The sequence below is a fragment of the Schistosoma haematobium genome, chromosome ZW (genome assembly GCF_000699445.3).
Source record: "Schistosoma haematobium chromosome ZW, whole genome shotgun sequence".
Lineage (NCBI taxonomy): Eukaryota > Metazoa > Platyhelminthes > Trematoda > Strigeidida > Schistosomatidae > Schistosoma > Schistosoma haematobium.
Window position 1 is genome coordinate 36,144,159 of NC_067195.1, and position 72,089 is coordinate 36,216,247.

General features: G+C 40.0%; 2 protein-coding genes across 8 annotated transcripts; one reads left to right on the forward strand and one right to left on the reverse strand.

Moving 5' to 3' along the window:
* Window positions 1-20,981: 20,981 nt before the first annotated feature.
* CCDC28B_1 (Coiled-coil domain-containing protein 28B) lies at window positions 20,982-32,222 on the reverse strand. Of its 7 annotated transcripts, XM_051211222.1 has the most exons (8): window positions 32,166-32,222; window positions 26,920-26,975; window positions 26,766-26,882; window positions 26,591-26,729; window positions 26,498-26,558; window positions 25,800-26,452; window positions 24,561-24,583; window positions 21,046-21,203 (listed from the first exon to the last, which is right to left on the reverse strand). In XM_051211222.1, the coding sequence occupies exons 2-6, from the start codon at window positions 26,969-26,971 to the stop codon at window positions 26,408-26,410; spliced, it is 414 nt and encodes a 137-aa protein (XP_051071259.1). In that variant the 5' UTR covers window positions 26,972-26,975; window positions 32,166-32,222; the 3' UTR covers window positions 21,046-21,203; window positions 24,561-24,583; window positions 25,800-26,407. The 7 variants fall into 7 exon arrangements, with proteins under 7 accessions (XP_051071255.1, XP_051071259.1, XP_051071258.1 ...); XM_051211221.1 differs by lacking the exon at window positions 25,800-26,452 and having other exon boundaries at window positions 26,920-26,947; XM_051211220.1 differs by lacking the exon at window positions 25,800-26,452 and having other exon boundaries at window positions 26,766-26,870.
* A 14,552-nt stretch (window positions 32,223-46,774) lies between these two features.
* MS3_00003425 (uncharacterized protein) lies at window positions 46,775-58,972 on the forward strand. The gene is made up of 4 exons (XM_051211224.1): window positions 46,775-47,137; window positions 47,170-47,252; window positions 47,289-47,382; window positions 58,518-58,972. Exons 1-4 carry the CDS (start codon window positions 46,990-46,992, stop codon window positions 58,850-58,852), a joined length of 660 nt encoding a protein of 219 aa, XP_051071262.1. The 5' UTR covers window positions 46,775-46,989; the 3' UTR covers window positions 58,853-58,972.
* The last annotated feature ends 13,117 nt before the right edge of the window (window positions 58,973-72,089 follow it).

Here is a 72,089-nt window from a genome sequence, read left to right on the forward strand (position 1 = left end):
AAAGCCCAGCCAACCGAATTTCAGTATCAAACCTTTCTGATGTTAACCATGTTTCTGAGACAGCAATGGCATCTACCATTGTCTTGGGCTCCGCCATTTTATTCTGTGGGCTACAAGCATTTGTAAGCACACATTCAACCCTGTGGAGAACTTTCCCTTTTGTATTATTATTGTAGCAGCAAGTACTTCTCCAAAATAAGCACTTCTGTAGGTTTTCGACATTGATGCTGACCTCTTAAGTTTTACCGGATACACCTTGACTAAACCCCCCCGGCCACACATGTGCACCAAGTAGAGGATGGTAGTGCTATGCTACGCGTCACTATTAGCCTCCTTAAATCGAACGTTTCCCAACATATCTGCAACTTTCCAAATATATATTCGGACCCATTCATTCCTAACTTCTGATTTAACTAGGTCAGTATCCTTTGACCTCAAAGTTGTCGCAGACAAAAACATTGTAAGACGCTGAATACCTGTTGCATCTTTAACGGTGAGCCCGAACGACAATTTGTGAATCTGTTCCTTGTTGTAATATTATATATTACATTTCATTTTTGTATAAGAAGATATTACCTTTTATATCCTCGGACATTTTCACCCATTTATATAGTTTATTCTCATAATGATGGGCAGACACCTAGACTGTTAGATATCAAGACTCTTCTAAGAATACAGCGTGATGAACGCATGTGTGAAATTCCCCTCAGTGAAAAGTCAGTGTCGAGCGGTTTGAACAGTTAGGCTTCACCGAGCATGTTTACTAGTGACGATTAGCTATGGCACTTACTAAATTTTCATGGGTCATTTCAACTCCTTTAGGTCGACCTGTTGGTCCACTCACGTACATGATCACAGCTAAATCTAAGGGACTAGCATGTTCTGATGCAAGAGGTATCCATAAACCTTCATAACCGTTCAATGAGTGATTATTATCCCTTGTAATCAGTGTGCAACCACTCATTTTTTGCCTTTCTTTCATGATTACTGCAGCTTCAAAACGTTCGACTTCAATTATATAGCGTAGATGTAAATTTGATGGGCTTTTTGTCAGAGCTTCTACAACACAGGTAGTAGCACTTCCAGATGGTGCAGTCAGGCTGTCAACTTCCGAGTAACAATCCCTATTAACAACCTCATTTTTGAAATAGATAATACTTTAAGTTGAAGGGCATCTCTGGACGATTTTTATCACTTTCGATAGGAGCTCATCGCTTTTGAATATAACCACAGCTTCAGTTTCGTTAGATTCATGCATCAATGCATTGTCAACAAGAGTAGCATACAAAGTAGCGACAGGTCGCTTGAAATGAAGGCCAGACTGAGCAGCAAGCATCTACTCAGTTCTTGTTTCATTGAATAATGCAGTGGGTTGCATATGTTCCTTGTTTGACATGGACATTGAATACAAACAAGCTGCCAGGTTAGATACTCGACGTTCAGCATCCCAAAATGTCTCCCGAGAATACTCACTGAAATTGAGCTCAGCCATTCGTTGTCCATCTAGACTCGGTCTGTAGCCCGTGCGTAGGACGGCTCTTGATCCAAACGCAGGCGAATCAGATCACAGCTTAACTGTACGAGGCCAAACACTAACCAAGTCCTCGCACCCAGGAAGTGTAGTGACTTGTTTTTATCACGAGAACACGATTGGTTTGATGAAAACAATTATTATTATAACCAATTGCACCAGTGACCGTTTAATGTGCCCTTTGTTTAACTGTGCTAAAAACATCCATTATACTTACTTCGATCGTGACCTCGCGCGAATCCGGCTACGCCCGGTAACCAAGCTTGTATCCTGGTACGATCTCGGTATTCTTTCGATACCACGAGATCGCCAGCAAATATATCTCGATTTGGTCCATTAACTGCCCTCTGATATTTGGCTTCCAGGGGATTTTATGGATATCCTAGCACGCGTCCCTTTGTAGTGGTGTTCATAGTCAACTGCGACTCGACACCACGCTACAGAAGTATACACGTCAGGCCATTAAGGACCTCAAATGTTCTCCATAGTGAAGAGGGATCACTTCCACCTATAGGAAGTGCCAATGTCTTTCTTCATCATCATACATCCAGTCGTTGTCAACAGGGGATTTGGACAGAGATATGCACCTCAATATTTTGCTGAATAAGTAGTAGTGGCAATGCAAGGTGCTCATAGGCAACTATCTTCATAACTAGACGTTTTGGAGTACACTTCATAGCAAATCCATACAACAAGATCGACGTGATGTTACTGTACCTTACAACACTTTGAAAAAAGGTTATACTTAAACGCGGAGACCTAATAAACTGATAAACTTAAGATTGACCCTTGCACATAGAATTTCAACACAGCTCTGGGACATGAATGTTGCTACATATGCCAGAAGTCACTGATCAACAAACTTGAGATGAGAGCCTCTGTAAAGAGAACAACGCACTTCATTAAACAGTATTGTTATATATCTGTTTATTATCCCTGTAGTATATTTTAACCTTTATTCAGGTTCCTTTTAATCTCACTTTATATTCTTTAGTCTTCCTTATAGAAGCTGTTGTTATTTGATCTTGGTCGAAGGCTTACCTTTTATTACTTAATTTACTGTTGCATGTTGCTGAACCATTGGCAACAAGGTCGTGTCTGACTGAAATCAGGGTCACGGCGTGGTACAGTGCATGATTTTAAACGTTTGATTGTTTGCTTAGAAGGGTTACTGGAATCCATATGATAGATATCTGATCCCATCTCCTTGAAAATATCCCTACTGATTCTCAGGCATCAAACTCTTTCTCACTAACCACGTTAGTTTGTCGTAGAGAAGCTTGACGCAACAGCGTAGGCTTTACCGTTTGACGTATTCTGTACTTTTAATATAATTTATTCCCTTCCTTAAATTAGGACCCCTTGAATTGGACACAGATTTTGTGTTTTAATATAGTTTAAAAAGAATCACTTAAAAACTCTCCATACGCTATACGCAAGAACGTAGTCTGACCAAATTGAATGAATTTTGATTTTTTTTTTAGTCCTGCATTCAACCCGAATATTGGTTTGTCGGTCGTTACATATTTCAAACAACCAGTAATCACCAATCTAACAACTACCAAAATGACTGGTAGGCGCAACAAGAAATTCGCCCAAAGTTCAGTGTTACATCATGAAGAAATGAAATCAGATGTATCTTCAGACATATGGCAAGTCCCATTTGATGCGTTTTCATGCCACTGCCCTGATGTTAGTTTAATTGGTCGACATAGTAAAACTAGCTGTAGAATCACCATGATAGAGTTGAGAGAAAGACTGTTGAGGGAGAGATAAACGTTAGAAATTAGGGAGTTGGGTGACAGACAGGGCAAATAACTGCTGTGCCTCAAAAGATAGTTCGGTCCTTGAGGCTGAAACATAACATGAGTGGTAACGAACCTTCTGCTTCCAATTTTGATCGCTGTTCCGTCAGTCATCCTTATCGTGACCTTAGAGACAAATTGTCTCCGGAAAAACCAAATATGTTAGGCTCTCTAGAAAGAAATGACAGGAAAATAACCTTGTTATCACCTAATGGGGGGTTTCAGCTCCCGGAGGTAGAACTAAGTAGTTTTGGTCTCCAACCAGCAGAGTGCTGTTAATTTATCAGACATCTTGAGTTGCATGTTGTATCCAAAGTTGAAAGTGGTTGGCAGCAACTCTTATTCTGATTAAGTTATTGTAAAAAGGATACTTGATGGGCCATAGAGAAATGCATCAACCTGCCACTATCGTATGGTTGTCGTAGAGCATGTGATAAAGTGAAACATTTGTTTTATAGAATACACGAAGTTAGCCGGACCTTGCCAAAAGATTTGACTGAAGGTTCTTGCTTAGAGATCGACGGTACGGAAACTCTGTATACGCTAGAAATAAAAATGGAAAGTTGTCATATACCTTAGAAGAAGGGGGTTACTCATCGGATGTCAACTCTCTAGAAACCCTTGCAAGCACTGTAAAGAAGTGCCTCCAGAGTTACAGGTGAAAGGGGTTAAAACAATTGGAAGGGTAATAACAAATGGTCGTGAACCCACATTTGCCGAGTTGTAAGAATTTGAGGCATCGAGCTCAAGAACATAACTCAGAAGATTCGGGTGCATCGCAACAAGTAGCAAATGAATTTCGATCAGTGTAGCCTGTCCCACACAAGAGCTATCGTTCGATAAGACTGGTATCAAGCCATCATGTAACATGTGGGAAAAGTTACCTAATTGATAGTTGTTTTCGGTCTTCCACATTAGTAGTCGACTATAGGTGAGGGGAAGTCGGAGAACAAAGGACTTCGGTTTCGTGTGTTATTAGAGGTCACTGATCAGTGAATTGTATAGGTCATGTCGGGCGCAATATCAAGGGTTGTCGGGATTAGCGTTAACCACTGTTGCATAAGCCCATAGGCGTTCGGGGCGCTTTGAGTGAGTGGTTAAAAGAAAGTCATTATAGGTACACAGAATCACAAGTAAAGGGTGTTTCTAGGCCTTAAGGCTGGAGACAAAGAAGCATGTGCATATGCCTTTCTAGTCAGTGGCTCAAATGCTACCCTGGTCAAGTCAAAAAATCAAGAGACTTTTAGGATTATCGTCAGAAAGTCCGACGATTACCACCGAAATAGTAAACGGAAATAAGTTGGCCTAATCGACGATCAAAGCCTTTGAAGTCTACTCATTAGACGAAAACGAATGCATATGTATCGAACAGGCTGTTATAGTGGGTGACTTACCAGTACATAGACCAAGTAAACCTGTGAAGGACAGTGCTAAAAACGGCTCCATCATGTGGACATAACTCGGATGGGGCTGGTGGATGGCGAAGTTATATCGCCTATGGGTTGCGACAAGCCTGAAGCACATTGGTTCCTGAAACAAAGATTAGGGCGGAGAAAGAGCTCTTATTAACATAAGGGCAGTGCTAGGATGGATCTTTTGTAGCACCAGGATATAACAAGACCGGTTATTTATTTATTTGTCCGTTTGAACACAAATATTGGTAAAAAAGGGCACTAAATACATATGCGCCTTACAATAACAATGTGAATAGATGGCGAATGTGACGCACGTATAAGAAAAAGGGGAACAACAACGAACAGAAATTAGGGTATGAAACTGAAATAATGGGACAGACAGTTCAGTTAGCAAAAGTACGACCGGAAAGAATTCTCCCAGTTTAAGAAGTTACGTCCATTAATTTCCTATGAAGAAAGTAAAAGAAAGTCACAGCAGAATCGCCACTGGCTTCTATCCTGAGCCATGTCTGATATAGTCTTGAGCCACTGTGTTGTACCATCTCTAGGACCCCAGCCAGGAAGTCGTGAAGGACCAATAGAAGCCAGTCATGTACAGCTTTCTTTCATAATACGACATCATGTCATACACTAACCAACTCTACGCTTTTCCCAACCGGTCCCATCATTAGCAAATAATACACGAGGTAAAATTCTCTGGGACGACATTCGTATCACTTGTCCGAGCCACCGAAGGCGAAGTTTCAAGATAGTAACACTAGCTGAATTATCGTCACTGTGTCCGAACACACGATGCGAGCCCCTGCATTACTAACATGGTGTTGTCACTGGATGTCGACAATCCTTCGGAGACAACGATGATCAAACACAGAGTCACCTAATATCCTCAAATCAAAGAGGGCAGGTTTCACAAGAACAGATAAAACTGATCTCACCGAAGCTCTGCAGATCCAACCATTTTCAGCCAGACTAAGATCACGAAAGCACCAAAGATGCTCGACCACTGTCTACTTCGACAAACAATGTTTTTTGGTATAGGAACAGGCTGGAAGAAAGTTAGAGACGGCCAAACGAAAACAATGGCATCAGTCTATGCAGTCGCTGACAATTGAACTTCGCCATATTAATATGTGTAGACTGCCTGGATGGGGCTCGAGTGATCATCGTAACCAGTGGTTAGAGACTGTATGACTTGGCTCAAAATCGTTTTAAATGGCACACGTTCATTCATTCTTTGTCTTCCTCAAAATCCTGGGATTCTAAATCCCTCATGACTTTTTTATTCTTATTTCACTAATTTACATTTTTCCGGGTTGTATCTTCGATGTCTAATCTCTCCCATTACGACTGATACTGTGCTACCTCTACTAATCTGGGATTTGGCCTGACGACTTCATCCCTGTGCTAATGCGGTACGTTAACTTGAACCGATGTACATACGTATAGGTTCTACGTTGCGACTGACTGACAGTAGTGATTTTGGGAGTTGATTATTTCTATTCTGTATCGCTTAGTATATCTGTACCAGAGTTAACAGGATTCTCTAAAAAAACTGAATGTTACCAAAATCTTGTTTCCAATACTTCAGTTGAAAAACAAGTTATCCCTGAACGTGTTGTCGCCTGGTGATCACTGATCACAGGATATCATCTTATCCAAGAAAATTTTGTTTTCTAATTTTTCGACGGAATTTATATTTTTTTATCGGACATGAGAACGTCAACTGTTGTCTCATCTCATCCAATTTAAACTGAATGATTAAATTTCGTCAATTTATAAGTATGCATTAGAGGCTGATAATCATAATTTATTATGTGTCCTATGTTGAATTAAGAAACTTGACGATGACCAGTGATTCGTTTCCATACCGACTTTTACCATAAAAGCCTCTAGGTCTGCTTAAAATGAAGCTGACATAATTGCTAATATAAATTTTGATGTTTTTCTGTAGTGACTCATTTTTATTTTAGTAACTATAGTAATTCCATAACGAGAAGTCTGCAAAATTACTGCTAATGTTATTTCTACCCAGTGTAATAAATCTACCCTGATCTAAATATAACCTCATAAATAAAGTGACATAAATTATCCTCCAAATATATATATATATATATATATATATATATATACCACCGAGAAAGGTGTACAAGAAAAATGACCCTTCGTTGGAGCTGACTACAAAGAGGAAACCCTGCAAATGTGTTGAAATGTCATCTGTTTCTTCATTTTTCAACTTTCTTCTTGCCTTATTAGTTACTGTCTGTTCTGAAAACGAATGGCATATTGGTAAGTTATTAAACTACCAGCTATCAGCTAGCACGTCCAAGAATTCAAGACTCATTGGTGTGTATAATTTCATTAGATTTATCATTTATTACATTTCATCTATAAAATAATGTTATTTTAATCATAATTCCTCGTTATCTTCGAGCTTCACTTTATCAAGAGATACTTTAGAATGTCTGTGCTAATCAGCATATACGTACAACTATACACTAAGTCGTAGGTGGTAGAAACTAACTTCCTGTAGTTTCGGTCAATTAATAAAATTTGACCTTATATTGTTGACAGCCTACTTAGTAATTTTATACTCAAAACAATACTTGGATTAGATGACTATATATAACTTAGTATGGTTATGTATATTTGTTGCATGCATAGTGAGCTTATAAAAGACTAAGTAATCATTGTAGTACAGACAATATTTTCTGATATTCTATTCTATCTGTATAACGATTGTTCGACTTTGTGTTTTTACAATTAAACTGAACAGTTTTAGAAGGATCATTATCAAAAAACTATATGATGAGATATACTATGGAGAAAACATTCACCTTCGAACACTGGATTCATAGTTGGTACATATGATAAAACTTAATATCTTATGCGTTGAATTAGTGTTGGATTAATAATTAATTGTTTAACTTCCAGCTGTTTTACTTTACTTATGACCATTATTTAATGATCCAGTGCTGATTTTTACACTTCAAAGTCGATATATTACTGTTTAATAGAAAATATTTGGTAACGTGTCTACACTAAACACATTTCCATCACGGTATTACAGTTACTATACTACGTGATTATGAACGTATTAATAAATTTAATGCTCATAAGAATAGTAAATACGAAATATTTAGTTAGAAATGACTCCATTCATAGTCTTCATAATGTGACAATTTATGGCAAAATTGAACACAACATACATCTATTATCTTTTTTAGAAAGATATTTCATAGTAATAGGCTTTGGTTGGACATTTTTGTCCCAGAAATATTTTTCATGCTTCTCGAAATAATCACTTCAGTTCTATTTATTCATTTATGTTTTAAACTTACAATTGGCAACTTCTCAATGATAAATCATAATTGCGTTAATAATTTGATCATAAAAGTCAACCTATGCTTTGGAGATCATGGGAAATTTCCAAGTGTAAGTTATTTCAGTCACTAAAAGCCTGATTAACTGGTACTGTCTATAAAACTTAAGATTTCCTTCTTTTTGGCAATCTCTACTCATGAATTAATATTTCTAGTATAACTGTGTATCAATCACTAAATAACACCGAAAATAAGACTAAGACTAGGGAGATTGAGAAGTTACGAAGCAAAAATCGATCCAACATGTTCATTACAGTACCGAGAGATTGAAATGAATGTTCTTCGTGATGATTTTGTGGTTTTGCCGCAGAAAAAAATCACTTAATACGGTTACGCCCGTTATTCGTGCAACGCAACTGACGCCCTACCAACTATACGGGTAAATGGATCCCCAAAATCAATAGGTCTGAATTTCTTTGACATTGGATGCTGGCCATATTTGATTTAATAGACTCACGTAGGTGAAGCGCTCGGTAATGCATCCGCACCAGATCGTGAGTAGGGACACCGATCTTAACATCCCCTAAAAATCGCTAGCCCGTCTAGATCAGTCGATCCTCGATATATTGATAGCGAACAAATATATCTTTGAACCCCCTCACTTCTGACCCTTGATTCCACTTTGTGGGCATGAATCATAGTAAAACATGTTACTGATTAAAACGCTGTGAAACTCCGAATACCTTGGCATCTTCGTTGGTGAGCACTAAGTGGTCTGGTACACCAACTAGCAAACTGTGAGCCCGTTCATTTTGGGGATTTTATATATCATCGCTTTATTTTGATTTTCATATGTGATATTTCTCTCCGTGTTTTTGGATATATACATATTCTTTTCCTCGTCTATTCCTGTACTTCATACTTCGTCATGACGGACTAAACACCTAAGGTACTTAGGGTAAAGACTATGAATCCACCTTCATTTCAGCTTAAGCCTTTTTGGAAACTTCCCAGCCTGCACTCGTTAACGGCAACCGTAGACGGCGGACACAACCGTCCATTATACGTCACAGATGTTATAACGAAAGTTCACGAACTCATTAATACTGGCGCAGAGATGAGCGTCCTTCCAGTGAATTCTATGAAGCAGTTTTCGACTTACAGGTGGCGAATCGGAAGCCATCGCTACATATGGTAGGCGATATATTTATCACAACATGTGTTTACGCAAACCCATTCACTGGATGTTCGTTGCCTCAGATGTTTCTATGCCAATCATTGGTGTGGACCTTATATAACACCACAATCTACTCGTCGATGCACACAATTGGAGACTTGCAGATGGAAACCCCAACATACCTGTTTGTGTAACTTCTTTTTCCGATTGCAGATTATCTCCAGTCATATTTAGCACACGACTGATCCATTCTATCAGCAGTTACTTGTTAAGTACTCTGGGATAAACCAAACGCGACCGAAATCGCCGTGTGTAACCACCAACGTTACACATCACATCACGACTACACGACCACCTGCATTCTCGAAAGCTTCCGACTGGCCCCCAAAATGCTGAGGTCGGCTAAAAACGAATTCGATCATATGATAGGCCTAAGAGTCATTCTTCCATCAAACAGGCCATAGGGATTGTTGTGACTTTAATTTCCGACTAGTTATCACGTAATTTATTCGTCAATCGAAATACGACTTATTCACTCTTACCCGTTGCCCCACAATCACGACTTGACAGCTACATCAAAAGGTACAACCGTCTTTTCGAAAATCGACTTGGTTAAAGCCTATAACCGAATCCCCATGGCCACTTGACGACATTCTTAAAACCACTACCATTACTCCTTTCGGTGTCTACGAAACTTCGCGCAAGCCTTTTGGCCTAAGAAATGCTGCTCAGATCTTCCAAAGATTCATGGATGACGTTTCCCGAAGTCTCAACTTCGTACATGCGTATGCTGATAACTGCTTGATTGCGATTCGGGACAGAGAATCTGATTTCCAGCATCTAAACCTTGTTTTTGAACGACTACAAAAGCACGGTATTACTGTAAACATTCGGAAATGCCAAATCGGATCTGACTCCTTAGATTTCCTCGGACATACTATTGTTGCTCAAGGCATCCGACCTCTGTGAAGCAAAGTGGCGGCTATTCTGGATTACCCAGCACCGACCACAATTAGGCAATTACTCGCGTTTAACGGCATTGTAAATTTCTATAGACGGTTCATGCCAAACTTCGTTTCCCTTGTGAAACCGTTAACCGACCAACTTCGTGGATATTTGAAATCCATCAATTTGGACGATAATGCTCGAAAAGTATTCTCCACAATTAAGGAACTTATCGCAAAAGCAACTATGCTTGCACATCAGGACGCCCAAGCATCCATTAGTATCACAGTACACTCATCCGACGTATAAATCACGTGATAATTATTCGGGCCTAAAGTCGTAGTAATCATCAAACCAAGTTGGGTTTAAGACTATCAGTTTGTCCAATGGAAAGAGTAGATAACCATTTAGTGAGTTTGCATGCCTCTATGGAAATAATGAGTCATGTCTCTTGTTTGTTTTTGAAACGTTCTATTCATAAATAGTAGGTCTCCCCAGGTACCTTATAACTCATTGAGGAACGTCGGTTTAATCCGGTAAACCACAACTTTTTGTAATAAAAGTAGGTTTGAATAAAGTCAAAAGTACTGCCTCAGTCGTTGTTTTGGCTATATTTATATTCGTCAAGGGAATAAGTTGCATGAAGCATAAATTATTAGGTACATAAACTTTAGAAATTTTGCATAAAAACTGAGAGACGTGTTCCTCGGAGAGTTCTAATGATTTGGAAACAGAAGCTGCATTTGGCAACTGCTGAAAGATAGTCTGAACATAACTTATCAAGGAACAGTCCAGTTGGTCTGCTGATACTGTAACATCAACTAGTTTGTTCTGATTTTATAGACAGCGACGACTGATGCACACAACAAATTGTAGCGGTGGACGGTATTTGACGTGGTAAGGTGGTAAGAAAGACAGATGTATAGGACGGTCACCTGTACGTCCAAAGTGACTTCCCGGTTGAGTTCTGTGGTATAATGCAACTCTCACTGGTTTGACATGTTATTAGATATTAGCTCAGTATAGAAGCCAATGATAATCCTACTGTATTTTTATTTTGTATTCTTCATAAAAACCTAATGAAATCACCAAAATGAAGGAATTCTTCCTATTTATGTTCTTAGTTGAAATTTACCTCCTGTTTTATGTTACTCTCGTTCACTTATTTCTCTTGGTTCGTCAATTTTCGATCATACTCCCTCCTCATTCCACACTTTCATTTCCTTATTTGTGTGACATATATTTATTTTGGGACCTATATGTACCAGTATTTATGTATTATAAATACATTCAAATAAATAGTGAACTCATTGTATTTGAAGATAAAGAACTATTTATGAAAACTGACCTCTTCATCCAATGACAGACTAATGGACCCATCCTCAAATAACTCTTTTTGCAACACTGTTCACGTTTCAACCCTATATTTCAAGTGTGATGTCTAGTGAGATCTGTGAAACTATTTTAATGTAATCAAAATCCTTGTGTAATTTTTCAGTATAAACCTAAACTTATATGTTATTGTTTAAAAACTATGCAGAAGTTGTTTTAGACTTTTTTCCGGTTAGATTAAATTAACCCCTTGAAGAAAGTAAAATGAATCTAGCTGTAAGATGATTAAACTTTTAGTAATCGAAATTCTACGAACTTACATTATATAATTACAGTCGTGTTAACACCAAAGTCTGCCAGCTCATACTCAACATTAAGCGACAACATAAAGACGCTAATTAAAAAAATATGGGTAACATCATTCAACTTCGCTGGATGTAATGGATAAACACGTTATCTGTTTTTCTTTGTTCAGGCAAAGTTCTATACAGCCTAACTAGGAGATTCATTATATCCTTGAAATGCATTATGTTAATAAAACAAACATCAAACTAGTCTCGAAAAGTATTCTCCACAATTAAGGAACTTATCGCAAAAGCAACCATGCTTGCACATCAGGACACCCAAGCATCCATTAGTACAGCAAATGACGCATCCGACTCACCAGTACGAAAAATCTTAAAATAATGGGCTTATTACAACTGGTAATTTTCGGCATTCTTCTCGAGATGGTTTCAAAACACCGAAACGTTGTATAGCACTTTCGGTAGGGATCTCCTACCTATGTGTTGTGCTGTACGGCACTTTCAACACTCTATTGAACGCCGTGAGTCCACTCTTTTCGGCGATCACAGACCTCTTACTCCCTCTTTAGACTCAGCTTCAGACAAGTACTCACCTCAAGAGTCTCGAAAACTGAACTACATTTCGCAGTTTACTTCATATATACAACACATTTCTAGAGCAAACAATGTAATTGCAAACCTCTTGTCTCGTAAAACTTTTTTGGTAAATTTTCCAAAGAACTGACCATCTTAAACTCGCGCAGCTTCAAAAAAAGATACTGATCTTCAGCACGAGTTATCCTCAACAACCCTAAAACCGCACACTAAACGAATGGGAACAGGTAAGGAAACCTTAATGTTCGACACATCTACAGGTAAAGATCGTCCAATTGTGCCGAAACATTACCGACGCAACGCCTCCAATACGTTTCACAAACTGTCTAATCTACGTGTTCGTGGAACCATCAGGCTCATAGCAGAACGGTTTTTCTGGCCTGGTATGATGAAAGACGTGGGGGAGTTAGCACGCTCCTGTGTAAGCTGCCAGAAACCTAAGGTGATTAGACATAATAAATGTCCCTTAGGTTTTTTTAAGGCTCCCTATGCTCGCTTTGACCATTTTTATCTGGATTTGGTAGGACCTTTACCAGATTCATGTGGATACTCTTGTCTTTTAGCCTGCGTAGACTGTTTCCCTCGAAAGCCAGAAGCAATACCTATCAAGGACATTACTGCTGAAACAGTGTCCCACACCTTCCTCGAACTATGGGTACCGAACTTTGGTTGCCTCTCAACTATCACTGCGTACCGTGGACGCCAGTGCGAATCTGAACTTTTCCGTTGTCTGATCACACTATTAGGAATCACCTGCTTCCGAACGACCACCTACCACCCGCAAGTAAATGGTTTGGTAGGACGCTTTTACTATCATCTGAAAACGTTTCACAGTGGACCGACGCTCCTCCACTCGTCTTACCAGGTATTCGCAATGCAGTGGGAACCGGCATTGGATACAGTGCAGCTCAACTCGTTTATTTAACGACACCCTGACTTCCAGGAGAATTCGTGGATCCTTCGTCTTCTTCAATGAATATGGATCTAACCTCCTACATGAGCAAGCTTATAAACGCAATGCGTTCGGTTAAACCTGTTTCCACTCGACCGCAGTCAACTGATGTTTTCTTTCAATCTGCCGTGCGATAGAGTACACACGTATTTGTACGTCGCAACAAAACTCGACGACCTCTGAAAACAACATATGAAGTTCTTCAGCGTGAACCTAAGTACCATGTGATCGATAAAAACGGAACGAACGATAGCATCAGGTCGATCGCATCAAAACCGCGTATTTAGAAGCTAACTTTCTTCATGTCGGTTTTCCCTCGGTAAAACCGAAAGAATATCGAATATTCACATTTTGAAAATCAGAATAACACATGTAAGCAAACGATTGTTTTCAAATAGAACGTCACCAGGCTTTACTCTGATGTATATGAATATTTATACGAAAATGTTAAACCAATCAAGGTAATTTAGGTCAATAATCACGATGAAATAGAATAAGTCACCACACATACTGGGTAAAAGTAAAAGCTAATAGTAGGAAGACAGGTGTACCGATAGTAGTAAGAATAATAAAATACGATAACAAAAGTCTTACCAATAGTTAAGCACTGGAAATAGAAGGCCAAAAGTTGGTAAATAGACTCAAACTAGTCATCGCAAAACACTAAAACCATTACGCAATATGAAGTGTGCAAATAATTATATAGTAAAGGATACAAAGTTAAAGAGGCGAAAAATTACAAACAAATACCGGGTGTGAAAATAATGGTAACGATAACAAAAATAGAACAAAAAAGTCATTTGGTAAGTTATAACCGGCCATGAAAGGGATAGGGGGTCACAAAGTTTTTCTGTATACATAAATTGGGGTTGAATGTACGAATTCCTATGGCTTCGTCTACATTTAGTAGACATGTGTTATGGATGCAAAATAATGTGCCAATCATTATCATGTTAAGTCTAATGATGTCCTTGGACGTTAAATGGACATTTCCTATTGGCCATTATTTATTTCATTCGTTAAATATTGTACAAATGTTGTTTTCTATTTTTATGGTACGATGTGGTCTGTGTGGTTAGTATATAAATAGAGTATGTCTGAAATACAACGATTCATATCTCAGACGTTGTGACTTATGTTCTGGACTCAACTGGCTGGGATAGACAGGGAGGCGGGACCAATTGGAACTCTAGGCCGTTCGTACGTGTTTTACGTGTCACCGAATCGATCGATAAGTACGCTGCTCTCTAATCTTTCAGTCAGGGACTCAACAATTGGCACGGGGTAAAAATCGACCCAGGTTAAAGTCACAACAACATGAACGAACTCCGTTGAGAAATGAAGGAGGTATACGATAGATCACTCGAAATGTTTCCGATTTATCTGCATTATGGCCTCTATCGATAAGATGTGCCAAGATCAACAACTCACTAACAGAGATCGGCTACCCCAGTACTTTCATTATTAAGTACATGTATAACATAAAAAAGAAGTCGAAGATTTTGACCATTCGAAACAAGCCGTTAAATATGAAACCACAATTCAACGGGGATGTGGCTAGTGATACTCTGAAAGTTAGGTTAACGAAAGTAATTAGCAGGACATTCTACGCAGCCAATCTTGCGTTGACCTTCTCGGGTCGATCAGCGATGTCTACTCAAACGAAGGATAAGTTATCTGAGTTGGCCCCCTCAATGTGCATTTACAAATTCAGCTGGTAGTTATTTTGGGCGTACTACCAGGTAACTTAACCAACGAATGAGGGAACTTCTACCAGCTTGGTTTATGAAGGGCCAGGTGAAAACAATATGCAGTTATATCTTGGCACGGCTAATTGATAGCGGTCATAATGTAGATAAATCGGAAGCATTTCGAGTGATCTATCGTATAAATCCATTATTTCCCAACGTAGTTCGTTCCCGTCTCAGTTGATCATCGATATATTGATAGCGTACAAATATATCACCGAACCTTCTCGTTCCTGACATTTGATTCCACTTGGTGGGCACGATTCATAGTAGAAAATGTTAATGGTTGAAGCGTTGTCAAAACTCAAATACCCGTGGCATCTTCAAAACCGATAGCAATTGAAATACGAAAAAGTCACCTCGTGTCAGGCCGTTCAAAGTCCTTTAAACGAGACGGCGGGCAACTTCGGGCGAATTTGACTTTATCTTGGAAGATAGAATGAAATGTGGTTTCTGGGGGTTACATAATTGCTCGGCGAATCTTAACAATCTTAGGACGTCTATTTATATACGATAAAGATGTTCAGGAATGCTACACTCGTGCTTACACCACAAGTTCGAAAAAGGGTATGCGGTTGTAGTTCCAGAGATGCACGTCAACCCGAATCACCATCCACGATTATGTTTGCCGCATCATGTTATATTTACCTCAAGAAACTAAGGGAAGTGTGTGTTTTGTTGGATCACGCTGCCAAGGTGCATGATATGTCTTCGAATGACCTCTTCTACTAAGGTCTAGATACAACAGCAGATTCAGTTAGTGTCCTAATACGCCTCTGCAGAAAACTGTCGCCATTTCTGCGCATGTAGAAGGAACTTTGGTGTACGTAAAGGTCATAAAGCCTGATCGTGGAGCACTAGGTTTCCTTTGGTGTACAGATGGTGGTGGCGGCCTGCTTAAATACCCGGCCTATCTAGTTCTGCTATCTAAATATTTCAGCAAGCTATCTGTATTTTATTTTAACACCTCATTATGTCTATTAATCACATAACCTAAACAGTCGCGTTTATGAAAAGCTTACGACATTTCGCTGGATTGGTTTCAAACGCAGCGTTGTCACGTAAGCCTAATGTATTGCTAGGGCTTAGTGACATTTCACTGGCCCTACAGTATCACTACGTGATTTCAATATATATCGTCAGGACCGATCAAGCAATAAAAAGACTTGCGGTGGCGGTGTATCTGCGTTTGTAAATATGAAGTGATGTCGATCTACTTTTTCATGTCCCAAGTTTTCTGATGACTTTATCGATTGTCTAACTTTAAGATGCCTCCCAAAACACCCAAATAAATACACATACGTTTATGTTACCCAAATCTACGTGACTTCAGACTGCACATCATCTGCGCTATCTGTTTTTGCTGATTAAGCCACTGAATTCACTGTTACTGCCTTCAGTGGTTCACTTTAAATTGCATGTTGTGATTTCAATTCATATGACTGTAGCTTCCATTCATCACTAAGTCACCAAAATGTAGTAGATACTCCCACTCGTTTGGATGCTCATTTAGACTGTTTTCATTAATGATATGAGCACATATGTGACTCGTAAACGTGCTCCATTATTTAGCTCGGATCACCTTATAATTCATATTCCACCTAAAGTATACGGAAATCATGAAGAGTCAAATCTTACATCAGAAAGTTAAGCATAGGAATTACTCAAAAAATATTCAAAATCTGAAAAACATGTTTCGTACGAGTAACTGGGAATTATTTACAGATTACTCATTGGAAAGAATGGCGAGACTGTAATTAATGGACGAACCAATAAGATATACTAAAACTGGTCTCGGATTTTGGCGCAAAATTCGGTCATCAACTTAGTTTCCTGATAAATACCATAAATATTTTTCCTAACTTTAAACAACTGTAAATCACAATTCAAAGTCCGCACACAGGTTTATAACCCTATTTGGTAATATTTATTAGGTGAACACTCTCAGGATCTCTTTAGCGTCGCTCAAAGGTAGTCCATAAACTAGTCTCACCGAAAACACTACTGATGTTATCACTTGTTATCTTAAATTCTGTTTTGATATTTGTTGTACCAGTCAAACCATTTTTTTAAGACTTTTGATCGACTTACATCTCTACAGCTAAAACAACTACGGAGGTTAAACAAAGAATGTACGAGAAGTTCGTAAGCTAAATGGTCTAATAAACCTAGAGATTAAACGTCTTAACTCTATTTTTACTCAGAAACTCCTATCTCGTAAAAACTCCAAGTATGTAGAAACTCTTTAAAGAACTTGGTGACAGGCACACTGGAGGCGATAACCAGCCGAATGTTTGTGACTTAAATAAGCCTTTTGTATGTCAATCATCTTATGTTATGCTCCCTATATCCACATGTTTGGAGAATAGTTGTGTCCCTAGTCCCAAATAAACTGATGTCCGGAAATGTCTCCTGACCTGATGGGATCCCGAATCTGCTTACTAAGAAATGTATTGATGTTCTGTTATCCATTCACGAGGATCTTTAACGGAGCCTTCTCAACTAGTCTCATACCGAATATGTGTAGAAAGATAATCCCTATACCTTAGAAAGGATCTAGTGATAATATGCATGATCCACCGTCTTCAATAGAAAACGCTTCAGAAATATGCGGACGACCTCACTATACGCATGCCGTTTCCCACCTCTACATCCCATAGTAATGGATTAGTTTTTGTCCGGTATTGAATGGTGGTCTCATACTTAATCCGTCTAAATATCAAGCTGTTAAATTCAGCCTGCAACATAAACAGCACCTAAACACCCTGTTTGAATCCCATAATGCTTGTGCTATTGGAGACTGGTAAACACAGTGTCGAGGGTCAGTTATCTTGGTGTTACCTTTTCCTGTTATCTCTCATGGACTTCTTATGTGTTACTGTTATCGAAGAAAGTTTTTCGTCTGACTTACTACATAAACAGGCTGCATCCTGGTAGAACGAGACGTCGACATTAAAATCCATGCCAATAGCAAAGGTATAGAAGTGCTATAATACCTTACTTAGTAAATATACTCCGTGACGAACAGATTATTAGAGTTCGCCCAGTCAATAACCTGCGTCCTCAAACATGACTTTAATTGGAAAGTTGTACAGTTCCAGATCTTTTTTCACCTTTTCTATTTTTGTAAGAGAAACTTGTCGAAATACCTCGTGCTGAGAATCCTATATTGTACCAAAATATAATATTAAATAAAGCCATTAATAATAATTTCGCAAACGAACCTGTGGAATATGAGATGACACCACACCCCTTTGATGCAGTGTTCTCCTACTTTTATGCAAACGTTGCATCGCTGAAAACATCTCAAAGATTCTCTGATGACTATGATAGCAGCGTAGTGCACCACATGGACGATCGCCTAGTATCCTTCCTCAATGAAGATGCGGAAAAATATGTACAACTGAACGAACTGATGGCTCGAGGTTTCAAGTTGGAAAAGTGGGTGACTAACTCCGAACTGGTAAGGTGAGTTTTTACGCAATCTGACAGTATGGGAACGACAATTGATATGTCTTTGAACCTAGGGTTCGCTCATCGTGCCCTTGTATTAAGTGGGACACCATACACGATGTTTTTATGTTCCTATCGACAGATCTAAGTGGGTAACCATTTCTGATGAATATTGTTGAAATAGTTTGTTATCTATTGTCATTGGGACATATTCTCCTGAAAGTGAATGTAAAACATTTACTAGTTCGATACAGGAGCATCTAGTCAACTCTGTGCACATCAAATCAAAAACTCATGCACCACTGAGGCGTTAGCGATCCGCCAATTCAAGCCTGAACTCTGTGTTCAAAGACGATACATCCAACCTCTCTTCCTTTCTTGGCTCTAATTCTCTTTTGTAGTTTGTTTTAGTCCCTTTTTATTAATGTTTCGCAATCTTAAACCTTGATCAGTTATTATTATCCCTTAACAATTTTTCATGATTATACTCCAATTATTGTTATGACGTTTATGTTTTCCGTTATTCTTCATATCTTCCATAATTCTGACCTGTACATTATCTTCATTATATGCTTCTCTAACCCCCTGATTATTACGTCACTTCACTTGAGTTTCGAATCAATTTTTCCTATCCTTCTACAGACATATATTTACGACACAATCATAAATACGAGTGTACAGTTTAATTAAGTTATTTCATCCAAAAAGAAATCTTCGCGGGATTCTATTTATTTTTATTCAGTGACACAATGTGTTATTTTAATTGCATTAGTGAAAATGGAAAATTTTGGATATAAAGGTTATCATCCAAACAAATGTGAACTAGTGAGGAAAAAGTTAGGATTAAAAGGACAACAAGGAGTGGATTAATCTGCATTAATACCAACGATCTTGAACTATGTTACCCAAAGTCTTTAAACATGGGTTTCGATAATCACTGGGACCTCAACTAGTTAGTCTGCACCTGCTTACATAACTCAGTCCAGCCTAGTCCTACATCAGCCATCATCGTGCGTCGATGCAGTCAGTAGATGAGAATGCTTAATACATGTCCTAGCCATCTCAATCAACAAAGATTCATCACTGCCTCATCAACCGATATGTAATACCTAGTACTCAGAAGTGCTAGCTTGATGGTCCCCAAGTATACGAGAAGTGCTATAATCGAATACTATTTTAATGACTATATGTAGATTTGAAGGTCCTGTCCTAATTACAGAGAGCACAGCGGACTGCTGCCGCCACGAGAAACGGTCCGTTCTACTAATAGCTCGACAATAGCACTTCCTCTAAAAAAGAAAACCATGCATGTTTAATTGAATATTTATGGATGAATCAAAGCCATTTCCCCGAGGTTTCTGCAGAATTCCTCTCATTTTGATACATATATGTGCCGTGATATGTTTAAAGTCACCATATGAGTTGCTAACAAGGATTCAAGTTGTAAAGGCCCATAGATCATTACAAAATAATGTTTAGGAAATACACTGGTAAGAACGGCGGTCGATTAACTATCCTAAATTACAAGGATGCAGTATTCGTTTTGTGTTTACGATATTTCCCAGCAAACGTATTACAGTGATGATTGGATGCGTTGAGATATTGTATATTTTAATTAGATGTAATTATTCACCTACCATTTCCCGATCGAGAAAATTATATTCAAAGAGACGAGAAAAAAGTTGGCTTCACTATGCATTGTAACAAAGGACAGTTCCCTTATGTTATCTAAGATCTCAGTTACGCGCTGTCTAAGTGTAATACTTTTTTAAAGTCATGAGTGGGGTCGAGTAAATACACAATCGCAAAATATACTGAACACCGACCATGAAACTATTCAAGTGAAATAACAGTATACCAAAAGCATTTATGCTGACTGGGTTACAATTGATGGAAATTTAAAATAACTCCATCAACAACCTCTCTCACTTAACTGTTGATGAAGCTTGATTCCTGCCATCTTAGTTTATGTAATCATAACGTTAATACTCTCACATGTTTTTATGTCATTTAAGATTATTTATCTGAAAAGGGTCGATAATTTTATAATACAGATATTTCACGATACAATCAGTCACCACATTTCTATTCATTAGTCTCTATACAACGATAACTGCTAAATTGAGTACATTTTTAAAAAATTGTTGAATACTAGCTGCTCTGCTTTTTGACTGCGAAGTGTATATTTATCCATATTTTCTTCCTGGTGTCTAGCTTTGTATGCTTATGGGTAATCAACAGCCAAAGTGCTGCACTGCGTCCAGTTGGGGGGGAAAGAATCCCATTACGCTGAAGTCATTGAAAGCTGAGTTACTAAGTAATAAATAATTACTGACTTAAGTCCCTTCTGCTAAGAAACTGCTCGTTACATTTATGTAAAATATACAACAGTGGGAACACCAAATAACTGACAATTTACGCATGACCATTTCGTGACCTCATTCTGGCCACAATTTAGAAATCGATAGTCAGTGCTGTTGAAATTCTCAAAGTTACATTAGTTATCACTACTAATTAACGGACAACTTTAAAAGATAAAATAATAAATCAGCGGAATAATGTTTCTTGTTGGGCAAAAGTTTGCGAATGTTACGATCGAGGTCTATTAGCATAGTGAAGATTATGTCTGAAAGGAAAAGTGAATTAAATATTCACTATATGTATTGGATGCAAAGTATTAAATCATTTTCACATATGAGAAAAAAAACAAAACCTAGTCCTAATTTACGTATGTGATGGAATCCCGAGATACGCTACAGATAGATCTGAAATACTGTGGAAGTCAGGTGAAGTTCTGCTCCCAAAAGACAAAATCTCAGCAAAATATCCAGATCACCACCCAACACGATAGCGAGACTGTTATATCCGGTGAAGATTAAATTACAGGTAACTTCCAAGGACTATTCATGGACTAATATTCTATAAATATTCTTATTGTATAACTATTCAACAATTACATTATGTATATTTGTATTCCTCTTATTATAAGCTTTATTTTGACCTATATTTTATTATTGTACGATTTACTGTCCCTAAATTACGCTCAGTCTATTAATTACTGTCCCCCTCATTCACAGCCACTCTTTGGCTTATTTGTGTACAAATATTATTTCCTATTTTATGGTACGTTGTGGTCTGTCTGATTGATATATAAACCGGGTATGTCTGAAATAAACGGTCTGGTTTGATCTGCTCTGATTCGATTCATATTACGGAAGCTGGTATTGTGTTCTGGACTCAAGTGGAAGGGCTCGGAGGACATAGGACCAATAAGGACGCTAAACTGCCCACACCGGTTGAACGTCATTGGTTGGCCTAGTGTGAAGATTCGTATAAGTAGTATTCGGATTGGTAGATAAATCGTGTGATAGAAAAGTCAGACATCCAAGGTCATAACAGAGACCATCACACATCCATGAGAACTATGGCGATTCGACAAACGTCTAAGGCAGTTATTCAGTAACCGATTGCGCCATCAAACATTTCGATTGACGGAGTTTAACAACGCCTTTAAATGGAGGAACATGATATTATAATTTAAAACATCTTGGTATGGGAAATTCGGGTTCAAAGACCCAACTTGACTTGAGAACAATCTTTGGAAGTTTGTCAATGAAGAGCTTCAATTAGGGGCCGAAGCCACTTTGAATCCGACTAGACTTGCATTATAGATGTTGGTTTCTAGTCACGTACGTGATAAGATGTGGTGTTTGGATGAACTAGTGATTCCTTTGTACTTGTTGAATGCTTGATTTCGAATTTCAAATACAGTACATTCGTTCGTGTTTATCTAGTACTTCTTGATCCCATTACGTTATATCTGGGATTCTTAGTTCGTACTATAATTCAAATACGCCTATGATGGAACGGTTGGACATACATTTAGATTTTGATGCTTTTGAGGATTACCTTGAAAGGCTCAAAATCTGGGCTATGACCAAGGAAGATGATGAGGATGTTGATATTGTAGCACATTTCTTTACATTCATCGGAAAAGAAGCATATAGCTTATTAAAGACTCTGGCTTTACCGGAAAAGCCCATTTCGCTTTCTTATACAACTCTCAAGGATCTATTGCTAGACTATGTTAAGTATACAAATTTCGAATGTGGTAAAGGAGGAAGATTCCGTAAAATGATTCATGAGGATATAAAAAGTTCCACTGCATTACGTCATCCCAACCCAGTGCACACTCGAGGCTATGCAGATAATTCATTGAGGAGTTGCGATGCACTTCACGAAGATCGGCACAAGTTTGGTCAATGTTTGTCCTGTGGCAGGTTCCACTTTTTTAATTCATGTAAATTTCGTAATTCTAAGTGCTTTAAATGTGGTGATATTGGACATATTCAGTCAGTTTGTAATACTAATGTTCATCTTACTGCAATTAATATTAAGTCTTGTAATTCTGATTCTACTGAGTCGAGTATTCATAATGATCATTTATCTTTATCAACGATTTTAAAAGACAGTGTAGAGTCATATAGCAGTTCGGAGTTAAATGAAACTCAGAATCCTTGTGAGACAACGGTTTCTAATCAATCAATTTGTCAGAATTCTCATGTTATTGTACCAGGTATGGCTTTTCCTGATGATTCACACATTTCTGATGAGATTTCTTACAAATCTGAAGAAAATATGTTGAGTGAACATAATTATGATCGAAAACCTGATGTAGTTTTGATAGATGCTAATTTTTCTAATGATCCTTTACTCTGTAATGTCATTCTTAATAAATTTGAGGAAACTATTTCAAAAGAATCAAATCTTGATTTCATATCAAATATTATTTGTCCTCATAATGCATTTGTTTCTTGTGGGAAACTTGTTCAGTGCGAAGCACAATTACTAAATGAACTCGAGTTTGATTACAATTCGGATGATTTCATATCAACTGCTGTTTATCCTTATCACAAAAACACTTCTAATGTTTACTCTAGTCAATGTGATAAATATGTTTTAAATGAAGCCACGTCATTCATAAATTGGGGATATAAGGATCCAACAGTATTTCGTGGGGGAGGATAGTCTAAAAGTCTATGGTTCAAATTCTAGGTAGCAGCGGTTTCAGCACACAACCGACATGCTGATTACACAATCCTAGGAAGCAGGTGAGTCTGTCCCGATTTCAGTTGTTAATTCTAATACTAATGAGCACATTCTAGATAATACAGAGTCTTTATCCAATACACTGTCGGACAGACACAGGATGAACTTAAGAAGACGTACGATCGATTACAGACATTTAGACTCTAATTTAAACTGTGGCGGATGTGGTGTTTGAATGAACTAATGTACTTGTTGAATGCTTGATTTCGAATTTCAAATACAGTACATTCGTTCGTGCTTATCTAGTACTTCTTGATCCCATTACGTTATATCTGGGATTCTTAGTTCGTACTATAATTCAAATACTTATTATTATCATATAAGATACTAACAAACAAAAGGTAACTATGCGTGGTTGCAGAGCTTCTTCTTAAATTAGCATTTCCATCGTCCATACCCCCAGTGTTAAGGGTTTACCACTAATCTTTCTTACTCAATAGTAGTTTCATCAGGAGACATACTTTGTAGGCTAGATGTAAGCCTAAGATGCACTTTGTTGCAATTTATTTCAAAGATATGCCAAATTGTGTTTATCAATGAGACCAACTCTATACTGGAGATAAACAACAACAATTATTACGTATTCGTGGTACAAGCCTGTAAAACAAATTTAATGCATTCTCTGAGATTAAGTGGCCACCACATTGTCTGTTGTATGAAAAACATTGAACAAACGGAGGCAGTCAGCCTCAGTAAGTCAAGAGGGAATTGTATTTAAACTCTGCCACTCAAGTAGTTCAGGACTTGGAATTTCGAGAAAATAAATATGAATAACTCGATTAAACGAAATCACATGAGACAAAACAATGAAACTAATATACAATCTACATATTGATTCTAACATTGATAATAAAAGTAGGATAAATTAACTTACATTGCATAACTTAGCGACTCCAGCTAAAAAACAGTGAGATAATACATTAATCACCATTAAAAGATATGTGGATTTTCTTACTGAGTAACAAAATAAACATATTACACTTAAATTCATAGAATGGTATGACGAGAGATAAAATAGAACCGTAAGTTTTACGATTGCTTGTTTTGAGAAAATAATGCAGTGACTGAGTTCGGCGTCTTGATAACTCACTGAGACCTGAACCCCCAACCAAAGAGATTTCAAGAAACAAAACCACCGGGCAACTGAGTTGGTGTATCGGGATTTGGGTATTTAAGTGTATATTAGGATACAAACGCTTCCATTCAACCAAAATAGTGACAGCTACTTGTCAGGTAATAAATGAATGATAGTAACAGTAATTACCAAAAATAATCGAATGACCATAAAAAAGGACTGAGGCGACCTTGGATCCCTTTGACGCCACCTAAAGAAAAAATGCACTTTGCTTCGAAGCAGATCTAACATTTTGAATAGCTGAGTCACATGATCTTCAAAAGCTAACTAGGAAATCTTGATCTACTGACAAATATCAACCCGATACAGCTGCTAATCGCTAGGAAATATAGAGTAATACGCCGATCTCACTTGTTTTCACACGGTCCCAAGGCGAGGTAGAAATTAAAAGAACGGGACGTACTTTATGCTACCTTAATATAACTTTTGTTCCGAACAATGGTTGAAAATACACTATATATATATGACAAAAATTTAAAAACTGGTGATATGGTAATAATAAATATAGCTTGCTTACTAAGTGCAGGTCCTACTCAGTGTCTTCACGAGGGGAGGGTGATGTCTACGAAATTAAAAGGACGAAAAGCGAATGTCCGGCGCTTTAGCCGGGTTGATGGATGCGAAGGATCCACATGGGGGAGTTGAAAAACCCTGATTCAAAACCAGTGGTGTACATGGGCTCCAGGATCCTGATGAAATAGAAGGCAAACGAACCTATTGTTGGTCACGGGCTACCATGGAACTGCATCTCCTAACGTTGCTCCACTGCCTTGTGAATTTGACCCCTCAGAAGACCACTTGCTTCGGTCTGTGCGCCCGTGGAGTATCCCAGCCCTCACACAGATCATTTGATTTATGTGGTGCATATATATATATATATATATATATATATATATATATATATATATATTTGGTGACTTCTTGTACCAATGTTTATGTGTTTAAATAAAAATAAAGAAAACAGGTTCATTTACTTACCACTGAGTCACACTGCTCGTGTGAGGTTACAGTGCTTAACTGCCAAAACTCAAATAGGTGAAACAGTCTAAACTTTTCCATTGATGATTCTTCCTAGTTTTTAGCGACTCAACTTTTTAAGATATTGGGGCAAATTACCTATCTATAACATACTCAGTTTCTAATTGTTTGCTGCATAAACTTTCAGCCAGTGGATTAAATAATGCATTTAATTGATTAAAAGAGACGATAACAGTTACTACTACAAAATTACATGAATAAACAGCACTTAACTCGAAAAACCAAAGTAGATGGAATAAACTGCAATTCATGAACAATTAGATGTAAATCAGTAGTCTAAACGAATTAGAAAGGAGGTTCAAATAAAAATGTTTTTAGGCCTGTACAGTTTTAAGAAATGAGATACAAAGGGAATATTAATCATTTCCCTGATTTAAGACACAACAGATAAGACAAGGAACCATGATGCAATAAAATATCTGAATGGTGGATCCTGAAGATCACTAACAATTAGCACGGCAAAGAATTCTATAAGTTCAATAAGAAAGTCGTAATATCGCATTATGTATGAAGAAAAACGGTTAAGATATATAGCAAAAAAATAGCAGTTAGGATGAATAGAGAAGTACAATCAAAAGACGGTTACGTTTAAGCTAAAACAGTAAGTCGTATAAGACATAGAATGCACACATACTTACTCGTGTGACTAGTGCATCAATATTTGCCTTTGTAGTCTTCCGACCTTCATCCGTTAAAAGTCTAAAAGAATAATTTCGACAAAAGTTAATTACGCTCTAACAGGACGCCGCGCGAGAGTTGAGCCTGTTTCGAGGATCGACATCATTTTCCTATCTTGCTCAAAATGCAATCGCATAAGTTCTTCTTGCTGATTTCGTATTGAGTCAAGTTTTTCATAAGGACAATTTGGACCTACATTTTTACTGAATAAGAGTGACAGTTCATTACCAAACGATGATTTCCCAGCGTTAAATTCATCCAACAACTTTAAAAGACGAGCTTCCATACGTTGTACATCATCTACATGGATAGCAGGTGCACTATCTTGATTGGCTGAATCATTGTCTGGTTAAAATATACTTCAGAAATAAGAATAACATACTGCAATCATCACTGTTAGGAAACATATTCTGTTCAAGAGACATCAACTCCATTTACCTGAATTAAGAATACTTTCAAGCAAATAAAGTTATATATATAGCCTATTTTGATCTCCATCCAGGAGGTCCACTTATCGACTTAGAATATGCAGACGACATAGTCCTGTTTGGTGAAGACGCTGACAAAATGCAGAGTCTTCTGGTAGCACTGAGCAACAATGCCAGAATGTTTGGAATGCGCTTCTCTCCCTCTAAATGCAAGTTGTTGCTTCAGGACTGGTCTGCGTTAACACCTGAACTAAGGATAAGGAGTGAAGTAGTCGAACGTGTTGACAACTTCACTTATCTTGGAAGTCTGATCAGCCCTAATGGGTTGGTGTCTGACGTAATCTCAGCACGGATTCGAAAAGCTCGTTTGGATTTTGCCAACTTACGTCACCTGTGGCGAAGGCGAGATATCCGTCTATCAATAAAAGGACGAGTATACTGCGCGGCAGTCCGTTCTGTTTTAATTTACGGCAGCGAAACATGGCCATCAAGAGTAGAAGACACTCGCAAGCTACTAGTATTTGACCACAGATGCCTCAGAAATATTGCTGGCGTCTGCTGGGATCACCGGGTAAGTAATAGTGAGGTTAGACGCAGGGTATTAGGGAATGATGGTAAATCAGTTGATGAGGTTATGAATCTTTATCGACTGAGATGGTTGGGCCACGTGTTACGTATGCCTGAATACCGATTACCACGACGTGCAATGCTATCCGGTATTGGAGATGGTTGGAAGAAAGTTAGGGGCGGCCAAACCAAAACGTGGCATCAGTGCTTGAAGTCACTAACTTCTAGTCTGAGCCATGTTGGTAGATGCAGACTACTTGGTTGGTGTCCGCGTGACTATCGTAACCAATGGTTGGAGACTCTTGGTGACATGGCTCAGAATCGATCGCAATGGCGTCGGTGTATACACTCCCTGTCTTCCCTTAAACTAAGAGATTAAAATCGCTTCATACCTTTCTTTCTACGAACCAATTTTTTCTTCTTGTACTGTATCTCTACGCAATCTTTCTCTTATATATTACCACCTTTGACCTAACCACTGCTATGAATCCGGTGTTCATCTTGTTGTGCTGATGCGGTATGGCAACCTGGACCGATGCACATATGTGCCTGGTCCTACGTTGTGGCTGACTGACTGACTGTCCTTGAACTTTGTCACCCGTCATTTAACCTGGTTCGGTGAGAAAAGTCAGAGTGCTTATACATCTTTACCGATGATTAAAGTAGACATCAAGCACAGACCCATGCACTCAGCATGAAACCAGACCTCGTGAGTAACTAGGCTGGCCGGGCACATAAAAAATAATATATGGGGTGGAATTCAGACTTGCAGTGTAAAAGTTGAAATGTGACTGGTTGTTAGCCAATTAGTTCGCTACATCTACATTACCACTAGCCAGGTGACACAAAAGTGAAACAATCAGAGGTTGACATGGGACTAACTAACAAACAGTATAGGTAGTTTAACCAGAATAAACTACCTATAATAGACAGTCATCAACCAGAAACTAATTTTTTTATAGTTGACTGGTCAGAAGAGGTAAAACTGGAAAGTAATAAACTTGGTTTGAGAACTTAGGTACTGACTTTTGTGTAATACTTTCTCAAATTTTAAAAAACGGTAAGGACACAAAAATAAAACAATTAGTCATCAAAAATACGAAATTTGCCGTACTCTGTGCACTGGGAAGACTCAATCTGGTGCTCCTATGGAATTATTGGTGGTACCAAACACGGGTAAAAAGGGAAGGCTGGGTGTAGAGATAGAAATTTCAATTTGCACAAAGACCACTACGAAAACACCAGCAAACAAAAATTCAGTTGAAATTTACTCTAAAAATGTAATGGTCGTCACGCAGAGGAGTTACAGAGCCTTGTGGTGAAAGTCAAAATTATTTGCAAGAGAAGAGATTGACAATCAGGACAATGATAAACATACAAACATGGAATATCTAGACAATGTAAGGGACTAGGAGGATCATTTAAACAGCACGTGAAATGAGAAGACACAACCTAACCGAATTGAGGACAGGAAAAACTCACTGTACATAGTCTAGACAGAAAAGATTAACGTAATAAGAGAACGCTGTATTCTGGTCACGAAGGAGAAAATCCTCCGTTGCACTGATCCTGTCCAAAGAACCACAAAAGCACCAACATAGTTCAAGCCTCAAGGCTTTAGAATCATTAAAGAATCTTTCAAAACAGAGAAGTAAGGAAGACCAGTTCATGCTAGAGAAGTAACCAGGAAAACATCTGACGATCCTGATGTGGGATCTAAATGCTAAGGTCGAAATGGACAACGCTGAGTATAAATACATCGAGGGGAAACATGAAATGGAAGAAAGAAATGAGAATAGTGAGAGTGGTAGGTCTGCGTGCTGTCAACAGCATAACCATAGGCAACAGTATTTCTCCCCAAAAAATCATAAGCAAAGTAACATGGGTTCCACCTGACCACACTATTGAAAACCATATTGGTTGCATACACAACATTTTCAACAAACCAAAATGTGCTGAGCCCCAAAAAGCACAAGCACAATGGATCACCACAGAGTCTGAAGACAATTCAAAATGGTAGGTCATGGAACAGCAGTTAACAGCCGAACAAAATCAGAGAAATCAATGTACAGAATCGAACGAACGAGTAAAGGTTGACACCAGAGATGATAAACGGAAATATGAAGATGACTTGCCAAATACGGTTAAACAAGCCACAAGAGGGAGTATACAAGAGAAACTCTAGCAGAGAAGCATAGTAGACTAGACTGACTTGTCAAGAACGAGGAATGAAAAGACGTTAGGAGAGTCTAGTACATCGTGGTAACTACCAAACTGAATTACAAGAAATTTTCTAGCTTAGGATGCTCAAAGTGAAAGGAGGCAAACTAAAGAACGTGTCTCCAGAAGTTGGAGGCCAACATTAAAGCCTTGAATACATTTCAGTAATATTTGGAAAGGACAAACCACGGCCGATTAGTTTGGTGCCTAGTAGGTGCTTGTTGACAGGTCATGAACCATTTAAGCGTGAGTACCAAAACGTCCGTAATATCTGTAAGAAAACCATAGACAAATCCCGTACCACTTACGAACGACAGTTAGTATATGATAGCCGTACTTGTCCGAAACGATTGTTTTCGTATGTTAAACGGCGAATGAAACTTAGTGATGGTATTCCCCCGTTACTGTTACACGAAAATTCAGAATTACTAGCTGAATCAGATCGAGCAAAAGCTGAGACTTTTTCAAACTATTTTAGCGAAGTCTTTTCTACGTTTATTGTAACAAATACTTGTCCCACTCACACCGAGATACCAACCATTGAATCTGTACAGGTGACTGAGGAAACCGTCCTTCCGTTGATAACTAACCTCAAACCTGGTAAGATACCTGGCCCGGACGGGTTACATCCACGGTTGCTGTCATCTCTTGCGGACATTATTTCAAAACCGCTCGCGACACTCTTCAACATGTCCCTTTCACTCGCTCAACTCCCCAGAGATTGGAAGGACGCTATAGTTAGTCCTATATTTAAGGACGGTCAGCGACAGATAGTATCTAACTACTGGCCTGTCAGTCTAACTAGCATAGTCATTAAGTTACTTGAAAAGATAATTCGGGTTAGGTTGCTAAGCCACATAGACTTACACAATCTGTTAGCTCCTGAGCAACATGGATTTTGTAACAAGCGTTCATGCTTGACTAACTTGCTTATTGCGAGGGAGGATTAGACAGCAGCCCTAGATAACGGTCTGTCTGTCGATGTGATATTCATAGATTTTAGCAAAGGATCTGACTAGGTTTCACACGTAAGTCTTATGCAGAAGCTCACGAGCTTCGGAATAATAGGTACTGTACATGAGTGGATAGGAAATTTCTTATGTGACCGCAGACAGAGTGTGAGGGTCAACGGAACGCTATCCGACTGGAAGTCGGTCAAAAGTGGTGTACCCCAAGGCACCATCTTAGGCCCTCTGCTCTTCCTTCTCTACGTTATTGAGTTATCGCTGTTACTTAGGTCGTCGACATTATTGTTTGCGGATGATGTAAAAATCTGGAGAATAATAAAAAGTGAGGCTGATCATCTAGATCTTCAAGCTGACTTAGACGATTTAGTTGGATGGGCTCGAGAGTGGGGCTTAGAAATCAATGCTAGAAAGAGTGTGCTAATGCACATCGGTCACGATAATAGTTATCGTTACACTATTGAGGGTAAACCTCTTCCATGCGTTCAAGAGCATAAAGACTTAGGAGTAGTATTAAGTCATGATTTAAAAACAACTACGCATTGCAAAGCAGCCGCTGTCAAAGGTTTTCATGCGTTATGGTCACTATGCCGAGCGTTCAAATCTTTTGACGAGGAAACGTTTCGAATTTTATATCCCATATATGTAAGACCACATTTAGAGTACTGTATCCAAGCAGCTAGCCCGTGTCTGGTAAAGGATACTAACTCCCTTGAGAGTGTCCAGCGTGTGGGAACGAAATTAGTGAAGGGTCCTTCTAGACTCCCTTACGATGAGCGTTTAAAACGCCTAAACCTTTTCCCCTTGTCGTATCGTAGGACACGAGGTGACCTTATACTGGCATTTCGTATCTTTAATTATGATTTGGGTGTTAATATGTCTTATCTTTTTGTTCCCTCCAGCACTAATAATCACCGAGGTCATAGCAAGAAGGTTCATAAACCATGATCTAATAAACTTAAAGTGGGGTCCCATTTTTCTCATCGAGTAGTCAATCATTAAAACGCCTTACGCGAACAAGTGGTATCAGCTCCATCAGTGATTACTTTCAAGAAGCTGGACCTTCACTGGAAAGTAATATGTCAGGATTAATACAGGTTCACCAACCTACTATCCTTATTACTGAAGACTGCTTATGCCTTAACGGGGTTAACCCCGTTGAGGCTAATTAGCAAATGAAAGTGACATATTTCACGAGAACAGTTGGCCATATGCTATAAGGATGATGTACCAACATAACTATGAGACATAGAGCAGCTATGGTTATTCTGTAACCATGGTTATATATATTAGTCTAAGGACCATAAATTCTAGGTATGGGAATGTAATAATACATATTACTGTGCTGGCTACTATAAAATATGGAAGGGCTTAAGAATAAGATAAACATGTAGGATCATGAGGCATCCAAAGGAGACGGATAATATGAATAGGATGTAGAAACACACCAATTACTGATGCTCGAACTGCAACGCGACCTTGCGGTTAAGAAAACACAGGTTAATAGATCAGAATTTAGTTGTTATAAACAAATAATTCAAACGGTTATGGACGAAATAGAACAAGCTTCCAACTGACAGGATTCCGTATCTAGTAGCAGTGAGCCAACGATGTCTACAGGTAGAAACTTAAGTATATTTGTTGAGCAAAAGATAAATATTAGTAAATTATAATAAAACACTGTTCAAATGGTTGTGGACGGAATAGAAGAAGCTTTCGCTTAACAGGCTTCCGTGTCTAGTAGAATGGGATCACCAAATCCTCCAGGCAGGAACCTAGGTATATTAACGGTAAAAGAGAAGAAAGAAATTGGCAACTCATAGTGTGATACTATCCTTAGTCCTTAAGAATAGATCAAGTTGCCTCTTAAAGGACTCCTGGGAAGTCGCTTGGACTAGCTCGACCGGCAGCGAATTCCAGCATTTGAAAACTCTTAAGGAGTAAAAGTTGTGTCTACAGTCCGTTTTGCTATATTGTGTCTACAGTTTTTGGGTGTTACCTCATAGGTTAGTGTTGGAACTAAGCTTAAGTAGGTGTTTAAGAGGATGTCCAGAAGTGTTAAGGATATTGTAAGCCATCAGAAGGTCAACTCGAAGACGTCTATACTATAATGGGTAAAGGTTAAGTGAATGGAGGCGCACTTCGCAAGGTTTAAATTTGAGTCCTCGAACTGATTTCGTGGCTCGCCGTTGGATACGCTCCAGGGTGTCCTTATCCTTTTGGAATGAGGGGGGAAATACTATGTTTCCGTACTCTAAATGAGGACGGATAAAACTATTAAAGATTATATGAAAAGTTCTTCCGTCACACTGGCCAAAAATGCGCTTCAATGTTACCAGTGCAAGGTTTTCTCGAAAGGCATTTTCGTCACAGTTAGCATAAGACTTTAAATCGTAGGGCACCAGGACTCCTAAATCTTTTCCTACTTGGGATACTACTAGAGAGGAGTTACCTAAGTTATAACTGTAGTCTGCGACATGTCGCAGATGGATTACTTTACACTTTGAAGTGTTAAAGGTAAGTCCGTTATCGTCTACCCAACTTTGAAGCCGAGTCCTGAGTTCTTAGTAAAATGTCGAGCGTCCTCCTGTAGGACTCTTGATAAGTCGCTTGGACCACTACGTCCGGTAGCGGGTTTCATAGTTTGACCACTCGTTAAGAGTAGGTGCGTCAATAGTCCGTTCTTCTTTGTTGTGTTATTAACTTCTGGCTATCGCATCTACGTTTTGCGTTGGGACTGAACTTAAGTAGTGCCTAGTACGAATTTAGTGACGGTATTGATCATATCTAGTATTTTGAAAGTCTGTCACTAGTAAACAATCTTTTTCAGAGTGCTTAGCTAGAAATCGAAACTTTTCCTAATCAGCATATGCACTGTATCCATATCACAATTTACATGAAACGGTGGTGTGGAGAACCAGGTTATGGTCGCTGTTGTACAACTTTCGACCGATCACAAAGCATGTTAGTGTGATGTCGTAACAAAATATCAGGTCGGATATGGACAGGTTTCGTGCAAATATTCAAACGGTTCAAATGGTTATGTACGGAATAGAAGGGGCTTTCGCCTAACGGGCTTCTGTGTTTAGTAGCAGTGGATCACCAATACCTCCAGGCAGGAACATAGGTATACCAACGATAAATGAGGAAAAAGAAATTGGTAAGTCATAGTGAGATATTATCCTTAGTCCCTAAAAATAGATCAAGTTCTCTCTTAAAAGACACCTGGGAATTCCCTTGGACTAGCTCGACCGGCAGCGAATTCCAGCATTTAACAACCCTTCAGGAGTGGGGATTGTGTCTACAGTTTGTTCTCCTATGTTGTGTCTCCAATTTCTGCGTGTTACCCCTTAGGTTTGTCTTGAGGCTCAACTTAAGTAGGTGTTTAAGAGGATGTCCAGGAGTGTTAATGATACTGTAGGCCATTACAAGGTCACCTCTAAGACGCCTATACTCTAATGAGTAAAGGCTTAGTAATTGGAGACGCTCTTCATAAGGCTTGAATTTGAGTTCCAGAACTGATTTCGTGGCTCGCCGTTGGATACGTTCCAGAGTGTCCCTATCCTTTTGGAGTGGGAGAGGAAATATTATGTTTCCGTACTCTAAATGGGACAAGTGAAACTGCTGAAGATTATGTGGAAAGTTCTCCCGTCAAACTGGCCAAAAATGCGCTTCAATGTTACCAGTGCAAGGTCTGCTTGAAAGGCATTTTTGTCACAGTTAGCGTAGGACTTCAAACTGTAGGGTCGCCTAAGTTGTAGCTGTAGTCTGCAACATGTCTCAGATGGACTACTTTACACTTTGAAGTGTTAGAGGTATGTCCGTTGTCATCTGCCTAACTATGAAGTCGAGTCAGATCGTTCTGCAGTGCCAGTATATCCTCGTGGTTGCGCCTCTTTTTCCAAAGTTTCACATCATCAACAAAACGCGACTAGTCAGACGATACCTGTTGTGGAAGATCGTTTATATAAATCAAGAAAATAAGAGGTACTAGTACTAAACCCTGAAGGACCCCACCAGGACATAGCCTGAGAGAAATTGAAGTTAACCCTGACCCTAAGATGAAGTGAGCCGATCAATTAATGGTAATTTGATACCCAATCGTTTGACCTTATTGATAAGACTTATGTGGCTGACCCTGTCGAAAGCTTTTGAGAAGTCAAGGTAAATGATGTCATCCATCCCCTTGCGATCAAAGATGGTTGTCAATCTGTTCACCGCCGTCAGCAGTTTGGTTATACAAAAATGACCCCTCCTGAAACCATGCTGTTGGGTGAAAAAAAGTTTAAGGATAATAAATAGTCGTGTTTACAGTCGTATATCAGGGACGAGATATTTTATGAAGGTATAGAGAGAAGAGCCACCGGTTGGTAAATTGTAGGTTCGAATTACTTTGAAAATTGGTGTGATGTGAGCCAGCTTCTAAATTCCCGGTAATGTGTCTAGGCTTAGCGAATGTGATAACATCACGCTAAGCGGTGTTGCCAGGATTGAAGCTGTTCTCCTCAGTATAGTGGAATAAACCATATCCGGACCAAGAGAAGTGTCTATATTAGGTGTTGCAGTTTCCGGTACATCAAGTCAGCTCTCAGGTTCACTTCAGAAATTCCTGTGCAGTTACAGATGAAGTTTTCATCAATAAAGTTAATGTGCTCGGTCAAAATGTCCGAGAATACTGTTCAGCCGTGAGATTAGCGGCATCACCGTCGTTGTTGGTCGGGCCTTTAGGACCTAGCAGTTGGGAAACTCTGATTTTAGCTTGTCGAAGAGAGCCAGCTTTTCGGATCAAGACAAATTTATAGATAAGCTTTATCTGCTACTGAAGCCTATCTTCTCTTATTGCCTTTGTGCATATGTTCTCTGTATGTTTTCATTGCCTGTAGACGCCGTTGTTACCGGTAGGTTTGTATTCCGCTCAGTAGTGCCTTTCGCAGCTTGGCAAACGAAGAGTGAGGTCCATGATGACTGTAGTTTGCCTGAAGATTTTGAGGACCATTTGGGGAATAGACTGCTTTGTAGAACATAAGATCGTGTGCAGTAAGAAATCCCAGCGTGACTCCACATCAAGTTAATTGTGAACACCCCAATCCACCTGTTGCAGATTGTCCTCTAAATCTAACACATTCAAATGTTTGAAATTCCAGCGCCTGTTATTGGCGGGATGTCTTAGCTCAGTTTTGCTGATAAAACTGAAGGCTATGACGATATGATCGCTTTTCCCCAGGGGAACCAGGATTGAGAGGTTGTCAACTAGGAATTCTTCGTTTGTAAATACCCAGTCTAAGTGAGACGGTATTTGACTGTTTCCCCAACGAGTTGCCAACTTCACATTTTCGAATAATCCCAGGTCCTAAATAAGGTTGAAGAACCGAGCTTCGGCAGAGTCTTCACTTTCAATAAAGGCGCGTTCCGCGAAATCGACTTTAGGATGATTGAAGTTCCCTAGAATTAGGATATGAGTGAACCCAAGACGACATAATCCTCCCAACATACGATTGTCACACTCGATGTCACCAGTGGACTTTCTGTAGATGACCCCAACTAGACACTCGAACTGATAGACAATCTTACTGAACACCATACGGATTCATCAACATTGATAAACTGGTTGTGCACCTGATGTACCTCCAGGAAAGATCGTAAGTATAAGGCTACTCCACCCCCAATTACTGTTTTTCTGTCATCGCAAAACAATGACATCCCGGGTACTGTTAGCTCCTAGTCCGTAAATTGAGATATCCATGTTTCAGATATTCGTATAAGGTAAGTATTATTAACAGTACTGACTTGATACGGCTTATCCATTTTACTCGGCGAACTCGTGGCGTTCATGTATAAACAGTGCATGCATTCGATTTGAAATGCGTAAGCTTTCCCATCCCGTTTATCTGTATGAACCTTTTGTAAATGGACAGGTAACCTACCTATATAAGGTTTTCCGAGTTGGTAGCACCTATTCTTTCAACTTCGTTTTTGTGATCTTCACAGTCCACAAGTGGAATAATCAGCTCTAACTTTCCTTTGTGCATGATCCTGACATAATGTGGCCTATCCGGATGCATATGGATTATGGTTGGCAGCTGGCGTCTGTTGTCATGACATGCTTCCAGAGCTGCAGCCGCCATATGGGAGGATGGGAAGGTTCTTTCCGTCAGCCGAGGTCTAGAGTTCCCGTCTTTCTTGGCTAGTCTCAACACTTGAGTCAATGTTTTTGAGCATCAAGGACTGCTTGATGAGTTTCCACTCTCGAATATCAGAGTTTGTGTGGTCCATGTTTTTCGGTACACCTTGAACAACAATATTTCTTCCGCGAAAAAACTCGTAAGATTCCGTAGGAATGTGTTGGATGAGATTGCGCTTAAAATGCGATATATCAGGCAGTATCCTTTTATTCTCACTTTTTCAGTAAATGACTAGCCAGTAAGATATCCTCTACATCGGTAGCGTTAGTGAGCGTTACACGAAGTAGTCTTCGGTGATTTTTATGCTTATATTCCTTTCCTTTAGTAAGCCATATGGCCGTTAAAAGCTCTATTCTGTGACGTTAGAACTTCTTGTTTAACTCCTCCCAAAGCATCCTCTAATCTTTCCTGCAGGTTGAGGGGAAGGTCAGGGCTGTCTTTAAGGTTCATGATTATGAGAGAATCGTCACGAACCGTGATTGTTTTCCCAGGTTTTTGGGTACGTCTTGGTTGAGTAACTTGTCGTTTGGTGGTTGAATCGGGTTTTAGATTCTTGTGCTCTTTGCTGACCCATTGGACATCCTAGGGGTAGACTGTACAGCCAAATCGCCAGTAGATTTCACCGCAATACTTGGGATATTCTGCTTCTTAGAAGGTGACACTCGGTTTTTTCTATTTGTTAATGGCGGTCCGATCGTCTACAGAATTTTCGGGAATCAAGTCTGTTGTTAGCAGTTACTGTAAAAGCTGTGCATGCTTCGTGGAACCAACCCTTGCAATTGTCACATTGCATTCCAGGGGTGACAGCAGAACGGCATCCGTTTCACTTGTATGAATTCTTCGTGACCATGGTGATGTATATTTTTTTATAGATCCTAGCAAACGTCTACGATCGTAAAAAAACCGGATAAAATGGATTAAAAATGCGCTAGGTCAGAGTATATAGATGATAGCTTTAAAACAGTTGAAATAACTCTCTCAGAGTTTGGGTACTTCGAAACAGTACTGTTGAGAGGGAGAGAGCTGGAAAATAATTTAGTGTCGCTTGCATTGTAGTGGTATTAATCCAGGAGTTGTATAGCGCAGTAGTAATGACCAAGAATGTATCCGCTAAATATGACAACCATAGAAGTCAAGGGATTGAGCGAAACTAAAATGAGACAGTGATCAACAACCATAATGACACCGAAGAGTTGATCACAATCCAGAAATTGTAAACAATACAGTAATGATAACACGGTAATCATTGCCTTCAAACCAAAAGAACAACACTATGCGTGTAAATTTCAGATGAAAACAGAAGGAAAAATATATCTAAAGGAAACAAGGGAATAGTTATAGGAATAAAACATACACAGAAGGGCTCTCTCACATATTATCGTCGGAATATACTAAATGGATTCTCTATGGATCATAATCTGCAACGTCGTTTGGTTGAAAACCATCGGCTCCATTTTTGAAGCCTAATGATAATAATGGTAGTAATGCCTTCATTAACTGACCATGATGTATCAGCAACTTAAGTATTGTACTTGACATGAACTTATGTTAAGTGTTTTGCTCCAAAGCGCAATATGAGATGAATGTAATTATTTCTTCATGTAAAAGAACCTTACAGATTTCTGTCATCACATATCTCGTTATACATTCAGAATATAGAGATGAAAGTAACGATAGGAAACGAAGGGAATAGTTTAAAGCTTCAGAACAGTCGGCATAAATCAGGCAAACGGTCCAGCTTCTGCGAATTGGGTCAGAGATATAAATGGACACCCTATAAATAGTGTTGGTTACTAGTTGTTTAGAGTATGTGTAGAGTATGCGGATCAAGTACAGTTGTGTCAAATACCCTTTTCTGGTTTGATTTAGGTATGCATGATATATTGAAGCAATATTTCGTCAATTCATCCAAGTAACGAATTGGTTTGCAGCTCAGAAGTGTGTAAGTCCTATTACTCATTAGTATTATGAGTGATTAATTGGTGTAAGGAAATATTGAAGTCACTTCCTCCGTGGTCTGATGTGGTTGAGCGGCTAAGCACGCGGTCTAGCATTCAGGAGGGCAGAGGTTCGAGTGCGTATGGGGCCTGCGTTTTTGTTCACCAGACCCACCTTCAATACGATGTTTGTTGCCCGTAACTCGCTCACATATGAGAGAAAAAATGACAAGAGGACAGATTGATATATCAAAGTGCCATATTGGACAAGTATAAGTTCTTTGTTTACATCAATATTATTACTATAGAAGAAAAACTAGAAGTTCAGTAAATTTCCATTTTACGTTATATTTAAACCAACGAATATATATATATATATATCAGTTATTGACATAAAAGGTCTTTTTATTACGCTAATGTTAAGTTCCAGAACTTTGTATGGGCCACTAATAATAATTGGTTTAACATTAGCATAGTCGTGATATTCCTATCGTCAGTTCAATGTTATGATTACTAAACAGTTCCCTTATAAGTTGTGTTTAAAATTAGGTATGTGGAATCAATGCGGCTAACATAGTAACCTTACAGTAACGCACTGTACTACATCTTCACGGTTATTGATTCTTAAATGTCAGAAATTTTAAAAAATCTGAATATTGCCAATAAAGATAGGTTATATGATCACACTAAAAAGCATGCTGCAGGAAAACTGGTTAAGTCATTACGTAAGTTTCCTAAACATGAAAAAAAATGATGAGAACTTTAATAAGTGCTTGACCATGGTTTAATCCAAAATGTTTTGTCTAGAAAACTACTTATTAATAGTAGTATTAATCGTATCAAGCTACTAAACATATCCTCAACCGAAAACTTAGAAGTAGTTCACATGGTATATATGTATAGCCAGTCTACGTGAAAAATGTATATAAATATATAAGAAGTACAGCCAACATAGTTAATTAACCAGAAAAAGAAATTATAAAACTCGCCTGGGTTGCTTTTTGAATTCGTTGTATTTGCCAGTGTTAGTTGTATGAGTTTGATTAAAATCCTCAGCCATCGTTTTGGAATACCTAGCTTATGTGTCCAGTATTTAAAAAAAATATTTAACATAACACGTATATATCAAAGGCAAAAGGTCTGGGGAGTTGTCGGTGAGGCGGAATGAGGAAAAAAAATTATTTTTAAGTAGATTCAGGGTGTGATTAGCTACGTGGTTAGATTTTATCCTGCAGCCGAAACTGTCAACATCCTTGACTGACTAATTGGATGTGCCCAGCGAACCGTTTTAGTCGTTTGTAAAGATTTATCATATTTACATTTCGATTCCGTAATGGATTTGTCAGTTAAACGATCTAACAACACATATGGTGGCTCATGATCTAGATAAGCCGGCTTTAGCCTATCAATACTTACTGTGTCGATGTTTCCATGTTTTTCTATCACGAAATATTTAGATTTTCTTGAGACGACTTTGAAAGGACCTTCAAATGGAGGACTGAGTGGTGCTTTTATTTTGTCACATCTTATCCAGACGTGTGTGCAATTGCTTAGGTCTTTAGGTATATATACGGCGCGCGATTGTTCACGAGTATTAATCGGCTTAATTTTAGACATGTGGTCCCGTAGTTGATCTACATAACTTTCTAAATTAAGTTTTTGACTGTTAGTATTAGGGTTAATAAATTCACCTGGTAGTCTCAGAGTTGTTCCGAAAACCAGTTCCGCAGCTGAACACTGTGCGTCAGTTTTGACAGATGTTCGTATTCCCAACATAACTAACGGTAGGAATTCTGTCCACTGATTGGGGTTTGAGTGAGATATAAGGGCGGTTTTTAGCTGACGGTGAAAACGTTCTACCATCCCATTAGCCTGAGGGTGATATGCAGTGCAGCGTATCCTATTGGAGCCTAGAAGTTTAGCCAAGTTATTAAATAGTTCGGATTCGAATTGCGCTCCTCTATCCGTCGTTATTGTTATGGGTGTACCAAAAATGGTTACCCAGTTCTGCATGAAAACTTTGGCTACTGTTTCCGCTGTGATGTCCGCTATCGGGATGACTATAGGGAATCTGGTAAATCGATCTATGCATGTAAAAAGATAATTGAAACCGTTTGAACGTGGTAAAGGACCTACCAAGTCGATATGCACATGGGCAAAACGTGCATCTGGTTGCGAGAAAACACCTATGGGTGAATTTGTGTGACGATTAATCTTTGATTGTTGACATGCTGAACACTCTCTAACCCATTTGTGTACATCCTTCTGTAAATTCGGCCATATATATCTGGCATTGATTAGTTTTGTTGAAGCTTTTGCGCCAGGATGAGACAAAGAATGAAAGTTATTATATGTCAACTTTCGCATACTTTTGGGAACGAAAGGTCGCGGAATTGCCTTGGTCGTGTCACAGTAGATCAGAATACCATCGACAGGTGATGGGAACTGTTTTAAATTAAGACTTGAATTGTTTGTTTTAAGCAGGTTTTGTAATTCTAGATCCTGCTCTTGTTCGTGTCTTAACGTCTCGAAGTTTACTGTAGACTGTTGTAGCACGTTCATTTCTAGCCTAGATAAAGCATCTGCCGCCTGATTGTCCTGACCTTTGACATGTCGGATATCGCTTGTGAACTGTGATATATAGTCAAGGTGTCGGACTTCTCGAGGTGAGTATTTATCAGCTCTCGCTTTTAGTGCATTCGTTAGTGGTTTGTGATGTGTAAAGACTATAAATTCCCTACCTTCTAACATGTGTCGGAAGTGTTTAATGGTCAGGTAGATTGCAAGAAGTTCTCGCCCGAAGGTAGAATACCTTGTTTCGGCTGGAGCGAGTCTTTTCGAGAAGAAAGCAATTGGTTTCCAGGCGTTTTTAACCAGTTGGTTAAGGGTACCGCCTACTGCTTTATCTGAAGCATCCACCATCAAAGCAAGTGGGGAAAGAGAATTCGGATACATCAACGTAGTTGCTTGAACTAATTTATCTTAAGGCTGTTTAATAGCTTCGACGGCGTCAGAAGACAGTTTGAATTCTTTTGGTTTTCCTTTAAGTGAATCTGTCAAAGGTTGCATTAATTGTGCACAACCTGGTATGAATCTGCGATAAAAGTTAATTAGACCTAGAAAACTTCTCAGTTGTGTTAGAGAACTAGGTATGAGGTATTGTTTGATGGTGTCTACTTCTTTTTTGATCGGTTTAATCCCTTCTGGGCTTATTGTGTGACTGAGAAATTCTAAAGTTTGAACACCGAAAACACACTTACTTTGATGTATGTTTATTCCATGTTCATCCAGTCTTTTCAACACTGTTTGTACATGCTGTTCGTGTGATTGCAAATCGGGGCTGGCAATTAACAAGTCGTCTATATACCCCTGCGCAAATGGAATATCTCGAAGTAGGTTGTCTACGAATCTTTGAAATGTTTGTGCCGCATTTCTCAGGCCGAATGGCATGCGTACAAACTCGAATAAGCCAAAGGGTGTTGTAATAGCTGTCTTGGGAATATCTTCATCAGCCACTGGGATATTGTGATATGCCCTGACTAAGTCAATTTTAGTGAATATGTTCACACCCTGTAAACCGTTTGTGAAATCTTGGATATGCGGTATTGGGTACCTATCTGGTACGGTTTGACGGTTGAGGGCTCTGTAATCCCCGCACGGTCGCCAGTCACCTTCATTCTTCTTTGGGACCATATGCAAAGGGGATGCCCATTGACTATCAGAGGGACGGATAATACCCAATTGTAGCATATAATCAAACTCGGCCCTAGCGATTTTGAGCTTATCTGGTGCTAGTCTCCTGGGTTTTGCGAAAACCGGTGCACCTTCGGTTTTGATAGTGTGATTTACTTTTAGTTTGTCTTTAGAAGGCTGTGGGTTTGGTTTAGTTAAGTTTGGAAATTCCGCGAGTATATCTTGGAATTTCGCTGTTGTTACTGGGGGAGTGTGAATCAAGTTAAGAGAGCTGATGTGACTTTCTTTGCCTTTTGTGTAATACGAAGTTTCTTTTAGTGTTAATCGCCGTTTCTTGGTGTCAACTAGAAATTCGTATCTCTCTAGAAAGTCCATCCCCAGTATTGCCAGATCTAAGTCGGCTACCGTGAAAACCCAAGGGAATTGCCTCCTGAACCCCAAATCTAGGGTTAAAGTTTTCTGCCCAAATGTCGCAATTTTAGTTTTATTTGCAGCTTGAAGTGTAATTGATGATGTTTCTCGACTAATCTCAGTTTTATGTTGAGGGATGATGCTAAGAGCAGCGCCAGTATCCACCAAGAAATTCAAGCCCGAGTTTCTGTCTCTAACATAAAACAAGCGACTGTTTAGGCGCCCCTCCTCAGTCGTCGCGACCTGGGGAGGGGTTACTCGTTTCCCGCTGTCTTAGAATTATGTTTAGGCCAGGCGCATGGTTGCATGCACTTGGTTGAGTTGACACCAAACTTCCAGTGGTACCAACAAAACTGCTCAGATTGTCTGGACATTTGTGACATGATTTGTGACTTGGGTCGTGGTCGTTGTGGCGACCTGCTCCTGTTTCTATGACCCATTTGCATTCAGGTGACAGCCTCAGTGAGACTCTTAACACTCGCAATGAGTCCTTCTATGACCGGGTCTTTTGCTGATTCTACTTTTTGTGTGTGATTTATTGTGCCTGATTGGCTATACGCGCTAAATGAGATAATGGGGTTTCAGGATCTTGTGCATCCAAACAGTGTTGGACGTAGCATGGGAGAGCTTGTATCCATCCTTGTTTTAGGACTGCTTCACCCACTGTGTTATCACCCACTAAGACTTGGAGGTGACGTAAAAACTGTGACGGCGACCGATCACCTAGTGTTTCACCTTGAAAAAGTCTTTGGATTCTTTGACTATCTGATAATGATAAACGGTTCATTATCTCTCGTCTTAAGATGGTGTATGGTTGTGGTGATGGTAGATCTAAAATCAAGTCACGGACTTCTTTGGCGACTGAAGGAGGAAGGATAGAACACAAGTCTCTATAGCGAATCCCTTCAGATTTGATATTGTGTCTCGTGAAATAATGCTCTAGTTGAGCAAACCACAACTCAGGATCACTACGATCAAATTCTGGAAGTCGAGATTTCGTAGTCATAACAGTGTCTATCTCCACTGGTGACAAATCCTCCAGATTATGGGTTTCTATTGAGTCTGACATGAGGTATGTGACAAATATAGCAATAAAATTAGCACGAAAAATGGTTACTATAACACGAATAACTTAAGATAATACGGAATAAACTAGTTATATACTCAACTTAGTTTACGGATAATCAGGTTTGCTTTTACGATTAAGTAAAAAAAAATGTTAATAACAGAAATGAGGTTAAATTTGTGTTCAAAAAGAGCTCACCAGTTTCGTGCCTTAAGGTAACCCTCGTGCTATTGATAGAAGAAACCAGAGAAGTAGTGAATAGGTCTTTATTTCGATCTTCGCGCAGTCACAGTGGAGTGTGGGATTATCTGTTCAGACAAACAAAGGCTCTCAACATTCAATATAAGATATTAGGGAATATAACGCTTATACAAAATAAGGAAGTGAATGAATACTTGAACAATACTGTTTTGGCATATGCTTAGTTGTTTGGGGTCAACTCTTAACCAACCGACCTAAGCTGTTACAAGCTCACTCCCTTATCTTATGGAATATAGAACTTGTGAGGAAAAGTTAAGATTTTCACCATCCTATAAAAAGGTATTGGGTGGATTACTACTGAGTTTTACATTAAATCATCAGCCGGTGGGACTCTTTGGTCTGTTATGTTATTGTAGCTCCGTTCACGTAGGCATTTGAAAAGAAGTCGGTGTAGAGTTTGGTCGACAAACGAAGCCACCAATGATAACATGAAATTCCCACCACAAACTTTCTTTGATATTGTATAGCTACATCTTGTTTATTCACCAATCACTATTTTATGTTCATTATAAAACATTCAATCTGTCTACTCATTTTTCCTATCCTCTAGTTACTGTTCAGAATGTTATTTATGTCTCTCCTTTTCCTTGTTTGACACTGTATTGTTTATTTTTTGTACTAACAGTGTTAATTTACATTTTATAAGCAGATCAAGTTTATCAAACAAAATAGCTTACTTGTTCTAACTTTGGCTCAGCTAAGACTCTGTGCTCAACAGCTTAGAGAATAGTTTAGAATTAGGTATCTAGGAAATTAATTCTTCATTTCTGACACCAACATAAGTCCTGAAAATGTCGGTCTTTTCATATCGAAATCTATTGACACCGACATTAGTTATTAAGTTGAACACACAATCAGAGCATAGATATTTTGACTGAGGGATTATGGTTTATGGACGATCGACCAGATTCAATATAAGTCCCCTTGAGTCCTTGCACGAAGTTCATCATTTCGTGTGGTTAGATGTCGTTCCACGATTACAACTGATGTTGATTTTTGGTGACAACCTCATATTACGGATATTGGTGAAAATTCAGTATTGATAGCTTTTCCTTGTAAATCGTGTCTTGGATTGAGTTTGGTATTTTGAATGTTTTGTGAGACAACATTATCACGGTTTACACCAGCAAGTTTGTCTTTTGTATCGATTATTCTACATCCTTCGAAATCCTACCGTTTTTTTGAAGTTTCAATACATTTTGAAACGAGGATCTTGACTGGTTTGTTTATAATTGTAAGGTTGTTCTTATGACCACTCTGAGTTGTTTGTATAGTACAGGTTAGCCGGTGGGACTATATTTTACAGATGGTGTTTAGACAATAATGAGACCTTAAAAAACGAAAAATTTACTATGGCCGAAACAGCTACAAATTAGTTTAAAAAATTTGCATTAGAGTTTATGGCTAGAAAACCAGGTTATAATTTGAATGTAAAGCTAACACCAACTCTCGTGCTAGAATTCTTTGTTGATATATGGATATGTATTGATAAGTGATACTGAAATCTAGGAAGCATTGTAATCCTTCAACTTTGATGCGGACATGACAAGTTTCATTTGGCACACCCTTGTTTAAAAGCGCCCGCCCAATGCACCGTACCAGATGGCGTTCGGGTATGCTACACTGCGTACATCCGGCGATATTTAGTCCTCTTGGATTTCATACACTAGGTTACATGAACTTTTACTGGAAATGCATATTCAAATGTCGTATTCTAGACTTCTTGTTTGGTTGATTGGGAAGCTCATCCTTAACTTGATGTGGACATTCACCAGGATTTCTTACTGCAAATTATCTTTTATGCTACAAATCAGTCAAAGCTACAAACGGTTCACACATGTTTTAAGTGAGTCATACTCCAAATGCTAAGGATTGGAAGGTACTACTGGGCGGAATGAAAGCGGACTATGGACGACAGTATATGTATGCAGTTCAGACAACCAGGGAACAGATGGACAGAGACGATAAGGGAAAATAAAATTCAGTGTCATATAAAACCAGGCGATCAATTTGTCTCCGACCCGAAAAACAAATCCCGCCATGTAACCTGTCTTCGACAAGTCGAAGAGGGAGTTTCTTGGTTGTTGGTTCCGAATAGCTCAAACAAAAAAGACCGTAATGATGCAGGAATCATATGAAAACAGTTTTTAAGCATCTTAGCCGTAACATACAACCTTTATCAACATAAGCCTATTAAGTTATGGTCTAGGTCGGTATCAAGTGCATTTACCTACCTCACTAGAATAATAGAAATAATCTACAATTGCATATATGCCATGATATGACTACCCAATCTATCAGACCTCATGTGGAAGTCACATCGTCTATACAGACCCATACTATCGTGACAGTAAGAGGTTACGGCTAAGGACCTGTGAAGAATACATTTGGGCAGTGACGAGAATATTATATTTAGTATGAAAAGCAAGAGGTTACACAGTGTGATCACGTTCTACTTGATCTTAAGTAATTTTATTCGGCCCCATTTAGTGTATATAAACAGCGTTACCTCCTTCACTCGCGAATAAGATGCATACACCGATACATATCCGAAGGCTAGGCACGGAATCAGTTCCAGAATTCAATTTTGCAACTTATGAAGAACACTTTCAGATACTCGACTTTTATCCAGTAAGGTATGGACGTCTCAGAAAGAGATTGAACATTGGAAAGTTCGTGTGGAAGTCGTGCCTTGGGTTAGGCGCCAAGTATCATCATTTTAATGGCTCTCCGTCCAATTTCCAGGCGGGCGTCGACTATAGTGAGGTTGCTACATCGATGTTCGTCTTCAACGAGTCCCACTGTTGCCGGTGGAATAAAAGACAGAATGCTCAAATTTATTACCAGCAACCATAATCTTTTCGATACAGGTTAGCTAAAGACTTCACTAAGCTTGATATAGATTCTGGAGATTTGAATGTCCCTGTGGAAAGTAAGCTGTCGTGGTTGCAAAAGGATCTTATCATGGAGATTTCAGAAGTAGAAGTATGTGAGGTTAATCAAATTGATCGATCACTTTAGCCGGACACCGGTCGTGGAGAAATCAAGTCCAGTACTAAAGAAAATCCTAATCTCGTTGGTAGTTCTAGAGTCAGAGCTATTCAGCGGTGTCACTGTAAGTTGAAGTTCTCACCGGCTCACAAGCTAGTACCGTAATAACAGCCTAGGGTCAGGACAGTCAACCTGAATGGCAAGTTAATGTAGGTCCTCCGTCCCTTTACGAAGTTGAAAAAGCCATAGGAAATCTGAAACGAGGGAGAGCAGCAGGCCCTGACAGGTTTACTCCTGAGATTTTTAAGGATGGTGGTCCAGTATTAGCAATGAGATTAACCGAGGTCTTAGGTAGAATTCGGGAACTGGACGTAATCCCATCTGACTGGTCTCAATCACTGATTGTGCCAGTCTATAAGAAAGGACAAAAGTCCTCTTGTGACAATCACAGAGGAATCAGTTTGACTAATATAGTGTCTAAAATATTAGCTTCAATAATACTTCGACGCCTAACTAAAGCTCGTGAAGAGCAGACTAGGGAAAAACAGGCTGGTTTTTGACCTGGACGTGGTTGTATAGACCAGATATTCACTCTACGTCAGGTTCTAGAACACAGACACACATTCAGACGCCCCACAATGGTAGTATTTCTCGACCTTAAGGCGGCATTTGACTCTGTTGATCGTAAGGTTCTATGGCAGTGTTTGTCACTGAAAGGAGTACCAAAGAAGTACATTACCCTTGTAAAGGCTCTCTACTCGAACACAACTGGTCGAGTGAGAGCTTATGGCGAACTGTCATCAGAATTGATTACCTCAAGTGGTGTTCGTCAGGGCTGTCCACTCTCCCCATTCTTGTTCAACTTTGTCGTCGATGTACTTTTAGAGATAACACTCTCCTCATCTAAATTTCCAGGGGTTGAACTCCTACCGCGAGGTTCACTTGTTAACTTAGAATATGCTGATGACATAGTTTTATTTGGTGAAGACGCTAACAAAATGCAGAGTCTTCTGACCACTGTAAGCAACAATGCAAGCATGTTCGGGATGCGATTCTCTCCCTCGAAATGCAAAATGTTGCTTCAGGATTGGGTTACATCGACACCCGAACTAGTGATAGGGAGTGAAGTAGTTGAGTGTGTCGACCGCTTCACTTATCTTGGAAGTCTCATCAGCCCTTGTGGTCTGGTGTGTGACGAAATCTCAGCACGGATACAGAAAGCCCGACTAGCTTTTGCCAACTTGCGTCATTTATGGCGTAGGCGAGATATCCGTCTATCAACCAAAGGACGTGTTTACTGCTCAGCAGTTCGTTCCATCCTACTTTATGGCAGTGAAACATGGCCGGTAAGAGTAGAGGATATCCGTAGGCTACTAGTATTTGATCATAGGTGTCTTCGAAACATTGCTCATATATCATGAGACCATCGAGTAAGTAACACAGTTGTTAGGAAACGGGTACTAGGTAAGGATGGCAAATCAATTGATGAAGTAGTGAAACTTCATCAGTTGAGATGGCTGGGACACGTGTTACGTATGCCCAACGACCGACTGCCTCGACGTGCTATGTTCAGTGGTATGGGAGTAGGTTGGAAGAAAGCTAGGTGCGGACAGACCAAAACATGGCACAAGTTCATGAAATCACTGACAAGTGGACTGAGTCATGTTGGTAGGTGTAGACTACCTGGTTGGGGACCGCGAGATGAAAGCAACCGATGGTTAGAGACCCTGAATGACATGGCTCAAAGTCGTTTGGAATGGCGCAGGTGCATCTACTCTTTGTGTTCTCCCAAATTCTAATCTTCTGATTTCTTCATGTCCCTTTCTTTTTTTCCTCTTTCCAAATTTATTTCACTGGATTATACTCTTTAAATAACATCTCCAAACCCTAATCTTCCCGATTACTGCTTATACTCTTATTACGTCTACCACTATGGGATTTGAATCGACAACTGCATCTCTGTGCTAATGTGGTGTGGCAACTCGAACTGATGTACGTACGTACGAAGTTCTACGTTGTTACTGACTGACTGAATGAGAGTCAGGACAGTGGTATTTTTCCTCGCTGAGTAAATTTCATTGTTTTGATCATTTATTACGTATCAAGACTACTGTTTTCACTTTAATTGAATTTATTTCAGTTAAAGTATTCGACTAGAGTATCGTTTTTACTGTTCTCTCAATTAGTTTTGTCGTTGGTACTCTTGAGTACCTCTTTTCCAATTGTATCTGTTAGTACTTTTGGCCCTAGCAATCTACAGCTCTTCACTTTTTTGGTCATCGATAATTCTTTTTGTTTCTGGGTATCATCGCATATTGAAAAAAACCCCTCCTAAATGACCGGACAGTGTAAAAAAAGCAGTTGCCAACGTCCGGGTTGTCGTTATCCTGTTGAAAGCGGCATGCAGTGTGACGAGTGCAAAGGCTGGTACCACGAAGTTTGCACGAACTCAACGCCTGCTGCTTTCAAACGGTTCAGTAAGAAGGGTTGTGTATGGCTTTGTCAACAGTGCTGCTCGGATGCAAACAGCTTGTTAACCGAGGCCATCTCACTGGTTGATGCTGCAAAGAAGTGTTTTAGCAAGCATAGTCGGAACGCGTCAAACAGCACTCGATCTGTTGACACGCAAATCAACGTGAAGGAAACTAAGGTTAGTCCGGTGATAGATGACTTACGCCCGTCAAAGAAGGAAAAGCAGTCTCCAATGGGGCCTGCCTTAAACAAAAGGTCAAGAAAAGTAGGGTCTTCTATTCCCCGTCTCCCAGATGGGATCCAACAGGAAACACCTAGAAGCCGCAAACGCAAGGCTCGATCGGTTTCAAGCGGTAACCATAACCCGACCTCTCAGGTCGTCGACAACCCCCAAAATCCAACACTAGGTTTGATGCAACTGTTATTGCTTCTACCAGCACCGTTGACGAATGGGTACAGGTTGTAGGGAGGAAAAGTAGGGATATAAAAGGGAACCCTGCCCCCGTAAAAGTAGTTGAAAAATCGAAAGCTGATCATAGCGACAGATCAGCTATTTTTCATAGAATCAAGGAGAGCGAGAGCCCTGAACCTAAAGCTCGCTTTCAGCATGACATTGTACTGATTAGGCAGCTGCTTAATCAACTCATGCCTCAAAATATGACCGGGGTCACCTTGCTAAAGGTGTACAGACTAGGGAGTCTAACGGACTCGAAACCAAATCATTCCAGACTGCTTAAAGTGGTATTCGGCTCTTCGAACGAACGTGACCTGATTTTACAAAATGGACACAAATTAAAGGGTTCAGGAGTCTTTATCCGAAAGGACCTACCGCTGTCAGACCGTGTTAAAAGACGGGAAGCCGAGAAAGAACTACAACTAAGGCTAGACGCTGGCGAAAAGGACCTGAAAATTGTAAATTTTCGGGTTGTAAGACTTCGACAGAGAATGATGCCGAAGCCACTCTGGGTGAAGCACGAAGGCACTTAAACAGGCTTCGGATATGTTACACCAACGCACGAAGCTTACTTAATAAGCGATCGGAACTAAGTGTGCAGATTGACTCTACAAAGCCAGACATAATCGCAGTAACAGAAACCTGGCTGACACAGGCTATAGACAGTATGGAACTTGATTTCGAGGGTTTTACGTTAGTAAGGGCCGACAGAACACAAAAGCGCAAAGTAGGGGGAGTACCTCTATTCATTAGGAATGCTATCCCATTTGCCATTATCGATAGTGTATCCCATGAGAGTGGGACGTGTGAATTAGTTAGTCTTCGCTTAAAATGCAAGGGACAAGAGCTGCTGATTGGTTTGGTCTATCGCAGTCCAAGCTGTGAGGCAAATGAGATCCTGTTAAGCAGTCTCAATACTTGGTCCCAAAGTGGTCAATGTCTAATCCTAGGGGACTTCAATGCACCTATGGTAGACTGGGAAAATCTGCGAACTAAATCGTCGGAGAATTCTTTCGAGCAGGAACTAGTTGATGGGGTTATCACATGTGCTCTAGTGCAACATGTGAAAGAAGCGACAAGGTACGATCCGGACACTGAATCATCGTTATTAGATCTTATACTGACTCACTATGAGGATGATGTTGCGAACCTCCACCATATGCCACCCTTAGGTAAAAGTGACCACGCAGTTTTAACTTTCGACTTCCACATAACTGCCAGTCACGAGCACGCGTCAGTCCAGTCCAGACCCAACGTCTGGAAAGCAAACATACCAGACATCATGCATTCAGCATCGTTAATAGATTGGACAATAGACCCAGAGTCCTCCATTGAAACGGCCTGGAACGCATTTCGAAATTCATACTTAAAAGTTACCACACCTCACATCCCTTGGACTATACCAAAGGGGCCGAAAAGCTCACCACCATGGCTCAGTAGGGAGGTCCGTATCCTTCTCCGTAAGAAAAGGAAAATGTGGGATAGATTTAGGTTACTGGGGACTGATGAGTCAAAATCTCAGTATCGAAAGGCTCGGAATACTTGTGCCTCGACCCTCCGTAAGTCTAGAAAACTACGAAGAAAAACTTGTTAAGGAATCCATAGAATGTCCTAAACGATTGTATTCTTATCTAAACCAAAGGACAAAGAGAAGAGGAAATATTCCTGCTCTATGGGGAGACAGTACTGCTTCATCATTAGTGGAAGACAACTTTGGTAAGGCTCAAGTGTTCTCGAACTACTTTAGCAACGTATATACCATAGAAGCGCCCTTCCCGTCAGCGTATACAGATCCCCCATACATACACTGGATAGCGTGACCATTAAAGAACTCGATGTCTTTGGTCTGCTAAATAAGCTTGACATAGGTAAATCCACGGGGCCCGATGAATTACATCCTAGGCTACTGAAGGAATTATTTAACTTCGTTGCAAGCCCTTTAAGTACATGCATTAACCTATCCGTTACGCAGGGTCGTTTACCAAAAGACTGGAAAAATGCCATAGTAAGTCCTGTCTTCAAAACAGGTACGAAACACAAACCTGAGAACTACCGCCCCGTTAGCCTAACTAGTGTGGTTGTTAAAATCTTAGAAAAGATTATTCGGAAGGAGCTGTTTAAGTATCTCGATAAAAATCGGATCCTCTCGGAGAAGCAGCACGGCTTCAGAATAGGTTACTCTTGTCTCACTAACTTATTAGTGGCTCGTGAAAGCTGGTGCGCTCTTAAGGACCAAAAGCTACCTGTAGACGTCGCCTTCATTGATTTCAGTAAAGCTTTTGACAAAGTTCCGCACAACCGGCTGTTATATAAGTTAAGAAATGTCGGAATTGGAGGTAATTTATTGATGTGGATAGAAGACTTCTTAGTTGGGCGTCAACAAAGAGTTCGGGTGAACTCAAAGTTATCTAGCTGGGAAACTGTGCTTAGTGGAGTGCCCCAGGGTACAGTTTTGGGGCCAGTGCTATTCCTCTTGTATGTAAATGACCTTCCTTGTCTCCTATCATCATCGATCTTGCTATATGCTGACGATGTCAAGATATGGAAAACGATACGATGTAAGAGTGATAGCTTAGAACTTCAAAATGACCTGAAGAAGTTATCTGAATGGTCTCAAATATGGCAGTTGCCGATAAATACTTCCAAGTGTGTTGTGATGCACATCGGTCATCAAGGCACAGATACATACACGATGAATAACACTGAGCTACCTGTCGTCCAGACATATAATGACTTAGGAGTTATCGTTAGCCAAGACTTAAAGACTACTGCACACTGCCGTGCAATAGCCGCCAAAGGTTTTAGAACGTTATGGTCAATACGTAGAGCTTTTAGTCATGTCGACACCAAAACGTTTTTGACTTTGTATACAATGTTCGTACGTCCCAAACTTGAGTACTGCATACAAGCGGCTAGCCCTTGCTTGAAAAAAGACAGTGAGCTTCTGGAAAAGGTTCAGAGAACGGCGACTAAGCTGATTCCCGGAATGGCGAAGCTTCCGTATGAATCTCGACTGGCCAAGCTGAACCTTTTCCCGTTGTCTTATCGCAGAACTAGAGGCGACTTGATTACAGTTTTCAAATTGCTTAGTGCCAAATTTGCGCCTGATATGCCCTCATTTTTCTTGTCTTCCAAAACAGAGAATTTACGAGGACACTCAAAAAAAGTTCATAAGCCGAGAACAAATTACTTGTCAGCTGACCATCGACTTTCCCATCGAATCATCAACGAGTGGAATTCACTACCTCAGCACGTGGTTGAGGCTCCATCCGTCGACACTTTCAAAAGAAAGTTGGATCAACTGAGAGACCACCATTGCCAGGACTAACATAGGCCATCGAGCCTCCTATCCTTCCCAAACTGAAACAATACCTTTGGTTTCCTCCTAGTTTTAGTGTTGTGATGTATGGTTAATCATATGTAACATTTTAAATCTTACTGTGCTAACCACTGAGGTAATAGCACTAAGGTTGCTCCATGCTCACGTAGTCATGTCAATGCGCTATACTGATTTCAATGTGAGGCCACAATGGCATTGCCGGGGTCTGTAAATGCGGTTTACTAATATTAAATCCTACTCAATTATGGCACAACCATAAGCTTTGGGTAGTTCCTCATCCTTTTTTAAATGAATAGACTGTCCTATCGGAAAGGGTAGCTGTGCAGTACTATAACTAATCTGCACAATCCTAAACAGCCTCGATTACCAAGCATTGGAAAGTCAGCCAGTCAGTCACAATATAGAACCAGACACATGCAACGGTCCGATCTCCCTCTCCAAATGCTCTCACATGGCCACGTGTATACAGCCACTGTCAGGGAAGTCCTATCCTGCCTTCTCGAAGGGAGAGTGACGTTTACGAAATTGAGAGGGCGAAAAGCGAATGTTCGGTGGTTTAACCAGGTTGGTTGATACGGAGGATCTACCTAGGGGAGTTGGAAAACCTTGATTCCAAACCAATGACGCACATAGAGTCCAGGGTCGTTAGAGAACAACTGATGTATTAACCCATTCTCGGTCACCAAGTACCATGAGACTGCATCTCTTACCGTTGCTCCATTGCCTTGTGGATTATACGCTTAGTTCAAATACTCGATAAGTGTCTTCCTAAGAAAACCACCTGCTTCGATTCGGGCACCCGGACAGTATCCCAGCCCCCATATAAATTGAATCATTTATGTAGTGCATATATATTTCGTGCCTTCATGTCAATCAGCTACAACGTAGGACCAGGCACATATATGCAACGGTACAAGTTACCACACCACATTAGCACAGGATAAACACCAAATTTATAGAAGTAGTCACTTCAATGGTAGTAATATGAAAAAGGACATAGGAAGAAAGAATTAGTTCGTAGAAATAAAGGTATAAGGCAATTTTAATCTCACGATTTAAGGGAAGACAAAGGGTGTATACACCTACACCATTGTGATCGATCCTGAGTTATGTCACCCAGAGTCTAACCATTTGTTACGATAGTCGCGCGGACCCCAACCAAGTTGTCTGCACCTACCAACATGGCTCAAACCAGAAGCTAATGACTTCAGAGACTGATGCCACGTTTTGGTTTGGCCGCCCCTAACTTTCTTCCAACCATCCCCAACACTAGTCAGCACTGCGTGTCGCAGTAATCGGTGTTTAGGCATGCGTGCCACGTGGCCCATCCATAATACCCTGTGTCTAACTTCATTATTACCTGCCCGGTGATCCTAGCAGATGCGAGCTATACTTCTAAGGCATCTGTAGTCAAATACTAGTAGTTTATGAGCATCTCCCACTATTGGTCACGTTTCACAGCCACAAAGTAGAACAGAACGAACTGCCGCGCAGTATACTCGTCCTTTTATTGATAGACAGATATCTCGCCTTCGCCACAGATGACGTAAGTTGACAAAAGCCAAACGAGCTTTTCGAATCCGTGCTGAAATCTCGTCAGACAGCAATACATTTGGGATGACCAGACTTCGAAGATAAGTGAAGTTGTCAACGCGTTTGAATACTTCACTCCCTATCTTTAGTTCAAGTGTTGACGCAGGCCAGTTCTGAAGCGACAACGTGCATTTAGAGGTGGAGAAACGCATTCCAAACATCCTGAGATTGTCGCTCAGGCCACCAAAAGACTGTATTTTATCAGTGTTCTCACCAAACAGGACTATATCATCTGCGTATTCTAAGTCGATAAGTGGACTTCCTGGAAGGAGATCAATGCCCGAAAACTCAGTCGACGAGAGCGTTATTTCCATCAGTATATCTATAATGAAGTCGAACAAAAATGGAGATGGTGAACAGTCTTGATGGGCACAAATTAAGGTTGCAAAATCAGATAACAGTTCGCCATAAGCTCTGACACGATTAGTAGTGTTCGAGTAAACAGCCTTCACAAGGTCTATGTACTTCTAAGGTATACCTTTCAATGAAAGACACTGCCACATGACCTCTCGGTCTACGGAGTTAAGTGCTACTTTTAAGTCATGAGGAACTACGATATGCATGCCTGTGTTCTGAAACCTGATGGACGTGAATATATGGTCGATGCGGCCACGACCAGGTCTGAAACCAACCTGATTCCAAATGCCAAATTAGTCAAACTAATCGCTCTTTGGTTGTCATAGGATGATTAAGATCCCTTGATATATATTGCAACCAGTCATGTGGGATTACGTCCAACTCACAGATTTTAGCTAAAATATTAGTCAATTTAATCGCTTAAACTGGACCACCAAACTAAAACACCCCTGGAGCCAATTCATCTGGACCAGCTGCGCTTACTCGTTTTAGATTAGCTATAGTCTTCTGAACATCAACTAGAGTTGGGGGGGGTCTACAATGTTCCACTCACGCTGTCTGGAAGTGGTGGTTAGTTGTGGAGTAGCTGAAGACCAGCTGAACTGCTCCTTAGAGTGTTCCGCTCATCGTCCTAAACGTCTAGGCTGAAAACAGATAAGTGTCTTTTTCCGAGATAGCCTCACGCTTCATTTTTTGATCTCGGTATCTTTTATTATTCGGAAAAGCTGTCTGGTGTTACTTACGGCTACCACCTTTTCCATCTCTTTTGCTTCGCTACCTATCATTGCTTGCGGTCGTCCTTTAGATTTGCTTAATATAGATGTAGTTTATTTTCGTTTTTCATCATGTTCAGAGAACTCATCAGTACAAGCTTTCTGTAAAAGTCATCCTTCACTTCATCCAGGATGCAGTCAGTGGGAGCGTAGGCAGAAACGACGTGTGTCCCTTTACTTCCGAATTCTTACAGAGCCGTTTAGCCGACCAGCACACAGACTTCTGCTAACGGGGATCCACTCTCATAGTGCTTGTTCCGCCCTCGTACTTAGTGCTATGCCTGCACTTGTCAGTCCACGAAAACTGGCCATCGGGTCGCCAGATACACGGCGGGCGTATCTCGTCGGCTCTCCATTTTGGAGAGGTGAGGTCAAGTAAATGACCACACTGAGATCCTGTATGTGTGTTCCGGAGACAGTATACATCAGGGGTACGAGATTCTAGGGTTTTAACCAAGGAGGCCTGTTGGCCGATTGAACACAGTGTGTACTTTAGAGGCTCCAATGTGTAGTTTGGAGCGAGGTTCCAGTAAACCTGATGCAGTGTTGCGCGCACTAGAGTCGTTGGCCGTAGTGACTCTTGAGAAAATCAAGAGAGGAGGTTTATAGTTGAAAGTCGATGCAGAGAGAATAGTAGGGATTGAAGAGATTGATTTCGAGTGTTGAGGTACGAGGACGGTTATCACTTCCCGGTTGCCCACACTATGCAAGGATCTTTCTAAAGGTACCCGAAACAATTTGGTTGAGGATGGGTTTAGTGACCTCAGAGCGTGACCGCAGTTGTCAGGGGACAACGGCTTGAGGTCGGTCACACACGACCTCTTTGTGAGTAGTTTTCGTGTTGGCTCCGTAGTTGTCGGACCTTACTGCTGGAAACGGAAATCCGTGGGATAAATGGGGTTCATTCTTAGGGTCAACTTTTTCTAATCCCACCCCTAGTGGGAAGGCAACATCGTTGTTATGCTGGTTGTTTGAAGGGAACATCTTACTGCTGTTGCACCTCTGTACAGTCAGCAAAACGACCTCCCCCTCGGACCTTGGGTTTGGTGGCTTTAGTTCTACCGTTCTTCAACCTGTCAGTCATTGTAGGACCTTGAGAAACGATTGTTGCAGCCAGTATATCTCGATCGCTTCATCACGACAAGCAAGCCCGACCACCACGTCATAGCAGCAACAACGGTCGAGGCATTGAAAAGAAGTATGGGCGTGGTCAGTTTTGGGTTCATCTAAGACGGTTATTGTGGGGTTATTCGTCTTCTGAGAACCCTTTTTTGTAAATTAAAGTAACTGATTGTGATATATTCCTACCGTTAAAGACTACCCCTGACTGAACACCAATAGCATGTATCCCAACTGCGTACTGCATATTGCTCATCGTAGTATCAAGTGCTCGTGCACATAACCAATAAGATCTATTGATGCCATCAATGACTGGCGTGAACCTGTTTTCGGTAGACTGGCTTGGCATTTATAATTTATTGCTCACGAAAGCCTCTTAAGACACTATAGTTCTTCTGACCATTGAATATCACTTATCACAAAGAAACAATTCTAGTTGACAAGCTTCTCGTTAGGCATATTTTATTTTACGGCATATTATCGTCTAATTTTTTTTAATGTTCAGTGTTACACATGACTACGTCTTAATGAGCGTTCATTAGTAGTATACGATACAACTGGTAGCTAAGTTACGCTGGTTTTAGGCTTTAACAGGTTTGTGCATAAATCTAATTTCTGTCCTAATAGAGATAACACTATTACTTGTTTTTAGTGAAGACTAGTGTATCCTTAATGTATAAAAATGTACTTCACCACTTACGTTTAAAGGTGACTGACATGGCACTATGACTCTAGGGAGAGTGTAGCATCTTCACATTAGTCTGTGCACCCAAACTTGTTATTGTTTCCCGGAATATCTTACATGTCAGTCAATTTCAAATATCTTTCCTAGGAGTACATCGTTTATGTCCTTTACATAAAATGTCATTTACGATCTTCGGTGTGAAATATTTCCATCATAATTACTTAAACCAAAAACTTAAGTAATCTCTGCCGCAGTGCATACGCATAATACATTATAATAACGCATTGTGATTGTGAGTTGACAAACGACCAAATTCTTTTCAATTACAACACTGAGCTCGACACTTCTTTCTTTTCTGATTGTGTCTGGACCACATGTATCTTTGTGCAAAAGCAAGAGTGGTTATTGTGATAACGTGATCCAGTGATATTTTACTAGTTGTTTGTTTCTTATTACCTGTTTATAGGTAGTCCTCACGACCATCATCTTAAATGTTTGGTTTTGTATCGTAATCTCCCTGCACGTTGCTTTTGCGGTCACTGGTTCCTTCTCGTTGATGGACAACGCTATGAGGAGGAGCGAGAGAAAAAGTGGAATAAAATTAGAGATGAACCAGGAAATGCTGGTCTGCTTAAACGATTCGATATCTTGGAGAAAGAATTAAACATCCTTTTAGCAGATGGAAAATCTATGACACCAAAGTCTCCGGGTGCGGCTGAAATGATGGACAATATGGCTCTAAAATGGAAGGAAATGAAAGAAGTGTATGCTAACATACGCAAAAACATGCTGCTTGACTAAAACAAATAGGTTTTCTGTATTTCAGAGTGAATAAGTTTTAGACGGTTTAGCATTAGCCAACAGTTTCAAATAGTCTTGTTATTGAAATCAACAAAAATTAAAATTTCTCCTTACTGTGTACATAACTTTGGTTTTGTTAACCATTATTCCAAGGGTCCTCTACTGAAGTTTTGTTGTGAACAAAAGTCTTAAGTTTTGATCTGTAAGGAATGAAATAATACGGAACCTCACCTTGGCCTACATATAGAAAAATTTAACACCAATTACTGTAACTGTAGTTCGAAGTGCTGTGGATTGTAATTCTTCCTACTTTCTTCTCTTGGGGCTTTAGTGTCTAAAAGCAAGTTGTGTTGTTTCAGCTGATGCAAATACGTTAACCCAAATTTGGATGAGAAACACTGAGTTCATATGTTGGCATTGTGAACTGTTTTCGTGTTGATCAAGACAAAAAAGCCATGACACTAATGCGTAAACTGTTTCAAAACTCGTGGTGCCTCACTCATTATGTTCCTTTACAAATAACTACACCTGTGACTTGACCAATGCATACTGAACAAAATTGTAAACATATGTTAATATCCCGCGTATTGCATGTCTTTTCATTTTATCAGAAATCGAGACGCGGTGCCTCAAACTGCTTAACGATGGTGAAAAACCATAAATGAAGCTGTACCTACTGGTCGCCTGATAATTGCCTATAATTTATACCAGTGTGCTAGTCAACCAAGGAAGCTAAAATAGCTACTCAGTCGAGTAGCAAAATCTGATCGGTTCTATAGTAACATCCATGATTGTATTGTTGTTTGGGTCCGCACCTTTCAGGTATTGGTTTCGCAGATGTAACATACAAGTGATGCCATGTAACTAGATTCCAGAGACTACTCAGTAATGAAGTTTGTTCAAGAAAAAGTGGTCTGACACTGGTACAAACTAATTGAACTCGAGGACAGTATATATAATGTCTTTCATAGTAAGATAGTACCTTGGGCTCCACTTGAACAATAAGTTCTTGTACTAAAAATACAAATGCTATTGGTTTGTATGCCACATTTTATATCCACGTAAGTATGGTAATTAGCTTGCTCAGTACGGAAAAGTGGACAGGCTAACTTTTTAACCGAAATTTGACGATTTATTCAATCCCTAGAGGCTCAATAAATTGACCGTCTAGTATTTAACAATGGATGTTAAGGTTTGTGTTTTCACTAATAGTCACTCAGGTGTAGCAGTTGTCTCGGCAAATGAGGTCAAAACTCACTTTATTTAAAACAATTAGTCCCTTTGATAGGTTTCGATAATGATATTAGAAGACGAAGATTATCAGAACTATGTGGTATATTAGCGCAATACATTTCGAACAATCTGGTCACATATACTTGTTAAGAGCATTTATATATAAAAAATAAAAGGTCAACTAGACAGGAAACGGGGTAAGAGGAGATAAGGATAATGATAAGGGTAATAATAATAATGTGAACACAAAGCGAAACCTAATCATTCTGGATATTAAGTCAATATTACCAGGGTAGGTTCAAGGTAAGAACAAACTGTTTTTGAACACACAAAAAGTCTGAATTTTCGTATGGCTAAGGCTTAAATAAACCTTAGTATACGCCCTTTTACACTTTTATACAACACTACACATTCTGAATTTAGATCAATCTTGTGACCTGTTTCAATTATATGTTCAGCAATCAAGGATTATGGATACTTATCCTCTGCTCTTATTGGGTCACTTTATTATATTTGTTTCTGAAGCCATTTGGGTACATGTTCACTCACCCTAATGTTGAGATCACGATTACTCCTCCCTATGTATGTGTGACCACACACACATTTAAATTGGTAAAACAGTGGGAGGTGGCGCAATCGTTTCCATGTACTTTAGGTTTTAAATGAAGCATGCACCTTCTTCTTTCTTTGATGATGACCTTTGCTGCACAATACGTTTTATTGATGACCGATGTAAGTCGTTGTTTCAATAATTGTGTGTGACTACTTATACACTACTCATATATTTACCAGATATCTACTTACTGAAAGGTCAAAAAGTACCATTATGTACGATTCAAGCTTAGTTAAACTAACTGCACCACATAGCAACTCAGGCTTTTTAAAGTAGCTTACCAGTTAACACAACTCGTTTGGCTTTTGTGTATCATGTGCGGATTGTCACAAGCATTTTTAAGCAGAGATGAGTAGTGGCTAGTAGTGGGATACAGGACGCATGTTTCGTCCTACTTTTGACTCATCTATTGGATGTACCCATATCCCAGAGTTGACTTTCACTTTGCAAGACGCACCCAGTACCGTTCGCTTTAAATGCCAGCGCTTTGTAGTGACTCACATTTATCACGAGAACACGACTAGTTTAATAAAAACAATTATTACTATAACCAACTGTACCAGTGTTTGTTTTAATGTGCTTTTGTTTGACTGTGCTAATGACAGCTATTTTGTGCTTCCATTCTTTTACTTACACTTTGATTGTAACTTCGCGCGGATTCGGTTACGTTCTGTAACCAAGCTTGTATCCTGGCACGATCTCGGTATCCTTTCGATGCCACGAGATAGCCAGCAAATAAACATCGACTTGGTCCATTAATTGCCTTCTGATATTTGGCTTCTCGGGGATTTTATGGATCTATTTGGTTACGTCCAACCCTCGCCTTCTGATTTATCTGGCACGTGTTTCTTGGTAGCGGTGTTCACAGTTAATCTCAACACGACGCCACGCTACAATTGGTAATCCCAATCAGACTACAATTGGTGACCCGTATTTTGGAACACGCCTCTGCTTCTGGTCAAATCTTCCAAAGAAGCCAATTCGGTGAGTCTATGATTTATCTATCCACGTCTGTCGTATATTTTCATATTTTTTAATATATAATATACTCGACATGACGGATAACGATAAGAATAGTATTAATATAATAGACTCCCATTTATGTGTACCGAACTCTTGTTACTTTTTATTCGCGTGACGATGAATTCCACGCTTTATTCGAGAAATTTTCCCCTTTTAACTATTCTCCTCGCTGACCCGGCTGCTTGGTACGGAATGCATTCGCATACGCATTAACGTCTACCTCCCAGCATCAAATGGTTAAGTTGAACGGTTTCATTGCCAACTTAAAAGTGCTCTACGAGCACACGAGAACGACAACTGGTACGAAACCTTATCGCTCGTCCCCTTAGGTATTCGAACGAGCTTGAAGGCGGATATACAATGTTCCGCCGCTGAACTGGTATACGGCACGACATTACGTCTGCCCGGAGAATTCACACCACGGAGCAGACCTAATTTCGGTAAATCAGACTACGTCCATCGACTGTCTGCATTTATGCGAACGCTGTCTCCGGTGTCAACTCGAATACAACATCGACAGGTCGCTCCCGCTCGAGAGTTATCTACCTGTTCACATGTTTTTGTACGAGTAGATTCGGTACGCAAACCTTGGCAACAACCTTACGAAGGCCCTTTTTCACGTGATCGCTCGTCACGAAAAGACCTTCAAGGTTGATCGATATGGACGCGTCGAGATCGTCAGCATTGATCGTCTCAAACCAGCACACGCCGATGACAGTGCCCTATCTGACACCCTGAGATTCAATGCTAGACCAATCAAACCTACTAGCGGGATCCTCAAACCATCTTCAGGTCCCACGCTAGATACACCTGAGACCTCATTCTCACGTCCCAGTCAACAGCACGCGTCATCTGCACCGTCTACAGACGAGACGACAGTCTCACGCCCAGATCAGCAGACCACGTCGCCCTTGGCTTCGGATGAGATTGCAGGCCCACGCGACGCGAACGAGACTACCGTCTCACGTTCCGGTCTCCGAGTACGGTTGCCCGTACGCTTCCGCGATTAGCCGCACAGTCAACAACCGATACGGTGTAGGATTACTCCCATACTACACGCATGCTACACTCTTCTCTTTTTGATTTTCTTTTTGTTTCCTGAGCCCACGCCTTCGACCACCTCCGTTTGGTTCCGTCGACTTCAGTCAACTTTGGCGAAAGCTGGACTGGCCACCCATGCTCTTGTCAACGCACTCAGTCGATATATTGGTTTCGAATGCTTGGCATACGCTTGGTCTCGAACTTGGTCGTTACGGTCGCTTCTGGTCTTTTGGCTCAACGTGGTTTCGTCCTACGTCTGCAGCGTTTCTGGTCCGGACCCCTACGAACGCCCTCTTCAGATTCTGGATACAAACCACTCTGGTGTAGCATGCCAACTCAAGAAATAAATACAACACATCGCTCCTGGTACCGTTCTCCGAAAACGACCTTCGTTGGCAACTCGACGATCGACGACCGCTTTCCTGTTCGCCAATTCTTCCGTCCTACAATCGCTCGTCAGCCGATCAGTCCCACGATTCAAACCGCTATTTATCGAAAGTGTAAACCCTTTCTAGCGAGGGGCTCCTGTAGTGACTCACATTTATCACGAGAACACGACTAGTTTAATAAAAACAATTATTATTATAACCAACTGTACCAGTGTTTGTTTTAATGTGCTTTTGTTTGACTGTGCTAATGACAGCTATTTTGTGCTTCCATTCTTGTACTTACACTTTGATTGTAACTTCGCGCGAATTCGGTTACGTTCTGTAACCAAGCTTGTATCCTGGCACGATCTCGGTATCCTTTCGATGCCACGAGATAGCCAGCAAATAAACATCGACTTGGTCCATTAATTGCCTTCTGATATTCGGCTTCTCGGGGATTTTATGGGGTCATTTGGAACGAGCTTCTTACGCCTTCTGATTTATCTGGCACGTGTTTCTTGGTAGCGGTGTTCATAGTTAATCTCAACTCGACGCCACGCTACAGCTTTATCCATTCATTTCAAAAACAGTCTCCAGTAATATGGATAGTAGGTTGATGAACATGTGTTAATCCTGACACATTGCTTTCCAGTGAAGGTCCAGCTTTTCCTTGAAAGTATTCACTGATGGGGCTGATACCACTTGTTCGCGTAAGGCGTTTTAATGATTGACTACTCGATGAGAAAAACGGGATCCCACTTTAAGTTTATTAGATCGTGGTTTATGAACCTTCTTGCTATGACCTCGGAGATTATTAGTGCTGGAGGGAACAAAAAGATAAGACATATTAACACCCAAATCATAATTAAAGATACGAAATGCCAGTATAAGGTCACCTCGTGTCCTACGATACGACAAGGGGAAAAGGTTTAGGCGTTTTAAACGCTCATCGTAAGGGAGTCTAGAAGGACCCTTCACTAATTTCGTTCCCACATGCTGGACACTCTCAAGGGAGTTAGTATCCTTTACCAGACACGGGCTAGCTGCTTGGATACAGTACAAAGTGAGAATCGCCTCCTGGTGGGCTCTGAGAAAGAAATAATGGTTACTTCCGCTCGTGTTAATGAATGCCATCTAAATATTTAGCTTTAGTTTCTCCATCTTATGCAAATTCACAGATTTATTCACACTTCAATGAAGAAGAGAAATGCCAGAGGAACACTTCCTTCGTTATGTCCCAATTTTGTTGATGCAGTGAAACGAATTGTGCGGGATGAATTACGTTGTACTTTGGTAAATCACACCTAATAAGACCTGCAGGTTGGTGCTATTATGGAGTGCTTAGGACGGAAAGGCACTGTTACGTTTTGAAGCGACACCTTGAAGTCGCAAAGATCATAAGTCTGGTCTTATTCCCAATTGACAAAGAAATGTGAAGTGTTGAAATAGTACAAAACGTCTAAGGGCTGCGATTGAAATGTGATTATTGTATCCTGTTCAAAACTACAGATAGCCTCATAATGACTAACAGCCGATCATCTACTTCTATAATTGTAATCAGTGAAGTGATTATGGACAGCAGTGTATGGCTTAGTTATCTAGCCAGACCCTCACTTGTTTTTATAATTGCACTGCGTAAGATAGTAGCGAAGAATCCAAAACTATATTATGGTGTTTCAGTTTGAAAAATTTAGTATTTTTTAGGGAGCTATTTCTCTACGGGATGGGTTCGCTAACGCCATGCCCAACCCTCCTCCTTTATCTGGGCTTGGGACCGGCAATGGCTCCCAGAGGGACTCCAGGCGGAAAAATTATTCAAACCTTTTAAACTCTTCTCTGGGTGTTAGAAGGTCTTCATTTAGAAGAGTTATGACGTCTCATGATGAGGAGGTGCAATCCAGAAACACATTCGACGAAAGTTAGACAATAACGACTAGCTTCAGGGCAGCTGCTGTTATACTCCGGTCATGGTGAAGAAAATCACACACATACACAAGGAGTTGCATAGATGCTGTCCAGACAAGCACAAAATGCACTTATAGAATGGGAATCTCATGGACCAAGAATCATAAAAGCCCCCTTCAAAACAAAGAAAAAGGGCATCTCAACGAACGTCATTCAATGCTTTGCGCTACCAACGAATAAAATGAGAACGCTTAAGAACAATTCTACAGTAGGCTGCAGTCAATCGTCGAAAAGTGCGCAACAAAGGACCTGACCATTCTGATGGGAGATTTAAATGCCAAGGTTGGAATGGACAACACCGGAAATGAAGACATTATGGGACGACACGAACTCGGAGAAAGGAACGAAAATGGTGAGAGATTTGCAAACCTATGTGCCTTCAATAAACTGGTTATAGGCGGCACTATATTCCCACATAAACGCATACACAAAGCCACATGGACTGCAACGGGTCACACTACACAGAACAAAATCGACCATATCTGCATCAACGAAACGTTCAGGAGGACGATGGAAGACGTGAGAACCAAGAGGGGAGCTGATATAGCATCAGATCATCACTTGCTGGTCGCCAAGATGAAGTTGAAACTCAAGAAGCACTGGACAACGGGGTGGACAGCATCACGAAAGTTTAATACGGTCTTTCTTCGGGATACTGACAAACTCAACGAATTCAAGATAGTCCTCAGCAATAAGTTTCAGGCCTTTCATGATCTACCCAAAGGAGAAGGGACTACTATGGAGAGCAACTGGAAAGGGATAAAGGAGGCAATCACTTCAACATGTCATGAGGTTCTGGGCCACAAGAAGCACCATCACAAGGAATGGATCACTGTTGATACACTGGATATGATTCAAGAAAGGAGGAACAAGAAGGCAGCAACCAATACCAGCCGAACAGGAACAAAGAAAGCCAAGGCACAAGTTGAACACACAGAAGTAAACAAGCAAGTGAAGAGGAGCATTAGAACTGACAAAAGTAAATATGTGGAAAATCTAGCAACGACGGCGGAAAAGCCTGCAAGAGAAGGAAACATGAGACAACTGTATGACACGACAAAGAAACTTCCAATCAATGTTGGCCCACCAACAATTAAAGAAATCAGCATGGCCATCAGACAAATCAAGAGTGACAGAGCAGCGGGACCAGACAACATTCCAGCAGAGGCACTAAAAGCAGACGTAGCGGCAACTGCAAGGATACTCCACATTCTCTTCAATAAGACTTGGGATGAGGAACAAGTACCAAAAGACCGGAAAGAAGGACTCCTGATAAAAATACCAAAGAAAGGCGATCTCAGCAACTGTGATAACTACAGCGTTATCGCTCTTCTCTCAATACAGGGAAAAGTCTTCAACAGGGTATTGTTTAACAGGATGAAGGACTGCGTAGACGCCCAACTTCGAGACCAACAGGCAGGATTCCGTAAGGATAGATCGTGTACAGACCAAATCGCAACTCTACGGATCATTGTGGAACAATCAATTGAATGGAATTCATCGCTCTACATCAACTTCATTGACTACGAGAAAGCATTTGATAGCGTGGACAGAACAACACTATGGAAGCTTCGTCAATACTACGGCGTGCCTCAGAAGATTGTCAATATCCTTCAAAATTCCTATGATGGATTACAGTGCAAAATCTTGCATGGAGGACAGGTCAAAGACTCGTTCAAAGTAAAGACCGATGTCAGGCAAGTTTGCTTACTCTCACCCTTTACTCTTTCTCCTGGTGGTCGACTGGATCATGAAGACGTCAACATCTGAAGGGAAACGCGGGATACAGTGGACATCTAGAATGCAGCTGGACGATCTAGACTTTACAGATGATCTGACCCTCCTATCGCAATCGCAACAACAAATGCAGGAGAAAACGACCAGTGTAGCAGCAGCCTCAGCAGCAGTAAGTCTCAATATACACAAAGGGAAAAGCAAGATTCTCCGATACAACACAGCATGCACCAATCCAATCACAATTGACGGAGAAGATTTGGAAGATGTAAAGACCTTAACATATTTGGGCAGCATCACTGATGAACATGGTGGATCTGATGCAGATGTGAAAGAGCAGATCGATAAAGCGAGATCAGAATATTTACAACTGAAGGACATATGGAACGCAAACCAATTGTCGACCAACACCAAGGTTAGGATTTTCAATACAAATGTCAAGACAGTTCTACTGTATGGGGCGAAAACCTGGAGAACTACGAAAGCCATCATCCAGAAAATACAAGTGTTTATTAGCAGTTGTCTACGTAAAATACTCCGGATCCGTCGCCCGGACACTATCAGCAAAAACCAACTGCGGGAAAAAACAAACCAGAAAGGAATCAGGAAGAAGCGCTGGAAGTGTATAGGACACACATTGAGGAGAGCACCCAACTGCGTCACAAGACAAGCCCTCACATAGAATCCTCAAGGCCAAAGGAAAAGAGGAGGACAAAAGAACACATTACGCCGGGAAATAGAGACAGACATGAGAAAAATGAACAACAATTGGATGGAACTAGAAAAGAAGGTACAGGACAGAGTGGGTTGGAGAAAGCTGGTCGGCGGCCTATGCTCCATTTGAAATAACAGGCGTAAGTGAGAAGATATGTTGGAAAAAGTAATGTTGGTCTAAACACCCATTGAAGTATGCACACGAGATTTGCAAAAAGAAGGATACAAACAGTCTGTACGAGTGAAAGTCGTTCATAAACTTAAAGAACAACTTCATGTGAATATAGGGATCTACAGCTTTGGAATAAAGACATCGGGAAATGGTGACTGTCACCTGTTGTGTAAGAGAGACAGGATAGTAACTGGTTATTTTCCTGGGTAGAAAGTCTGACAGGTATTTTGTGTCATGTTTGCTCATCTTTTGTACCTAGTTGTGGTTCGCTGGTTTGTGCACTAGTCGGTTGGGCACGTGTTCTTGATCTGAGTCATGTTGAAGCCTTCCTGAATATTGCTAGCTGGGAACCTAGTATGTAGTGAGTAGCGTACGCGGATAAGTCGTTCACTGTTCTTCTTTAACAAACTGTTGTTCGGTTTGTGTTCAGGAGAAATATGAGCATTATTCACTATCTGAATCACTAAGCAAATACGTTTGTGTTTCTACTTGTGCTTGGTACTTTGTGTTAGTTATTCGGTTGGAGAAAACTGGTTGGGGGCCTATGCTCCATTGGGAGTAACATGAGTAACTAAGTAGTCGCAAATACTAGGGGGTGACCTCTCTCGAGCCTCTAACTCAGTACTTGAGTTTTGACCTCATTTGCCGAGACAACTGCTACACCTGAGTGACTATTAGTGAAAACACAAACCTTAACATCCATTGTTAAATACTAGACGGTCAATTTATTGAGCCTCTAGGGATTGAATAAATCGTCAAATTTCGGTTAAAAAGTTAGCCTGTCCACTTTTCCGTACTGAGCAAGCTAATTACCATACTTACGTGGATATAAAATGTGGCATACAAACCAATAGCATTTGTATTTTTAGTACAAGAACTTATTGTTCAAGTGGAGCCCAAGGTACTATCTTACTATGAAAGACATTATATATACTGTCCTCGAGTTCAATTAGTTTGTACCAGTGTCAGACCACTTTTTCTTGAACAAACTTCATTACTGAGTAGTCTCTGGAATCTAGTTACATGGCATCACTTGTATGTTACATCTGCGAAACCAATACCTGAAAGGTGCGGACCCAAACAACAATACAATCATGGATGTTACTATAGAACCGATCAGATTTTGCTACTCGACTGAGTAGCTATTTTAGCTTCCTTGGTTGACTAGCACACTGGTATAAATTATAGGCAATTATCAGGCGACCAGTAGGTACAGCTTCATTTATGGTTTTTCACCATCGTTAAGCAGTTTGAGGCACCGCGTCTCGATTTCTGATAAAATGAAAAGACATGCAATACGCGGGATATTAACATATGTTTACAATTTTGTTCAGTATGCATTGGTCAAGTCACAGGTGTAGTTATTTGTAAAGGAACATAATGAGTGAGGCACCACGAGTTTTGAAACAGTTTACGCATTAGTGTCATGGCTTTTTTGTCTTGATCAACACGAAAACAGTTCACAATGCCAACATATGAACTCAGTGTTTCTCATCCAAATTTGGGTTAACGTATTTGCATCAGCTGAAACAACACAACTTGCTTTTAGACACTAAAGCCCCAAGAGAAGAAAGTAGGAAGAATTACAATCCACAGCACTTCGAACTACAGTTACAGTAATTGGTGTTAATTTAGTCTAATGCATGCGGGGATGAAACCATCAAACACATCCTCTCTATGTGACTCTGTGTACCCACAATGACTTTCATGTTGCCGCTCACTCGAATCACGCTGAATTTGTGTGGGTCTATGCATCAGTGTGTGCTGCCGATCCCGGCAACGTTCGGTAGTACACACACAACAATCCTTGCTATCTGCTGATCTGTGGCCTCTTCTAAGTCAGGAAAAAAACACAGACCTGTTTCTCTCGCTTACGCCCACCTATCGTTGACTGCTATTGTGGAGAAAAAATGGATACATTTATCAATCGTGTGATTTTATCCGTATATAAGACAAGGTGACTTGCTAACGTTTTTTTCGACTGACAACCCAGAGTGTGCAACAGGCTACCTTGCATACAACCTGTTTACTAGTTGTTGCAGTCTGCCAGAATCTGCTGAGTAAAATTATTGCTCTAGTTGATACAAATTCCGTTAACTCTGCAAAAGTAGGCTCTCATCCATTTGCTGTTACTTTTCCGACTGTTTCAGCCCATTTCGTCTGTCACGCTATGGGCAACCTCTTTATTATGCTTTCTATTGTTCCTACTAAGTTGGGATCCGTTGAAGAACCCATTTGTTCTAAGGCTACATAACACTTTTCCATTTTTATTGCTAACCTAGACAGACTTTCTCCGTTGTTGTGCTCTATATTGGAACCTTCAGTCAAATCACTTAGCAAAGCCTGGCTTCATGTATTCTACCAAACAACCGTTTCAGTATATCACATGCTCTACGATAGCCCTATGATGGTGGAAACATTATGCATTCTTCTATAGCCTCTCGAGTATTTCCTTTGCAATCGTGTGACAAGAGTCGTCGACCATCATCTTCGACCTTGAATACCACATGTAGCTCGATCTGTCTGATAAATTCCCAGTATTTTGCTGGTTGCCCATCAGAAATACTCAATTCTACCTGTGGCAGCTCAAGACCCACACTAGGGAATAACAAGGTCACTTCCCTCTTCTTTGGTTCTGGATAGTCTAACGATTTTGACTTTTCTGGAGACTTGATTCTAAGGTCATGAGAACGGCGTACAAAACTGTGAACATACTGCTGTCCGCTACCATCACAACTGGAGGCAGAATATACTTTATTACGCATGTTCTCTTTCAGCCCAAACGACCCAAACTATTTCTGAAGGCACACTAGTTGTTCCCTCTGTCTATCTTTCAAGTCTCTAATTTCTAATAATTGCCTTTCCCTCAAGTGTCTTTTTTAACTCTGCTAAGGTGATTCTAGAGCTTATTTTGCCGTGTCGACTTACCAAACTAACCTCAGAACCGTAACATGAAAATTAACCTGAAAGGGCTTGGAGTACATCTGAAGGTGCATCTGGTTGCATTTCTTCTTGGCCCAACACCAGGCTTTCATGGATCTTATTGCGCATACCAGGCATTCCAGAGGTTGTCACCTGTGATTACTGATGTTTGAAAACTGTCACGACCGAAATGCCAATATTCGGTTTAAAAGCAGAACTAACGATCCTTTGTTTATTCAATTAAACCAGACTACGTTCTTCTGTATGGCGTACGAATCGTTTTCGAAATACTCGTATTAAATTATATCAAAACGCAAAATCTGCGCTCAATTTAAACGATTCCAATATGGAAAATAGAACAAACTACATCAAAAATATAAAATTCCTCAAACGGTACATACTGTGCTTTACAGTCAAAAGTTTCTCTTTCACAAATTAGCGTGCTAAGCAACAAACGAAACAGTTAATACAAAAGATTTCAATACCTGAGAATCAATAATAATATCCCTAACAATAAGGGATCGGATATCTATCTACAGGGTATCCAGCAATCCTCCCAAGTAGACAGTCAAAGGTTAATAGTCACACCGTGACCCTGAGCTTAGTCGAACATGACCTTACTGTCAATAGTCCTGCAACATGCAATAGAAAATCAGGTAACTAAAGGGTAGTCTTTAATCAGAGTCACATAATGGAAGCTCAGACGAGGAAGACTGAAGAACACAAACTGTGGTCAAAAGAGATCTGAACAAAGGTTAAAATACACGACAGGAAGAAGAAACAAATAAATGACAGTACAGCCCAACGAAAATGCTCTGGAGGGATTTTCAGCGTTAATTAATTCATTAACCTATTTCTATATTCTCTATTATCATCTATTTGTTTTTAATTCCTTAAACGTATACCTTTTCACATTGTGTGCATTACCATCATCATTTTATCGGCCTATTTATTTATTTGTTCTTTCTTCAGATACTGGTCCAATCTGCGCATCCTAATTTTTGCTTTACAATTTTTCTAATGGCAACCAACCAACCTCCTGCTTGGTTATATGATAACTGCTGGTATCCAGTAGCCTTACTCCCCTGATACAAACTCACTGACTGGAATTACAAGATTTATAAATCAGCAAATAATTTTCAACCTGTTTAGAATTAATTCACTACAGCGGTTAGACAACCACCCATTGGACATTACCTAATTACAGGAACTGTACAGAAACAGCAAGACGCTAGAGCAAAGAAATCAATCCGTTCGTTCTAGGTCGCCGTAAGTATACTGGGTTGGCAATAAAAGTTGTTAAATTAAGTACATTTAAATCAATTGGAATTCCAGAAGTATCACATCCCTTTACTAGCTCACGGATGTACTTAAAGGTGAGTTTAGTTTAGTCACGTCCTCGTTCATACCATACCTGGTACCGCGAAGACCGAATAACAGTCCACTATGGAT

Bases quoted from the DNA above. Each gene is read 5' to 3' on its own strand.
- CCDC28B_1 (XM_051211217.1), bottom strand. From the start codon at position 26,971: ATGGAGTTGATGTCTCTTGAACAGAATATGTTTCCTAACAGTGATGAT. The intron at 26,559-26,590 runs GTAATTAACTTT...TTATTCTTTTAG, and splicing joins GCGCGGCGTCCTGTTAGAGC to ACTTTTAACGGATGAAGGTC. The intron at 24,584-26,497 runs GTAAGTATGTGT...ACTGTTTTTTAG, and splicing joins TTGATGCACTAGTCACACGA to CTGGAGTCGCTAAGTTATGC.
- MS3_00003425 (XM_051211224.1), top strand. From the start codon at position 46,990: ATGGCTCTCCGTCCAATTTCCAGGCGGGCGTCGACTATAGTGAGGTTG. The intron at 47,138-47,169 runs GTTAGCTAAAGA...AGCTTGATATAG, and splicing joins CCATAATCTTTTCGATACAG to ATTCTGGAGATTTGAATGTC. The intron at 47,383-58,517 runs GTAAGTTGAAGT...ACCTGTTTATAG, and splicing joins AGCTATTCAGCGGTGTCACT to GTAGTCCTCACGACCATCAT.